The sequence below is a fragment of the Pinus tabuliformis genome, chromosome X (assembly GCF_031772625.1).
Source record: "Pinus tabuliformis cultivar Carrire ecotype Pingquan chromosome X, CPIR1, whole genome shotgun sequence".
In the NCBI taxonomy this organism is placed as follows: Eukaryota; Viridiplantae; Streptophyta; class Pinopsida; order Pinales; family Pinaceae; genus Pinus; species Pinus tabuliformis.
In genome coordinates, this window is record NC_142308.1 from 297,656,405 (window position 1) to 297,728,493 (window position 72,089).

The 72,089-nt window shown below is 37.8% G+C and overlaps 1 protein-coding gene across 1 annotated transcript; it reads left to right on the forward strand.

Annotated features, from left to right (window-relative positions):
* Positions 1-7,494: 7,494 nt before the first annotated feature.
* Positions 7,495-36,177, forward strand: LOC149139571 (uncharacterized). The gene is made up of 7 exons (XM_089450768.1): positions 7,495-8,913; positions 9,106-9,452; positions 10,029-10,341; positions 10,495-10,656; positions 10,849-11,042; positions 11,307-11,653; positions 36,095-36,177. Exons 1-7 carry the CDS (start codon positions 7,495-7,497, stop codon positions 36,175-36,177), a joined length of 2,865 nt encoding a protein of 954 aa, XP_089306894.1.
* Positions 36,178-72,089: the final 35,912 nt, after the last annotated feature.

Below are 72,089 nucleotides of genomic sequence, written 5' to 3' on the forward strand. Positions count from 1 at the left end.
TGAGTTAAGTTCATATCTGGCATCCAGCAATCGAACCATTTTTAATACGTAACAGGGCAACAGCAAACGCTGAACGGGGCGATTTAACCGGCCCAGGAGCAGGACCTCCACATGGTCATTGGCAAAATACCCCGAATCAATACTTCTTCGGGCGCAGACTGCATTTCGAAGAAGGGAAGAATACATAATTATTGTTTAAGGATATACGATTCCCAAAGGATGGACGTGCATAATATTTGATGAATTCTCCAACTTGGACAGCAAGTACTACACAGACCCTCTTGCTTTCAATCCTAGGCGATGGCAGTATATTATGAAGACATGTATGTTAACGTCCACATTGCTCAAGATACGGCTTCACGGATTGCTGGCATCAGACTTTGGATAACAAATGAATTTAGGCATTCGTGACAGTGGAAGTCGGGTATTTGATTACTTAATGGGAATGTTGAAAGGGAAAAAGCCCGTCTTCTAATCCCTTTTCCAGCCCTCTAAAAAAATATAACAGTTTTCACATTATATTCAGTTCTGTAGCCAAACACTTGCACAAGAATGCAAATCGAGGATGCGCATGCATGGAGGGCGTCTAGTATGTGAGGGGGAGAACCGGTAAAAATAAATAAATTATTAAAGAATACTGTAATGCATAACATTCCAAATGCATTCACCGTAGTGGCCACTTCCACAACCACAATACAGGATCGAGCATCCGGCTCAAAAATTGGTACGGCAAGGGTTCCCAGGCAGTTGTTTTGACGCATGCACAATCAAATGCGGCGTTATGCCAGAACTAAGGTGCTACACACAGGTTTGCGCAAAAAGAAATAAATTATGGAACGAAACGGTGGATCGAAATTCGTTTCTTGGCCAACACACAGCAAGGCAGAGGTAAAAGGGCTCTGATACCAAATGTTAGAAATTCTACAGTTTTAACAATGATTCTGCATGCGGAATAAACTTAAAGAATCATTAAACCTTATTGCCCAGGGATACGAGTTACCTCCAGCCATTGGTGATTTATTGATGCAGGCCACAGTCCACAAGCTTCTCCTTCAGCACTCCAGCTTCTGTCCAAGCAAAAGAACACAAAATTCTGAAGGCACTTCCGAGCTCTGCTATCTCAGCTAGATGGTGTAGAACTGAAGGGGGTTGAGATCTGAGCTTGGGGACCAACAGATAAACATATAGCTAAGCTTCCATCAAGCTTCTAAATGCTATGTGTTAGAAAAACCACAAATCAAGGTAGAGATGAGATCAAAGTAATGGACCACTTTAGTAGCTCCCAATTATTAATTTAGTAATTGCAGTTGATTTTCTTAACTTAAGGAAACTCTAGCAGTTGGTTTCCATAAGTTAAGAAAAGCTGCAACTCCATAAATCAAGGTAGCTTTTTGTGTTAAATTAATGGAGCTTAACAAGGCTTCCAAGGTATCGTTGTGTGTCAATATTCTCGATAATTAATACGATCTCATGGAAGCAATGTAATCGATGTGAAAACGCCATAGTCGGGGTTCGCTCTGCTAATACCTTCCCAGTAAATCAACCTATAGAATTTGACATTGGCGTTCCACTGTGATACTGAATAAAGTTTAAAGAAATCATTAATTTTTAAGAGTATTTTATATTTATTAATATGAAATTATAAATTAATAATAGCCATTTACAATTAAAAAACAAACCATTATTTAAAAATTAAGTAATAAATTTGGGTAAACGATAAAATGAAATTTATATATTAATTATTTATATTATTAAAGTAAATTAAAAGATAACTATTTAATTAAAGTATAAAATAAAATAAAATATAATGTTTTAGTTTTACTAGTCAAAAGTTTTTTATTGGCAATTGTTTCGGTTTCTCATTGACACAAAAGTTGTTTGTGTTGGAAATCAAGACAATACTGAGAGGGGATGAATGTGTATCGAGAAATTTTACCAAATTAAAAAAAATATTCTTTTACTTGTGCAAGAACACTAGGACAATATTAAGCACTTCATGATTTTTTCTTTAAAACAAGACAAGAAACAATATTAGCAATCACAATGGAATACACAAGGAGTAAACAAATTCTTCAAAAATGATCTTCAATTCATTCACAAAGAAAGCTACAACTTGCTATCACAATTCTCTAGTTACAACCAACAAGAAGCTACAACTCCTTGATTTATCAACTACAACTGAATGGAGCTACAACCACAAATATTTACCAACACCCACTGGAAGGAGCACCAAACCCTGATCTGCAAACTACAACTTGCTTGACACTCACACGTTCATCTTTCATCAATTTTCATATTAGAAACAATGAATGCCACTTGTGCCTTCAAAATAAAACAATTTCCTCTCAATCACCAATTCCATCAGCGATTTATGATCACTGAGAGCACTAGCAACTTCACTTCAACTCGCTCATAGAATTCATATATACAAACGCCTTGCTCAATCTTGCTTATAAATAATTTTGGCTTGATATTTTTGGCACTTCATGTGCCTTTAATTTTTCCTTTGTCTAAACTGATTCTTCTAGATGCACTCTTCCACTTTCAGATGTTTTTCAAAACTCAAAATCTTGAGTTTTTTTCCTATTTTTGCAATTATAGTCTTTTACTAGGTTTTAGTTGTAGTTTTTTCTAAATTTAGCAACGCTTAACTTTGGCTTAAAAGCCATGACTACCACTAAACTATCACTACCGACTCGTTTTGCCAAAACCCAAAGGATTTATTAAAAAATGTTGCCTGCCTCATCCATTTATACATAAGGAATTTGCTATAGGCCCAAAGTCCTTCGCGACCCTTTTTAATTTAAAAATGACACTACTACCAAATCCACCGAATTTGTCCTTTAGCCCCTTTTATTTTGGCGCTGACTATTTTTCCACCATAGGAACAGGTCTTGTGACCTCTACCCAACCCTTGACACGCTTAGCTTCTTTTTAGCCCTCTATGGGCTCATTTTACGTTATAAAATACCTCCATGCCTTTGGTGTTATTTCTATGTGAAATGACCAAGTGTTCGTGCTTAGCTGTAGCTCCCTATATCCCGACGCCTTCCCTTTACCGCATTAAAGAAATTTTCAAAAGCTGGTTCCTACGGGGTGTGATGTATAATGAGGTCCACCCGCCACCCTTTTTATTGGCCGCTGATGTGTACTCTTCAGTTTAGTGTGTCCCAACTCCATACTAGATTGACAAAGATTTGAATGATTTACTATTTCAACTGGACTTTTCATATAATCGATATGAAAATACAACAAAACTAACAAGGGTGACAACAAAAATAGTAGAAGAAAATAATTGAGATTGATCAGAATGAAGACTATTTGTAATTGACTACATTCTTATTATTCACAATTTTTTTCCATTCAACATTATTACATTGTCACTTTGCATTCAAAAAAATTATTTTATCATTTTTCAAAGTTATTAACGATATCTAATTGTTAGTATACCTATTAATATAAATATTAAAGAATGTTTTTTTTTTTTTTTTTTGTAAGCTAAGGTGGAACCATTTCTATTATGATGGGTTAAAACCAGTGCATACATATGATGGCCTCAACCGGCCCCGAAGGGAAACTGGGTCTGTTGGCCATATGAAGTTCTTAGTGACCATCCAAAAACAAAATCTAACTAGTCTGCTTGTCCATGCTATATAAACTATCCATTCAAAAAAAACTACCACTGTTTACTGACTGCACTATAAAAATTAAACAGAGGGTGGCATGCTTTTCTACTTCCTAACTAAAGAATAAATAGACATATCTTGACAAGTCATTCTTCCATTGCGCTCGGTTGATGCTCCTCCTCTTTGACCTCCTGAGTGAACTTATTTAGCTGCTGTTGTATCTCGTCGAGCTTGCCATCTTACATCATGATGGTTATCTGAAGGTTGTTTATCTCTTTCTTTAGATTAGGAATGCCTTGGGCTAGTTCAGCCATCTCCATGGCTACTTGCTCCATAGCCTTAGCTAACAATCGCTTCATGACCCAATACACATGTAAGGCCTGTTTATATAGAGACATACGACCTCTGGTATTGCCAGGGTCTGGTAACAGGTATTCGCAATCCTCCATCTCAGACTCGGACTGCTCCTGGGTCGCTTCCTCTTCCAGGTGTTGAATTATTCTCCTAATGTCTTCATGCGTGTCTTTGCAATATGCCCCCTCAGCATACTGCACCTGGTGATTTATCGTTTTCCTTCCGCGCTTGGTTCCTGCTGTTCTGGTGCGTCCCTGATCCTGTTGACCAGCTTGCCACCATCCCCTTCTCCCCCTGCGGCCCCTTCCACGTCCAACTCTGCCTGCATTGTATTCCCTTGCCCCGCTCCCCTGTCCTACTTCTCTAGTTGGTGCTCCCATGTCGGTTTCCTCTTCTCGGTCCCTGGCTTTCCTTTCTCCTATGTCCTCCACTGCCTGTCTTGTATTCTCCTGAATTCTCCCTTTACCTCTATCGCTTCTCCTTACCTGTTGTTGCCTATCCCGTTCCAGGTCATATATCTCCTCCGTGTTTGCGCGGGTCTGTTCCTCTTCTTTCCATCGTTGTGACTTAGGACCTTCTGCTCGCGCAGGTCTTCCTCCCTTGTTCCCCGACATTGTAGTCCTCATTCCGTCCTCAGTTTTCTTGCTCTAAGTTTTCCCCAGCCCCAAAGGTCGATCTTGAGTAGTTTCTCCTACTCCGTCTACCACCTTTTCTTTCCTTCCTCCGTTCACCTCGAGAATGCTCTTTGCATGCTTACCCTTATGCCGCCACCCGTATCCATTCCCACTCACCTACCACCCTCCTCTGATTCGCTATACCACCTTTTTCTGCCGCCTGCATTCACCATAATAACCCACTCCTTCTCGGCCTTCCCTTGTGTGTCCTGGACCTTGTCCCATCACCGTTCCGCCATCGCTTCCACCACCTCCATGCTTGAGTTTATTCCTCCTTCTGCAGTTTAACATGATTCCCAGTCTACCTACCTTGTCATCCACCTGCCGCGATCTCCTGCTGTAAGGTGGCTCATAATTGCCACCCCGCATCCCTGTACTGCCTTCCCATCTCATCATATCAACCACCCCGATCGGGGGTAAAGAATGTTTATTTATTAAATAAATAAATAATAATAATAAAAAATAACCACTATGTTAGTTCTTAGATTAGTTAAAATCTATCTAATTGATAATATAACTATTAGCAATTATTATTTTACCCTTTGACCATTAGTTTAAATTCCATTAAAATTATATTTATTATTTGACTCTTAGTTTACTTATATTAAATAATAATAATAATAATAATAATAAATAGTAATAAAAAATATTTTTTTTTAACTAAAAATGGCTTCTCATTTTTCTAGGTTTTCCTCAATCAGTCAAACATAGCTATTTTTATAGTCGTTTTAGCTATTAGAAGGCCCATCTCCCTCTGTTAGAAAGCCATCTCCCTATTTAACCTAGAGTTGTGATCTGATTCTTCATCATGTCTTGATGAACCACATCGGTTGATGCAAGAGCATCTAGCTCACCATGACCGGGTGAAGTCTCGCCAGGTTGGAAGGTTGACAAGTATCTGGAATGTTTTCTTTTAATTTCGAGTTTAGGAAGTCATAAGATAGATAGTCCGTTTATTTTATTTGAATTACTAAAAGACAAAGTTAAGTGTCGGTTAGGGTCATTATAAGTTTAATAGAAATAAATGTAAGTTAGAAATTGATCTGTTAAATTAGGAAAGACAAAAAGAAACAAAATTGTCTAGAAGCAGAACTTGTAAATAATAATTAAACAGTTGTTTAACAAACTATTTTCCTTTCAACTGACCGTGAGGGACAGTTCGAATTAACTGTAATTTCAACATATAAAAGAAGAGATGTAACACCAAAGCAGGGTTCTGCAATTTCACAAATATGAAATAAGAGAAACAGATCTATTTTCTAATCGTTTATCTGTATACAAATATTGTCTGTCTGCTGAATAACAAAACTTTCTTTCTTGCATAACGAATCAAAACTAATAGTGTTGACAACCAGAGGGAAGCCACGGTGAGGTTACAGTGTTTTTGTATTCTCAACAAATGAACAGACTATCAAGAAATTAACTGACTGTATAATTGCAAGCGGAATACGACGTGAAGGGACCCCGTTAACAGGAGTGTCACCATCAGAGGCCCGGGAACGAACAGAACCGCACACCAAATCAAAGAAGCAATCTCCAGAGAAAGGTAATGCTCTCAGGACCAAGAACTCCTCGTAATTTCTGAGTAATGAAACCATAGCACAACCAGTTCTCATTTAAGTCGACTCATATTTAATTACAATATATAATTGTTGACAAAACCCAAGTGCCACGTCCAAGAATTGGACAAACCCTGGCCTAGGGTTTGGGAATAGAAACCCCAACATCCCAATCGACAAACGACTGACAGAACAGGTGACCGAGACCAAGAATATACAGGGAATAGCAATAGCTCACGGCAACAACAACTGACCAGACAAAACTACAGAAAGTTAAGGAAGCTAGCGCGTGTTGACAAGCATTGGAGAACCAGAGCCTACCGGAGATTACGCTATCCTTTTGAGCATTAAAACCCGGAGAACCCACGAGCCCAGGTCGAACCATGACCTGCAAAAGCAACAACGCAACGTCACTGTCTGAGCATTACCATTAAATCATCGAAACAGCTGCAAACCAAAAGAGTTTGGGTGCTAGTTACCTACGCAAGTGGATCGAGAAGCCGAGAAGAAGAGCCTAGCCAAACAACTGAAACGGAGACCAAAGGAGCAACCCTGGTTAATATGAATCTCAATAGGGAAACTTAAATTGAAGCAAGGAGGAAGAGTATACCTGTTGGAAGTCGTCGAAACCTAGTGATTTGTTACTGGACAGCCGAGAGCGATGAAAAGCAACACAACCGAGCATAAAACAGTTATTACAGGCATCCATTAACCATAGCAGAGTGACCAAACCAGAACAGAAGTAACAGCACGACAACGGTGACAACACGACAAGAGTTGAATACAGGACCTAGTAAAGAACTCAAACTTCTTGACAATCTCAAGGTAAAGAACAGTCGAATGAAACCCGAAGACTTACCGTGGGCATTAACCAGCAAGCAAGCTAGCAGAAGCGAGAAGGTATTACTCCATTGAAGTTGGGCGAACCCATAACCAGTTGCAGAGAATTTACAGACGTAGAATAGGCAAGACCACATTCAAACCCTCACAGCAGTCGAGCACCAGAACCGAACCCTCTCGAATGAACACAGGACCGGGATATTTTGCCTAAGAACGCGCGGAGGAGCCAGGCCCGAGGCACATTGGGTGGAGTTAAATGCGGCAGTAATTGCCCGCAGCTACAAACCAATACACATCACCAACTTAGCACATGATCACCGGAAAAGAACCACCGTATTGTGAGTCCAGCGACCGCCGACTAAACCCAAGTCACACAGGGTTGCGGGACCGTGAGGTTGGGTTACATCAGAGTGGTATCAGAGCTTTAAGCTGACTGAGGATATGGAAGTAGGACGACAAGGTCGTGGTCGAGGTGGCCGAGGTGGCAGAGGTGTTCGCAGATTGGCAGATGAAGGGTTAAGAGAGGAGGTTAGAATTCTTGCTGCCCGTTTGGAGGCAGTAGAAGCAGGTAGACAGAGAGATCCAGAGTTAGGCGATGCTAGTGAAGAGGAAGTAGAAGAGGCAGCAGATGGACCGGAAGGTGAATTCGCAGAAGTGAGATTGCTGAGATCTGTTTTATTAGCAAGCAGTAAACCTAAACCAGAACTCTCGACGTACGACGACAGCCTGTCTATCGAGGTTTTGCTAGATTGGATTAGCGAGATGGACAAGTACTTTGAGTGCGAGGAAGTCAGCGAAGACCGCAGAGTCAAATTTGCGGCGACGAAACTGAAGGGACACGCAGCCCTATGGTGGGATAGTGTCCAAAACGAGAGGAGGAGATTGAATAAGGCGCCGATCAAAACCTGGTCAAGAATGGTGGCCAAGTTGAAGGGCAGATTTCTGCCAAGGGACTATCAGATTGCATTGCACAGGCAGGTGCAGAATCTGAGACAGAAAGGACTGACGGTTAAAGAGTACACAGAGGAGTTCTATCGAGTGAATTTGCGGGCAGGATACACGGAGGATACAGCAGAAAGAACAGCCAGGTATGTTAATGGGCTGAGGATGGACATTTTAGATGAAATAAGTATTTTATCTCTGAATAATACCGAGGAGGCATATCAGAGCGCAATAAAGGCTGAGGAGAAAATTAATAGAAGGCAGAATGCCCGGAGAGGACGAGGGGCCAGTAGAGGAAAAGGCCAGTCCTATGGCAGGGGCCGAACTACTAACAGCAACGAGGAGGCTAGTAGTCCAAAAACTTCTGGAACAGCAGATAGAGGAGATAGTGCGAGAGGCGGCAGATCGTCCCAGCGCGGCAGAGGAAATGGCCGAGGCAGGGGGGCTGGTTATCAGTGCTATAGGTGTCATAAGTGGGGGCACCGCTCGTTTGAGTGTCCGGAAGCAGAACCAACTAGACAGCGGGGTGCGTATGTGGCGCAACCAGATGAAGCAGCAGCACTCCCTCAGGAGGCGGAGAATGCTCCAGAGACGGGAGAAGCTTTGGTGCTGCATAAGGTGCTATTGAAACCAGTCAAGGAGAATACCGAACAGACACAGCGTAAGGCTCTATTCAGGACGATCTGTAAGTCACGAGGTAAGTGTTGTAAACTAATAATTGACAGCGGAAGTACTGACAATTTAGTGTCCACAGAAATGGTGGAAAAGTTGGAGTTGAAACGCTCAAAGCATCCCAATCCATATAGAGTTTCATGGCTGCAAAAGGGCCATCAATTGCTGGTGGATGAACAGAGCGAAGTTGAGTTTCAGATAGGCAAATACAAGGACAAAGTTGTCTGTGACATCATGCCAATGGATGTCTGTCACATATTGTTGGGCAGACCTTGGCAATTCGATAGGAAAGTGACCCATGATGGAGTGACGAACTGTTACAAATTCATGAAGGATGGAATCAAGCATACGCTTGTACCTATCAAAGAAGAAGAAGGAGCACCTGAGACAAGTGAAACCAGAGCATTGCTGGTGAGTGGGAAACAGTTTGTAAAACAGGTGGAGGACAGTAAGATAGGTTATGCGGTAGTAAGGAAAGCCAGGACAGTCCTGCTACATACAGAAATATTGGATTTGCCCATAGAGATTCAACAAATGTTGGAGGAGTTTGCAGACATAGTTGTAGATGACTTGCCAGACAAGTTACCCCCCAAGCGAAGCATTAGTCATCACATTGACTTCATACCCGGAGCCAGCTTGCCGAATAAAGCGGCATACCGAATGAGCCCCAAGGATAATGAAGAAATCAGGAAGCAGGTGCAGGAGCTGTTGGACAAGGGTTTGATAAGGGAGAGCTTAAGCCCTTGTGCTGTTCCAATGGTTCTCACCCCCAAGAAGGGAGGAGAGTGGCGGATGTGCACCGATTCAAGGGCCATCAATAAAATCACCATCCGGTACAGATTCCCACTGCCACGGATGGATGATATGATGGACTGTTTAAGTGGGGCAGCTTATTTTTCGAAGATAGATTTAAAAAGCGGGTACCATCAGATTCAGATACGAGAGGGTGATGAATGGAAGACAACCTTTAAGACGAATGAGGGGCTGTATGAATGGCTGGTTATGCCATTTGGGCTAAGCAATGCACCCAGTACGTTCATGAGGTTAATGAATGAGATGCTGAAGGAGTATATTGGGAAGTTTGTAATCGTTTACTTGGATGACATCCTTATTTTTAGCAGGACAAGAGAAGAACACCTACAGCATGTGCGTAAGGTACTGGAAAAACTGCAGCAGAACAAACTGCTGATAAACTTAAAGAAATGTACTTTTCTGCAAAAGGAATTAATCTATTTGGGGTTTGTGGTAGCAGAAAATGAACTGAAGATGGATCCGGAGAAAGTGGCAGCAATAGTAAATTGGCCATCTCTGAAAAGTCTGTTTGAGGTACGTAGCTTTCACGGATTGGCAAGTTTTTATAGGAAGTTTATCAAGAATTTCAGCGAAATTTGTGCACCCATGCTAGATACCATCAAAAAGGCCAGCCAACCTTTTCGGTGGACAGAAGCAGCAGAGCGAAGTTTCCAGTTGTTGAAGAAGAAGATTACTGAGAGGCCGATCTTGAGGCTACCAGATTTCCAGAAGTTGTTTCAGGTTCGCTGTGACGCTAGCGGGACAACAATCGGGGCTGTGCTCAGTCAAGAGGACAAGCCTGTGGCATTCTTCAGCGAGAAGCTGAACGAGAGTAGGCAGAAATACTCTTCATATGATAAAGAGTTTTATGCTGTTGTACAGGCATTAAAGCACTGGAGGCATTATTTATTGGGAAATGAATTTGTGTTGTTCTCGGATAATTCTGCACTACAGTATGTAATGCAGCAGCACAAACTCAACCACAAACATGCCAAATGGGTAGAGTATTTACAGAGTTTCAATTTCGTACTAAAGCACATTAGCGGGCAAGCAAATAAGGTCGCAGACGCGTTGAGTAGGAAAGCTCTACTTCTGCAGGAAAGCACTGTACAGGTGCTGGGTTTTGAGCACTTACAGGATCTATACCAAACAGATACAGATTTTAAGGAGGCCTATGAGGCGTGCCAGAACCCTTTAGTGAGAGACAATAGTCCTTGGTTGGACTACAATCTACAGGAAAAATTGTTGTTTAAGGGAGGACAGCTATGCATACCTGACTGCTCGATGAGGGAGAATATTATTCGCGAGAAGCATAGTGGAGGTTTGGCCAGACATTTCGGCATGAATAAGACCCTCGAGCAGCTTAGTCACTTTTATTTTTGGCCAAAGATGCGGCGAGATGTACAACGATTTGTGGCCAAATGCAAAGTGTGCCAATTGGCAAAGGGGCAGAGCCAGAACATGGGATTATATGCACCGTTACCTATTCCAAGCAGACCGTGGGATTCAGTCAGTTTGGATTTCATTTTAGGTCTGCCAAAGACACAACGAGGATATGATTCAGTAATGGTAGTGGTGGACAGGTTTTCAAAAATGGCACATTTTATACCTTGTCGAAAAACCAGTGACGCCACCCACGTGGCCCACTTATTTTTCAATGAAATTGTCAGGTTACATGGATTACCTAAATCTATCCTTTCGGACAGGGACGTGAAGTTCACGGGACACTTTTGGCGTACCTTATGGAAGAAAATGGACACACAGCTAAACTACAGTTCTGCATATCATCCGCAAACCGACGGGTAGACAGAAGTTGTGAACAGGAGTTTGGGAAACCTGTTACGCAGTTTAGTCGGGGAGAATTCACGGATGTGGGACCGGGTGCTAGCACAGGCAGAGTTTGCCTATAACGACTCGCCTAACCGCAACACAGGTTTCAGTCCCTTTCAGATCCTGTATGGCATGCATCCACGCGGAGTGCACGAACTGCGGGACCTTGGATTACAGGAAAGGCGAAGTGCAGACGGGGAAGATTTCGCTAACGCGATGAGGGATTTGCATGAACAGGTAAAGATGAAGTTACAGGACAGCAGCATAAAGTACAAACAACATGCAGACTTAAAGAGAAGGGAAGCACAATTTGACGTGGGGGACGAAGTCCTCACGCATTTACGCAAAGAGCGTTTCCCCAAAGGTACGTACAATAAATTAAAATATAAAAAGATAGGTCCCTGTAAGATTCTGTGAAAATTTTCAGCGAATGCCTACGAGATACAACTACCGCCCGGAATAGGCATTTCACCTATCTTCAACGTAGCAGACCTGTTCCCGTACATGGCTGACCCAGAGAGAAAGGAAGAAGATGGAACCACGCAACCTACGCGGCGTACCCAGGAAGACGAGGAAACTTGGAAGAGACAGATGCCTTACGTTCAACCTCCCGAGATCGAAAGCATTCTCGACACTCAGGTGGTTAAACGAACTCGGCGGAAAGAGTATATGCAGTACCTGGTCAAGTGGAAGAACCATCCCATCGAGGACAGTTCATGGCTTGACGCCAGGCAGATTGAACAGACAGGAACTTCCGTTGAGAAGCTCATGGACCGGAGCCATGATTTCTTTTTGCCCCGGGAGCCTGATGCAGGAGCATCTAGCTCGCCATGACCGGGTGAAGTCTCGCCAGGTTGGAAGGTTGACAAGTATCTGGAATGTTTTCTTTTAATTTCGAGTTTAGGAAGTCATAAGACAGATAGTCCGTTTATTTTATTTGAATTACTAAAAGACAAAGTTAAGTGTCGGTTAGGGTCATTATAAGTTTAATAGAAATAAATGTCAGTTAGAAATTGATCTGTTAAATTAGGAAAGACAAAAAGAAACAAAACTGTCTACAAGCAGAACTTGTAAATAATAATTAAACAGTTGTTTAACAAACTATTTTCCGTTCAACTGACCGTGAGGGACAGTTCGAATTAACTGTAATTTCAACATATAAAAGAAGAGATGTAACACCAAAGCAGGGTTTTGCAATTTCACAAATATGAAATAAGAGAAACAGATCTATTTTCTAATCGTTTATATGTATACAAATATTGTCTGTCTGCTGAATAACAAAACTTTCTTTCTTGCATAACGAATCAAAACTAACAGTGTTGACAACCAGAGGGAAGCCATGGTGAGGTTACAGTGTTTTTGTATTCTCAACAAATGAACAGACTATCAAGAAATTAACTGACTGTATAATTGCAAGCGGAATACGACGTGAAGGGACCCCGTTAACAGGAGTGTCACCATCAGAGGCCCAGGAATGAACAGAACCACACACCAAATCAAAGAAGCAATCTCCAGAGAAAGGTAAAGCTCTCAGGACCAAGAACTCCTCGTAATTTCTAAGTAATGAAACCATAGCACAACCAATTCTCATTTAAGTCGACTCATATTTAATTACAATATATAATTGTTGACAAAACCCAAGTGCCACGTCCAAGAATTGGACAAACCCTGGCCTAGGGTTTGGGAATAAAAACCCCAACATCCCAATCGACAAACGACTGACGGAACAGGTGACCGAGACCAAGAATATACAGGGAATAACAACAGCTCACAGCAACAACCAACCAAGCAAAACTACAGAATGTTAAGGAAGCTAGCGCGTGTTGACAAGCATTGGAGAACCAGAGCCTACCGAAGATTACGCTATCCTTTTGAGCATTAAAACCTGGAGAACCCACGAGCCCAGGTCGAACCATGACCTGCAAAAGCAACAACGCAACGTCACTGTCTGAGCATTACCATTAAATCATCGAAACAGCTGCAAACCAAAAGAGTTTGGGTGCTAGTTACCTACGCAAGTGGTTCGAGAAGCCAAGAAGCAGAGCCTAGCCAAACAATTGAAACGGAGACCAAAGGAGCAACCCTGGTTAATACGAATCTCAATAGGGAAACTTAAATTGAAGCAAGGAGGAAGAGTATACCTATTTGAAGTCGCCGAAACTTGGTGATTTGTTACCGGACAGCCAAGAGCGATGAAAAGCAACACAACCGAGCATAAAACAATTATTACAGGCATCCATTAACCATAGCAGAGTGACCAAACCAGAACAGAAGTAACAACACGACAACGGTGGCAACACGTCAAGAGTTGAATACAGGACCTGGTAAAGAACTCAAACTTCTTGACAATCTCAAGGTAAAGAACAGTTGAATGAAACCCGGAGACTTACCGTGGGTATTAACCAGCAAGCAAGCTAGCAGAAGCGAGAAGGTATTACTCCATTGAAGTTGGGCGAACCCATAACCAGTTGCAGAGAATTTACAGACGTAGAATAGGCAAGACCACATTCAAACCCTCACAGTAGTCGAGCACCAGAACCAAACCCTCTCGAATGAACACAGGACCGGGATATTTTGCCTAAGAACGCGCAGAGGAGCCAGGCCCGAGGCACATTGGGTGGAGTTAAATGCGGCAGTAATTGCCCACAGCTACAAACCAATACACATCACCAACTTAGCACGTGATCACCGGAAAAGAACCACCGTATTGTGAGTCCGGCGACCGCCGACTAAACCCAAGTCACACAGGGTTGTGGGACTGTGAGGTTGGGTTGCATCATAGGTTGGTTTGAAAACCATCGACCTAATTCTTCTCATGTGATTTCTTCCGAAAATATTTTTATTCAAAGTATGTATCACAAAAGCTAAAATTCGAATATCTACCATCTCAACAGATTGATGTAACTGAGAAAATTTAAAGTTAAAACTACTCTTCAAGATATGTTTAGAGAATATTAAAAATTAATGAGTTGTCAAAAGTTGTAATAAATTAAACGAGATAGATGTGCAATATCAATCCTGCTACAAGCTATTGACAATATTGTCTTCTTTCTTCATCACCAACTAATTACTAATAGATAATTACATACACATATAGAAATATAACACAAAAATTGTAACATTTATAAACATTACCATCCAAATAAAAACACACAAACAACCCAAAGCATCCAAACACAAACACACATAAACCACTCAAAACATCCAAACACAAACGTAAAAACCATTCAAGGCCAACAACATAGACTAAATTAAAGAATAAAATTATATGGTCATGTCCAGCAAACCATTCAACACTAGCAACATAGACTAAACTAAAGAACAAAATTATATGGAAGTCAAGAAAAAAAACACGAGGTAAATTTGAAAGTATGACATTTATCTCAAACATATACATAATAATGATAATCTAAAATATAACATTGTTTCGCTCAACTAGAACCAGCCTAGATCCATATAACTCTGAATCTATCATGCGCCGAGAGTGATCTAATCCCTTCAGGTCTAAACCTTTCATCAAATTCTACACTCCACAAAGAAGGTTTTCACCTTAAGGGATTTGATCCTTCTCGGTGGATGATAGATACAAAGTTAGATGGATCTAGGCTGGTTCTATACCCTAGTATGATGGAGATGTGTAAGTATGTCTGTGCTCAACTTGGAATTGACACGTCACTTCAAAAAGACTTTAAATAAAAAAATGTGGATATATTAGAAAAAAATAAATAAACATATGTGTTTGATTTATTTAAATTAAAGTAATATAAAACATAAATAATTTCACTCTGTCAGGTAGAAGTGGTAAAAATATTTCACTATCACTCTCAACCATAAATACAATATTTAGATGTCCATATGATATAACATAACCTTATATCAACTGTGTAGAAAAATAAAATAACTAAAAAAATAAAAAATATATATATTTTGTATATAGCAAAAGAAAAAAAATAAAATTTTATGGTTAAAACATTTTAAGTAATCTTGCTATTTTATGCTCAACTAAATTTAAAATAAGTTGAATCTATTTTATACATTCAAAAATACAACTTAAACGATGAAAAATGACTAGTAATTGATATCTATATATAGCATCAAGAAATTTGATCTTTATCGACTCTTATTAAATCTATAGTTAAAATAAATCTATACTAATATATGACCATCTATCCATAGAATATGGCTCTTTGTTATCCATATTATTCAAAATTACCATACAAAATATAAATAAGTAAATACAATAATTAGCAATCTTTTGCACTTGTTTTATCCAATAAAAATGGCTGTTACGTGAAAAATGGTGCAGACTGATTCAAACGATCAACCTGCTTCTAATGGTAGATTTAGAATCAAATTAGCCGATTAGGTTCCAAATGTCGGACATAGTCAAGGAAGATTTAACTTCTATATCTAAATAATAAACGTATATTGGTACGTCAAAATGTTGTTAGTGCGAGTTTTGTTGGATTAACGAAGCAATGGAGGAGATCGTGCTAGTGCTTGATGAAATCCAACGCTCAATATGTGGCATGGATATGGATAGACGTCTAGAGTGCATCAAACTCCTCCAAGACTAGATGACAATTTGGGTTCTCTACTTTCATCTATTTTCTTCACTGGCTTTATATTTTTCAATGAAATCCAACGCTCAATATGTGGCATCGATAGACTTCTATGGTGCATCAAACTCCTCCCACATTCGATGACAATTTGTGTTTACTCTCCTTTTCTTTATTGGTTTTATAATGTTCCATCTATAATTATTTTGATTTTTTTTTTGTAATTTTGAATTTCATAAAACTATTTTAATATATATATATATGAGATTTAAGAAATAAAAATAGTTACTAAGTTCAGATTTCCAAAAAAATTCAAACATTTTTCAAATGAATGAAAATAAAAAGTATCATAAATTTATATATATTAGAAAATTTCATTATAATTTATATATTCCATAGAAATGATATTAAAAAATTTATGAAAATAAAATTATTAGTAAATTTTGTAAATTTTATTATATGTTTAAAAATTAATAATAAAAAAGTATATTTAATATGCTTTATAATTAGTTGAAAGAGTTGAGTTTAAGTGGTAGAGACACATATTGTGTTTTTAGTTGTGGCAGTGAAAATTGTAAAAAAAACCATATAAATGAGTTCTACTGGTAGTCCATAATTGTTTAGTTATATATATATATATATATATATATATATATATATATATATATATATATATATATATATAAAATAATAATATTAAAATATATATTTTTATTTCTAAATTGTTATAATTATTTTCATAACATTATATTTCTAAATATTATTTTTATTTTTATTTTTTTGTTGTTGGGTATTATGAATCTTGATTTTTTCGTTGCCTCTGGGAGGCATTGACCTCACATGCAAGGTTGCCACTTTGCACCAAGAACCGGGGGACCTTTCCCATTTCCTCTTTGATTACTAGCAATCGTCACAACTTGGGCACTTGTTTCTCCAACCACAATATTCCGCTAGGAGGGGATCTCTTCCCTCCCAGCAGGTACACTCATTCCTTTTGCCGATGCATTAGGCTGTAGCGTGTGTAGGTGTGTGATAGCACCACAGTTGTGAATTTATTGCAGATAGGTCATGGTTTTCGTTTAGAAACCCTAACAAAGAGCGCATGAAGAAACATATATTAAATATGCTCGGGGTTTAGGGATCTCAACCAATAACCAGGCCGAATATTTAACATTGTGGCATGGCTTAGATTTGGAAATAACACGAAAAAATTGCCAATTAATGGTGTTTGGAGATTTTATGATATTTATCTAGCATGAATGCAAGCTTAAAGAGGATCATTCTTTGATTCATTCTTCAATTATTCATAGAGTAAGTTTTCAAAAATCAAATTTTGAGGTTGTTGATTTCTTCCACATCAAAAGACATCTCAATTCTATAGATTCATTAGCGAATTGGGGCATCAATATAGAGCAAGGAATGGATTTTTCAATCAAATGTATTCCGAGAAAATTCTAATCTCAATGCAGACTAAAGGGGAAATAAAAATATTAAAGAGAATTAATGGAAAAATGACAAGGGTGGTGGTCCGATGGAATATTGTCAGATCCTACTTTAGGTTGGTGTTTCTATTGAGATTGATTTGGTAGCTAATATTCACTATCAAATGTTGGGATTGTGTGCTCACATGGAGATATCACATTTCAATTACCTTTGTATTGGACAAGTGGACACATAAAGTTGGATGGATGTGGACGAATGGTATATGGAAATTTGAGGTGCAAGAAACATTGTTGAGGTTTCTGGATTTAATGGAGTGGGTTGTATGTTGTGGATAAATGAACTTTGGGATTGAATGCCTAACTCGGAGAACATATAGGGATGATTTTCAACTTGAAGTTGGTGGGAGAAGTAATGATCTAGCAGGGGTGGACATACATGATTATAAATATAGCATGCACATTTTTTCTCCCCGAGAAATCAGGTTTGCCTGGTTGTAAATTCTAAAGGAAGTGAGGTATGCTTTGTTGGCATTCAAATGGAATAAACATAGAATATATCCTCTCGCTAGATTATATGACATAAACATAGAATATATCCTCTCTCTACTATCCAGGCAAGGGGAAATGGGGAAAGTAGGAGTGCAAGCTTAATTTTTCCTTTTGCACCAAAAAAATGGATTGTTGCAGACCAAAATGGATCATTTGTAGGTTGATTTTGATCTCTTAAATCTCAAACCTTATAGATTGGTACCTATATATGAACCAATAGTCTTTAGAGTGAACATGAAATCGAATGATGAGACTGAGGTGAATCAAGGTGTGGTTCCAGAGTAGTTAGCGATGACAATCGAGGAGACGGGTGTGGATGTGGGTTTTGTTCCTTCCCATCCACAACATGAAGAAAATGAAATTGTAGGCAATGTAGTACCTAGTCCAAGTGTTGAAGAATAGATTATCCTTAGTTTAATCTATGTTTTGTATGTAAGAAATTATCTTATAAGTCTTTTGGAGAATATATAAGAAAATTCAAATTAGAACAACAATATGTAGTTAGATAGTTGAAGTTTCAAGTCATTTTTGGACACTTTTGAATCCAATCGATGAAGATTTTGTAGCATATGTAAAACGTTCTAGCATTCAAACCAAATCGAATTAACAAAAAAATCATACTCATTTCATTTAAACAACAACAACAATAATAATAATAATTAAATTAAAGTTGTAGAATCTCTCATATAAAATAAACATGTATTATAGAATAATAGAAAAAATATCCTGAATCAAAAGATGAAAGCAAATCACAAGCAAAACTAAAAAAATAAAACAAACATGTATCTAGTGACATTGAATTATAAATAGTTCCATTTTTTAAATATTTGTTGAAAAAAATGGGTAATCTTTTTTCTTAACTAATATTGAAATATAAATTATTTAATATTTTTAATATTAAAGAAAAACTAAATTATATATTGTAATATTATATTTGAGAAAAAGGTAATTATTTTTAAAAAATTTAAAAAAATATTTTTTGCCTCAATGGGAATGTTGTGGGAACTATAATACAAGTAAGGTATGATATGACAAGCCCCTCCGTCACCCCACCGCCTCACGTACCACACTGTGAAGGAACACTTATGAGATGTCACCTCCCAAGGATAGTCACAGAGGCTCTATAACACATCTCAATGCTTGGCTCCATCCAGTGGTCTGTAAGCTACACCATGCTCCTCCTCCTCACTAACATTTTCTCCCACCTTTTTTTTCCTCCAATGTCTTCTTCTAATGCTCCCTCTATCTACCATGACTTATGAATACTACATGGTTTCTCACTTATAGAGGCCTTCTGTAGATCCTCTTGATTTTCCTCCACCTCTAGTGGCATTCTATGACAAAGAAGAATTTTCCTTGAGTCCGTCGATGGTGCCTCCCTCTTGGCATGGTCTTTTGGTTAATTTCTTTCACCACTAGTTTCTGTAGCTTCACACTATGCTCCAACTAGGCCTCAGTGAAGTCGTACTCACTCCAATAGTCATGACATTCCAAAATTCTCATTGCCACCATGGAGGAGGAGGTCAAGGAGCTTCAAGTGGTTCTAGATCCTGATTAAAAGAAAAGTCTTCAACTTGTATCTTTTATAAGCACACCCCTCCATATATTTAGCAGGAAATTCAAATAGTCAAGGAAAAAATTCAACAAGAAAGACAAGTGACTTTGGACTCGGATGTTATGACCTGTATTTTCCTTGGATTTGTGATACTAACAACTCCTAGAGATGACAAGACCATTATCTCTAGACAATGGACCTTTATTGGCACATCAAGCTATTAGTGGGTAAGATACTTGTGGATATAAGATAGATCTAGGTTAACATCATTCATCAATTGGATGAGCTTGGGGATATCATTTTGGACGTGGAAGGACAAATAGTGAGACTAGATATGGGATCTCCACCCATATCTCCAATTCCTCTGCCATTCAAGGTTAAGGAACATCCCATCAACCTCACCCTTCACTATCCTCATGATGTTTAAGATTCTTCTCTCTCATGGATTTATTCATTGGGTTTCTATGTCTACCCATGAGGGTTGTTAGAACCTTATTTTTTGAGTTCATGTTTAATTTTCTTTACCCATGGTACTAGACTCTATGGAATTCAAATGCCACGCCAATTTTTTTGTTGTTATTGGTTTCCCCATGGCAGGGCAACATTTTTACTGTGAACTTTCAAGTCTCAAATTATCAACTATGTTTCAATTATGTTTCCCTATACTTCATATTCTTCTATCTTTGGTCTTATTTCATATATGGTAAGATGGAAACACTAACAAAAAAAAATCTCAACTATAATTATTTGAAATTTTCAATACAAAAAATAGTTTTTAATTTTATATTTCTAAAAATTAATTATTTAACAAAAAAAAATTAGAATGAACATTTCGTCATAAATTATTTCTAAAATAAATAACATTTTTCAATAAACTTATAATATACTACATTAAAAAAACATCAATAAAATAGTAGAAAAAAACCCATTAAAAAATGCTTTAAATCTGCAATCTTAAATTTAAATAAATACAGTTTTAAAAGATAATCATTAAAATAACGCTAAAAATTATAAAAGATTTTATCCGATCTGAAATAAGATATTCGAGATCTCTAACTAGGGCTAGTTTTTCAATTTTAACTAAACCTCTCTTAAATAATGCTTAAAAATCTAAAACTCTTCAATTCTAAAATCCCTTTACTAATAAAACTTCAACCCAAAAACAATTATATACATAAAACTTCCCATTAACCTACATACACTACAATCCACTCTCAATAAAATTCTAACCACATCACCCCAACATGAATAAATTGTAAACATCCATGACCACTTCCATACTTGACCTTTAAGATCTTTGGAAAAACAATTTTTTTCACTGTATAACTATATGCTCCCTAACTATATGGTCTCTCCATTAATGACAATGTTCCTATAAAATTAGAAATTCAATATGTTTTTAGGTTTTTTAACAACTATATATGACCATCTTCGTGTAAAATTAAAAAGTCAATACACTCCTTTTAGATCTTTTAAACCATATCATTTAGTTTTGTAATATATATATATATATATATATTTTTAATAAAATCCACATCCACTCGGCATAGGAGTCCAACCACATCTTCAGTCCATATCACTCCGAACATTTCGAGCTTTGCGAACATCCATGACCACTCGCATACTTCACCTTTAAGATCTTTGCGAAAAGCATTTTATTATGCTCTCTTAGTGAAGAACGAAATGCACACCTCTAATAATTTTTAAATATTGATTAACATTTTAATGGCCGTCTCCACATAAAATTAGATTTTCGGCATGCTCCTTTTATATCTTTTAAAGACTGTATAATTTAGTTTTGGAATAAATGTGAAAGTTTAATTTTTTTCCTAACATTGATGAAAAATATTAAATTAATTATTATATCCAATTTTATAAATTAGTCAGAATATTACTGAATTAAAATTTTATTTATACTTATAAACATAGATTTCGGATGTTACATTTTTACAAGTCGAACACTAACACATGTTCCGAGTAGAATATGTGCTAAAGGTTAAGACGGTTCGTTGCTATAGATATTGTTATTTCAGGTGTTATTATGCTCATTGTCGAACACTAACACATCAACTTGATTTAAAATCCCATGGTAAACTTACATGGATTTACTTGACAACGATACCACGACCCAACCAATTGTAGGGAAATTTGATCATTTATCTTCCTTCTCGTCTCCTTACCCGGTTCCCCATAGTTTTTTCAATCACTGGTAATGCAATTGCTGTCAACTGATTCAATATCTTGAGAGAAAAAATCTTATGGTCCAATGGGAAATCCTTCTAATGCCACAAATTCAGGGGTTTAGATCCCACTAATAGCTATATGTACCCGACTAGAGCCATAATTTGTCCAAATTTATTCAACCATTCTATCATAGTTTAAAATTAAATCATTATATTTGAAAGCTTGGCCTGGAATTTCGACGCACGAAGTCTTGTAGGTGACATAGACGACCTAGCACACTTGGTATTTGAGATTCATGGCCCTTGGGATTTTCCAAAAGGCCACCCAAGTGTTTGCATTGGGATCTTCATTATTTGCCACAACAGATGCGGATTCGATGCTATCCCACACTCCTAAATCCGCTATCCCACACTCCTAACCCTACTATGGTCTCCCGTCCATGGATTCATAGAAGGAATGAGATATTATGCCCTTCAGGCCAACGAACCATGACTTTAGTATGGCTAAACAACAATATGAAAGAAAATCCTATCTCTTCTAGCTCGACATGTATAGTCTCTGGAGGCTAACAATGTCACCCAACACTAACTTCGCAACCAAAACTCCTCTGTTAGTCTCCAGGGAACTTAGATGGAACCACCCTGAATCTACTTTTCTCACCTCACACTTCATCCCCTTGGTGAACGTCGTTGCCTAATCATCACACCAACCAAATGGAAAATTTACACCGATTAATTAATCGCACCCGTCCAGGACCAGATTATATGCAGTGAAGTAAAATTATTGATTTCTAGAAGGTACCTATGGGAGATATAGAGATGGCTTGTCTCCACTAGAACCCCCTTTCCAGGTTACAAACACTACGCCCTGCATACTGCTGATATAATTCATTAATGCTAGGAAAATTTTTCGATCTGGAATTGAGAGAAACATAAAATATGAGAAGTAATACATGAGATTGAGGTCACATAGTAAGCACTCATACCCATGATTGTTCTAGACTCTTGAGGAGGGTGACGTTTATGCTATATCTCTTCTCTAGCACAGAAGCTATTGTGGCCATGTGGGTTACTGCATCATGAATGTCGCATCCATCCTAAGGTTTGTATATTGAAAATGAAACATACGTTCCGCTTTGGCATTGCTGCGTCTCACTACAGGCCGTGGAGGAAGAGATCATTTTGTGGGTTGCCTATTTGATCCCTCTTGTCACGACCCTACACCTGCAGTAGTCTTTCAACAACTTATAGCGAGGTGCGGCACCACCGAACACTTTCTTTTCACCAATACTTATGTTCATGGACTACGCCTTAACATTCGATACTTAGTTTATTTTTCTTCACCAAGTATTATTATTGTTCCTTTATACTAATGAACACCCATACACATTCATTATCCACAGCAATTATACATGAAGAACACAATTACATAGTATAAAGGGAGGGGAAACTCCCTGAACAATGAGTCTGCCCAATTTCAATATATTATACAACTTTACAATTTTACAAGTATACTTGAGAAACCCCAAGTTTCATACTTAGCCAAATTTACAACCGGAAACACCTTCGTGTAGCCTCACCATTTCAACACACAAGTTACCTTTCTCGAGTCAGGTGGGCGCGCCCTCACAGAGACTGCCAACCAAAACTCCACAGTCGAACTTCGTGTCACCCGGCAACACCATTGTTCACCCGGCGGGCGGGTGCCTTTGTGCACCCTCCACCCGCACTTATGATCATCAGGTGAGCACCTCACGGCACTCTCCACCCAAGTCTCAAACTAGTGGGCGAGCACTCTCACACACTGTCACCCAAGACTTCAACCGACAGGTGCCTTCACACATACACACCCGCGTTTGCCTTTGCACGACGGGTGGGCGCCTTCGTGTGACCCACGACCCGCGTGTATCTCCAAATGGTGGGCGGGCACCTTCATGCGACCCATGACCCACGCCTTGACCTCATCACCAAGAACTCGTGCCTATCCGTGTAGAGCTACCCATAGAGCAGGTGCATTAACCTGCGCCTTGCTATGACCTCCTTTCTACTTCTCACTTTTCCTTTGATGATGAGCGAGTTCGAATTATTGTCCGTCACCATGTTTCATCCGCTAATATATACGGACAGTTGGGTGATTCGAGCTGCCCGGCCGACTCGTCCACTACGTTTAATCGACGCCCTCACTTTGCCAATTCGTTTGGTCAGCCAACCAACCTTCACCCGAATTGCAATTCACATGAGGTCAACCCGTGGGTGATGTCCAACTCGTCCAATGGTATAAAGTCACCTTCGCTAAGTCTCCCATGTGCATTATGAACATGCTCTCTCGCTTACCTTAGCTAGGATTCGTTGCACTTCGCACAGTGGTAGAAACTCAGAGCACAGGTACTCACACCTCCCCTCGGGATGATGGAACTTAGCCACTAGATCTGTGAATATATATAGAGACAGAGACATGAGAAGGTTTGTTCTATGATGTTATTGGATGATTGGTGCACGTAAACAAAGGTAACTTGCGCGCATTTAAAGCGTTTTAATAGTGGGATACCAAACCGACATTTTTAGGGGTGGTTTCATCGAATGTTTGAGAAACACAGTTAAATAAACAAATCCCGATTCTTGGATCACTTGCACATGTATTTAAGAAATTACTTCCGACAAGCAATCTCTAACTGTCGAACAAGCTTAGATCTACATGTTTTGGAGCTTTTTCAAGGACTTCATGCACTTTTATGTCCTAATCGTGGAATGTGGATTTTGTGTACTTCGCCAAGGTACACCCTTTTCATGTATCTTGATGCTCAAATGTTCCTTTGGAGAAGGTTGCGGTTATCTGTTACATAATCTTTAGGGCATCATTATGCAGATGGCCAAGTCTTCTATGCCAAAGTTCATCGAAATCACGATTATGCATCTTCTTCACTTGTCCGCTTCACTTGTCCCATGCTATGTGTCGCAGGAATGATTTCTCTTTGCGAAATATCACATTGCAACCACGGTCTTCCAACATTGCAATTGAGATGAGATTTCTCTTTAGGCATTTTTTGACTTGTTGGGGCCTGATCCAAGTTCAAAGTTAATTAGCCAAACAAATCCCGGTACTACTAGCCCTTTCGACAACAGTCTGTGAAGTGCGGACTGAGGTCTCACCAGAAGTAGTATGGGAGGGTGCTAGACCCAGGTTTCCGCACCCTAGAGATGTCTTATTAGTTCGACTAGTCCTTTGTTTGTTTCTTCATGCAGGTGGCATCGCGCTCCTTCCGTTCCTCGTGACTTGATACCCTGCCTTTGCGCAACACTAACCAGGGGTTGTGCCCCAATCTGCGCTATTACCCGAGATAATATTTATCTTCCAGTATTGTTTAAGCACCTTCGCCTACTTGAATGCCTTAGTTTATATTTAACAATACAAAACATTCAGACAGGTTCGCGCAGTAAATAAATGGTATATTTGCAAATTATATCCAATCATGCATTAAACCAAGAAAAGATACACAGAATTATATCAAAACTTCTCTTTATTGATTCTTCAATGGTTATAGAGTTGACCTGCCCTGCGCACTCAGCTAGAGGGGTCCGCGCACTCAGCTGCGGACTACTAAGCCTCTGCGCACTCAGTGGCAGAGCCTTCTCCTACTCTATGACTCACAAACACACTTTAAAATTCGACTCAACCACTTATACTTCTCCTTGTTCGTAGTTATCTGTTCTTCTACACTTAGAGCCTCACTCTACTTATACAATCCCATGGTCCGTGAACCATGGGTAGGTATATTCAGCCGATATTACATTATAAAACTAGGGTGGACAACCTTGTGACTCTATCATACTTTCGCGCCCTGCGCTTGCTATTCGCAGAGCTTTTACAATAAGATTTGGTCAAAACTTGGGCTTTAAGCCCCAAAACGTGCCTTGGGGGGATTCCATGCCCAACAGGCCCCCAACACAAACATTGTGACTCACCCTTGAGTCACTATGTTGGCACGGAGTCCATCCAATTGTTCTCGAACTGTGGTAAGGTCAGCAGCACACTAAGCTGTTACTTGTTGGATCTGTTGCATACGTTGTTCCGAGACCTCTGTGTCGACAGTGATTTTCTGCATCAATACATCCATCTCCTGCATGTGTGCGAGCTTGCCTTCAATTTCTACTTTGATGGTGAAGGCCTCATCGATCCAAGGCTGGACACGTGCCTTCAGGACTGCTTCCTTGTGTCGTGCCATGTCCACTTGCTCTTTTAGTGCTTTAGCCTGTTGCATCCGCGCAAGCCTCTAAGTGAGGACCATCGTCTCCACAGTTCCTCAGATGCTGTCATACTACTGTTGGAGTTCTCATGCCTCTATCTCCAAGCATTGGATGTTGGGGTCCTCCTTTAGATTTCTGAAGACCTCAATTGATTCTTCCAACATATTGGTGTAGTCTCGCATTGCACTGCTAATCTCCTCCAGTCCCACTGGGATAGTGCTATCACGTTGTTCTCTAACTTCCACGAGGGTGGACGGCTGCGCCTTCAACTGCAGCTTGGTGATTTGAAGGTTCAGCTCCAGTTGAACTTTTGTCATTTCTTCCCTTACCTCACAGACCCCTGTTGCTAACCTGTGGATCCGCACCTCTACTTGCATGTTTGCTGGGATGGCTAGCTCCGAGACACTTTCGCAAGCGTCGTCTATTACCTATATTAGTTGTTGGTTCTGCGACCCCACTTTGTCACGCTGCAAGCTCAGTTGCTCCATATTGATTTTCTGCTCACTAAGGACTTGCAGTGTGTGGCTCTCCCTAGTGTGCAGCTCTGTAGTTATCCCATCTTGCAAAACATATAAGGTCTCTCACGGAAGTGCAGCCATATTGAGACTGAGACCTTTCAATATACTAACCACAGGCCTGTTGGCCTCATTTGATGTCATTAGTGCCCCTTCCAGTAGCACTATGGTATTCATCATTCGCACCATCTCGGTGATGTCGTGTAGATCACCCTCGATTAGGGTGATCGGGTCAATAGACAAATTCGATGCCTTTACCTTCTTACATGACCCTACCCGCCCTATTGGGTGCTGGCACTTCAACTGCTTTGACGCATTTTATGGGTCTACGCCTCCCTCTTATGTTTCTGCTTCTTCTACTCCCTGCCCCTATGAAGGCATTGTTTGGCCCTCATGCACCTTCACGGCTGCCTCCTGTGTTGTTGCTGCTATTGTGGCCTTTTCCTGCTCAATTTCTTTCTATGCAGTGTCCCATGCCACCTGCACTTATGCTACCGCTGCTTCCTTCCTTTGCTTTTCATCCAACTGTGCAATGCGCAGCTTGGCCTCGTATTTCCTCCTCTGTGCCACCAACTTCTCGATCTTTGTGATGTCTGGGGTGCGCCACTCCGGCGGCCATGCCTCCAGTACATTAAAAATGACATCATTTGTAGCTACGAAGGGTAGCTTTATTTGATATTTGGTTGGGTCCTTGTGCACTCTGATATAAATTTTATGCATCTCTGCTTTGAATTCTGCAAAACTCCGCAAAGTGTTGTAAATAGTGGGTGACAACTGTGGGTTACAGTTGATCCCATTCTCAGGTTCATCTCCATGAACACCCAGAATATTTTGATGTCACAGATCATTTTATCATCTTTTATGGCCTAGAGCGAAGCGTACTTCGCGGCCTCTGGTAGGTCCCTATCAATAATGGGGAATTGACTATCCCTAGGTAATTATCCAGCCACGAGCACTATGGACAGCAGAAGCCATCCATAGTGGAATGTTTTTCCTTGTTCCTGAGCTTCGCGGCAATTTTCTAAAAACTCCTTGCAGAGGAACTCAGACCATTTAAACTAGACCCCGTCCGCGCACTGCTCAGCTAATGCTACCACTAGCATGGGTACTTCCTTTGTGTGGCACTTGCGCATAACCTTTCCTGCCAGGATTTGGGTTGCCACGCATCTTGCTTTCTCCCTGATGCTGGAGATGGCGTAGCCCCTCTTCTTCTTTTCCAGCTTGTACTTTTTCTTCATGGCCTCCACAATGGCCAAGTCACTACCCTTCCCTTCTGAGGTTTCCACGGGGTCCTCTCCTTTGCATGGAAGCCAGGAGATGCGATGAATCAAATCTGCCATGATGGGGACAGGCTCCCCTAGCCACAAACACCCATCATGCACCAAGCAGAGAAATTGCCTGATGAAAAAATGGTTATTGGTGGGTGGTGGAAGTGTGACACTTGGAGCAGATTTAGTAGCCCAGCCCTTTCCACTCCGTGCAACCACTTTCACAGCTCTAATTCTCTCACTCCCACCATGGTGTTCTGCTTGGGGTTCATGAGGTTCCTGGTATCAAGTTGAGGGAACCTCTCGTGGTCAGCGAGGTCCCAATATTCGAATTTCAGGCTCGGCATGTGTCCCAGGTGTTTGCCCTCAAACATAATGTTGTTGGGGAGGAGCGGGGTTTGGAGTGAGATCTTGGTCTCATCCAAATCTTTGGGAACTTTAGCCTTCCCTTTTTACGGGGGAACATAGGTGGGCAACTTTGTCACGGGGTGCGCAGGGTGAGTATCCTCCCCCATGCCTTCATCCTCGTCCTGTGCAATGATAAGATCCTCCAGATCTTCTTCTTCTTCATCGGTCTCTCTGGTGATGACTTTCCCCTTCTCCTCCATTGACAACTTGGGGTGCAACGAGTTGCACGACGACACACGTATGGGAACCATTTCATGTTTTTGCTTCTTGGGTCTTGGCGTGCGTGGTGATTTCGGATTTCTACCACAATCCTAGTGATTTCGGAGCATCCCCCATAGTCAGGGCCTCTGCGGCCTCCACTGTGGTCATTTCGATTATCTCCATAACATCTTTAGCTGATGCCATCATATCTGTCTAGAAATCTCGCACTCGTGAACTCAAGGGCTCAATCAGCTCTCGAAACACAATAATCAGGGCTCTTCTCAATAGCTCAATTCGGAAATGACCAAGTGTTGGTTGCTGGGAAATCCTTTGTATTTTATAGTGCTTTTTGAATTTGAATTCGAATGTTCCCCCCCATTCCGGTTCATTAATGTTCCCTTGGTGGTAGATTTTCCCAAATCTTGCCCATAAATCGTGTCTTAAATTCCTACTTCCCACTCCATTTGGCCTCAAGTTGAGCATCCCATCATGAATAGTGACTTCAACGGTCACTTTCTGGCCAACTCGGGCGGCAGTGCTGCCCCCTGTGCGCGGTCGCGGCCCTTATGACTCTTTTCTTCTGTGTGCAGCTTCAACATCGCACAGCTCTAGGGCAGAATAGTTTATAGTCCTATGCTTCCTTTCAACTACCTGGAGCGCTAAGACTATTCTTCCTTCGGCTAGTCAGGTGGTCGCACCACCCGTGAAAAGTTTCATCATGTCATCCATCATGTTTCTTAGAGAATACCCACCTTTTATTGTTACAGTCAACATCGTTCACGTTACGATCTGCAATGCGCTACCCTGCTTAGCAATGTGCGGTCTAAGCCAAGCCATCAGATTGATCAATTAGCGGCAATAATCCTCAAACTTGTCATCATAATCATGCGCACTCTGCTTATCATCCTGGTCTTTTTATCGAGGAAATCTTCCCTTACTTCGTCCTCTAGCTTCTTGACTTCCGCATCCACCAGAGAATTTTTCCTCCTTAAGCATACCCTTTCTTCTTCAAGTTCTTGGAGTCTAAAATTTCCTTGTTGGATTTCTACTTCCAAGGTTCCGCGAACTGTTGTATCTACCGAGGCTATCATGCATGCTCTAAGCTCTTCAAGTACTATAGGGCTTCCTTTGGTTGCTTCATGCTCCAGCCTTAGCGGTGCCTGTGCGGTTAGGTTCTGGCATGCGGTCCTATAAGCCCAAAGAACCATTGGTACATGCAGGTCCCAATCAGTCCGCTTCACATTGTGGACCTTATTTAGCGCTTCGCGTACTTTGTTAAAATATTTTGAGCAAATATTCTTCTGCGCACTTGGTCTTTTCGTACTTTGCGGTCCAAACCAAAGAGATCATTTGCGCCATTTCCTTACCCACACCTGCTTTCTGATCGTGTCTCCTATCGCAAGGATGGTGTGCATTTGCACTGGTTTTGCATCATATGCCTGTATCCCCCTGGCTAGGTGGGTGCGCGGGCCGTTTCGTCCATCATACTTGTCTTTTAACCACATCTCAGGCTTCCCAAATCGTAGGTGTATCATCCTCCAGCATCGTGCTAGTCCTCAAAACTCTTATGGTGCGTACCCCACTACCTTTCAAGTGTAGCACGCAGTACCCATTTCAGAGCGTCAAAACGTTGATGTTCCAATACTTCCCTTTTAAATTTTTTCAGGAAATCATCTACCTCACTCAACCCATCATACGTATGCAAATATCTTACCGCTGTTGTTACACAACACAACAATCTCATCATCATGTTACAGTCTAGCATGGTTACCTCATGTAACCGGTTCTACCATTGCTCTATCTCCTCGTCAGAATTTGAGGTGCAAGAGCTTTCATGCTCCCATGAGATTCAACCATCCACAGTTGGATTCATGCAGTCCTGCTCCTGTGCGGTTATTTTGTAGATAGATTCCAAATCATTGTCATTGTCGTAGTCACGTACTGGCTCTATGTAGCACGATCCTTCTGCACGGTTTAAAGGTACCACTACGCACAGTGACTTTTTCTCAAAAATCATCTTGCGCTTCTTTAGATTTATTACTCCATTCATGTCAGTGAGCCAATCTATTCCCAGTAGCGTGGGGTAGGGATTTTTGTCATCAACAATCTCTATCACTTCGAAATTGCTAGCACACTTGCTCCTTTGATATCTACTAAGATTCCTTGCAATCACCCCATAGGTAGAATCTTTCGCTGGTTCGCCATTCGCAATTGGATAGGATACCATTGCAACACAGGCTTGTCGATGCACTCCCATGTCTGGTTTAGCAGGACATTCGCGTTTGATCCTAGATCCAGAATCACTTGATCCATATCATATTCCCCGATCTGCGTGGTCAATCTCATCTCCCTTCCTATTCGTGTCATGTGCTTCCCGAGCTTCCGGACTATGCGTGGTTCTCCTGGTGTGGTCCCAACGCATCTAGTTATGAGTTCTTGTAGCCCCTTTACAGCGTCGCTGTCGCGCAACAGCTTCATACATGTCTTCAAGAACGTAGTGAGCATCGAGGGGTCCATTTCTGGCTCCGGTCTGTCTTTACGTCCTGAAGTGGAGGCATCAGAGAAGCTCCTCTTAGCTTCCATGAAGGACTCCTTAGCATGCTCCAAATCAAATTATGGTTCCTTCGTTGGAGCCTTGCAAACCCAAGTACTTTCTTCAAGTTGCTTTCCTTTGTCATCCCCTGTCGTAATACCACTCCAGAGCATGATATTTACATTGGGGTCTTCCTCACGTGGCTCAGACCTCATCATTTGCAGGTTCTAAGTCAGGGGAGGTTGGAGTGCTCCTTCCCATGTAACCTTGCTATTAGTGTTGGAAAGTCCTCTGTTTCATGATCAAATAATATACAGTACAAACATGATGGTTACGTTAGATTCATACAATCGCGGGCATAATGTCATGTCCCTCTACAATTGTAACATATCAGTTGTCCGCGACCTCTTCCTGGTCCCATTCCACCTTGGCCTCATCCGCATCCCTGAAATCCGGTTAGCACCATCCCTGTGTTCTGGTGAAGGGGTCGTGTTTCGGCCTGAACTCTGTTGGTAGCAGTCTGATCCATCATTAGCTCATAAATTCTACAAGTGTGCTCATCATGGCCTACTGATCTACATATATTACAGAACAACTGCTGTGAATTCTGCGTATACTTCTGTAATAGATGGTAGTTATCTGTAGCATTCTTTCCTCCTATTTGACAAACCGCGAACCACAGTGCAGGTGCCACTCTTGGTCCTACTTGTGCCTCCGATCTCAGTGGCATTGGTCCTCCTCCCCCGAGGTAATTTGCGAACACTGGGAAGTGGTCCTTGTCGTGCTCCTAGCCTTTTCTCTTTATGCACCATACCTCATCGCACACTTCTAGACGGTCCGTCCTATCTTGTTTCAAACTCTACATCTCAAGGCATAGGTTTTTCGGCTGCGCGTGAATCTGCTGAACTCCCATGTTAGGATCTTGGATGGGAGTCTCGTGCAATCTCATTGCAACCTCTAAAACCTCAGCCCGAGTTGTTAGTATTTGTTGCACCAGTGCGTTCCGTAGATGAGACGTTAATGATGCTACAAACCATTCACGGTGTTGCCCATTTGTGAGTGTCATGTTTGCTTCGTGAATTGTGCATTTCAGTCTTTGATCCAATTCCCACGGGGTTTCGCCTGGTAGCATTGTGATTTCTTTGAATCCAATAATGAACTGTGACTCTGATTTTGACCTGCTAAATTCTTTGTTTACCACAAATTGAATATCTGCTATCCCCACATTTGGATTATCATTGGAATTCTTAATGTACCATGTCAGCATGCGATCCTGCAGAGCACTGACCAACGTTTCCTTCTTTATATTGTCATCCATGACACCATGTGCTTCCCATACAACTTTTACCATGAACCATCACTGCTCCAGATCTTCATTCCCTACTCCCTTGAACACTAGTAGCTTTATTGCACTGGCCATACTGCTTCGCGGTCATGGTAGAGGTGGGATGGGAGAGGGCGGGGGTGAAGACAGTGAAACTAGTGGCAGTGTGGGTTGGGGTGGTATGCACGGCATTCTATGCCTTATCATATTGATCGCACTTCTTGGTGAGACCTTCGCGAGCTCTTCTTCACCTCCTCATAGAGGTGAAATCAAGGGGCTAGTCTCTATTTCTCTGCTACCTTCATTTCTGTAGATTCTCGCACTTCGCATAGCCCCAAACATCAATTTATTTGCATAACCTGCTTTTCACACAATAGCATTTTAATCGAAGTGTTCAAATATTTAATGTACTTACCTCACGGTCCCTTGAGGAAGCATCGTTTTGTCTCGCTATAGTTGGCTGAAGCATCTATCGCGAATTCAGTGATGAATCCTCCTATGATTCGATCGAGCCAGTGATCGACGGCGTGTGCGATCTTATCTTCTGATGCTTCCAGTCTGCGCACCAATTGTAGAGTCCACACAATAGGTTTGTCGTATTTACACCTTCCTTGGCTATCTTCTAGCTTCGCGATTCCCTCGTACAACTCAGTAGCAAAGGATGCAAAGAAAATTTCGTGGATCTCCATATATAAGTAGCAATCTAACCACTCTTCCTTTAACAGTCACAAATTCCTATTTTCATGCGCCATGAACTCGTGAATCTTCCTGTCCAACTAATCTTCAATTCCTTTCTTTGTCAGATTCCAGTGATACGACATCAGACATCTGTACGTATATCGTGGTCATGGCAATGGAACCATTTGTTGGCTTATTGGGGCCTAACCTAGGTTCAAAGTTAATTAGCCAAACAAATCCTGATAGTATGAGAGGGTGTTGTTATCACCCCAAGAAACTCACCTAGGTTGTATATCAGTGATGCTCAGGAACATTAAAAATTCAACTGTTTTGTTGGATGAAATGATGGATAAATGGAAGATGTGCAGCACCTTTAAGCCAGATAACCACTCCTAATATGATTTACCCCAGACATGGGTGAATACCCCCAAACTACAAGGCTTTCAACCACCAACTACTCACAGCTTAAAGTAAAAGCGATGATGGAGAAGACTGATTGCACCAGCAGATGGACAAGGCTCTGTGATGGCCAGCTGCAACCAGTTAGAAGGTCTGCAAGACTATTATTCAATAGACAGGTAGGATGGCAGCTCCCTAGTATTAGAACAACAGCAACCTGCAAGCAATTTTCAATGAACCACTAAATTGTAACATAGATGCGGGATGATAGCCCCTCCAATGCCAAATATTCACAGCACATCAATTAAATGCACAGCAGGCAGAGCCTAGAACACAGAAGAAGTGAAAAGTGAGCAGGTGATAGCAAAAGAAGCATGTATTAGTGGAAATCAAGACCAGAAGCTACAGGTCTCATGGTATTTATAGTCTCCAGAAGTTAAAAGGCTACAATAAGCTCTCATTCATCAAACATTCATCATCCATTACATCTGAGTTCTGAGTATATATAGTGTTACAATACAAAATATCTCTGTCAAAAAATGTGTGGAGGAGCCCATAAATGGCCACCAACCACATTTACATTCAGAAATGGGTTGCTGATGCAAATCTATCTGAGTTTTAAATAGATTTGACCCTCTCTGGCTCTTTGCGGTCCTCCTTGGGCAAGTGGAGTAAAATATGGGTGAAACCCACAACCATTGAATGCTTTGATTGGATATGTGGTGTCCTGCTTATTCCTCGGCCATACTGTTAATTGAAGGTAGTTGCCTACTGCGCTGTACTGCTGCATGCTTGCTTTAATCATCTTCGCGCCACTGAGAAATACCGCCCTCCTTGCCAATTTTAAATATCAAAAGCCCATACACATATATCTTCTCTATCGGGTCCGCCCTTTCGGGTCACAATGCATACCTTAACCATCCAATCCTCTGTTTCATTGCGTTTGAAAATACATGTAAAAATGCCCCAAAATCAATAAAAATAGCTTTGGCAGACCTCAAATGTTATGCCATTCTGCTATGGAAACATATCGGGTCCCAGACTTTGTCGCATCGGCGCTTATAATGTAGAAAGTTATGCATTTTTGTTTTCCCCGATTGCAATCTGCCGATCGCGATATGGGCCAATACCTCCCTTTTCTCCCTTTTCCTCATATTTGAAAATACAATGAAATATTGGAAAAACATGAAAAATGTCTCCGCTGGACCCGATCATATATATATTTTAATTCACGGACCCTTTCGGGTCTGGACTCATCGCAATAGGCACCCGCCAAGGCTTCCTTTATATTTCCTTTAATAAAGAAAATGCGCCCAAAACCATTGAAAATGGCTCAAGCGCGGATTTGAAATTTTATGAAAAGTGACTCATAAACCATCGGGTCCGACCCATCGGGTCGCAAATATATCTATGCGAAAGGCCCATGCTCCATTGGAAATGCCGATAGCGATACGCAGATGCGATATCGGCAATCGCTCATCGCACAATAATAAATCCCTTTTGTAAGTCCTCCATTGCGATACGTCGATGCGATATCGGCGATCGCTCATCAGCGATGTCTCATGTCGCTGCCGCTGCCTCCCCTGACTTGCGATATGCCGACGCGATCTGGACCGTTGATCGGCCAGATCCAACGGCTGAGATTAATGTGGATCCTTAAGCCTGTAATTTTGATTTTTACATGGTTTTTGGGGTATTTTTGCCTCCCGATAATGTATTTCTGCCCTCCAAAGGGCTTTCCTCTTGCAATTTTTTCGATCGGTGGAAGACTTTTAGCCAAAATTTGAGGATTTTGACAACATCAATGGATCCTTTGGCATGATTATAAGCGTGTTTGCAGCCTTTGAGAGTGCCTGAATCCATTTTCTGATCCTTTTACACAGCAGAGCTAACACTAGCTCCTTCTAGGAATGAGATCCTCCCTGTGAGGTCTCAAGAACCTGTAGATCAATGCCTTTCCCACAACAAATGAAAATAGCAAAAATTCCTAGTATTCCATTGGTCATGGAGTCTATTATAGCTACACTAAAAGCTGATAAAAGCAAAATATTTACAGCTTTAAGGCCAAAGACCTTAAATCACATAGCTTTTCAAAAATCGCCCATTGACTGGGCTGTCAAAAACTGGTTCTCCTTCCATACTTTTCAGTATGAAGGTATTGTTCCCTTGAATCTATGAAATGATGAACAGGCCTATCCAGAGAGCATCGAATTTCCCATGATTGCCTTTCTTTTCTTTAAAAGCATCCCATTTCATGACCAAACCCCCAACCTGGAAATTGTTTCTTTTTGCCTTCTTATCAAAGCGAATTGGGATTTTTTGGGATTGAGTGAAATCCCAAACCTTTTGCACTTTGAAAAGCACCTTCTTTAAATGCTGTAGATGATCATGATGTCTGCCAGAATAAGCAGTTATGTCATCAAGGTAGATTAGCACAAATTTATTCTTTTCTCCCATAAAAGCTATATCCATAGTGCGCTGAAAGGTGGCTCCAGCATTCATCAGCCCAAATGGAATTTTAGCATACATGAACGTGACCCAAGGCATGGTAAATGTTGTCTTCTCTTGATCATCCGGATGCACAACTATTTGATTAAAGCCTGAAAATCCATCTATAAAAGACATTACTTTGGCACCTGAGACTTGTTGCAACAGATGCTCCATTTTTGGCAGTGGATAATTATATTTTTTAGAGCATTTATTTAGATTCCTGAAATCAACGCACAGTCTGATTTCTCCATTCTTCTTCCTCACAACAACCAGATTGGCCATCCATTTGGAATATCTGAGAGGCACTATAATCTTAGTAGCCAGCAGCTTTTTAATTTCTTTCTCCACGAGAGGAAGGAGCATAGGATTCATTGGTCTCAACTTTTGTTTGAAAGGAATAGTGTCTTTTTCAAGCGGAATTTTATGTTGAATTACATTTTTGTCATATGTTTTCAGATTGCTGTACTCCCAAGCGAAAACATCTGCGAATTGCCTCATTAACTTGCAGTATTCGGCATTCTGATCAGCAGATAGTTTAGCAGATAGATTTATAAATTTGGGCTGACTTGGGCTTCCTATATTATGCTTACACACAATAGATTGATCTTCTTTATGGGCAGCTTTGTAAGGCACATCATTGTGGTCAAACAATATTTCAAGAGGAATTAGACCCTTAGGAATGTGGTTGCTAGGAAGCTAGACTATGCTATTCTTGCCAATCTTATCTCTAAGCTGGGACTTGGGAGCTTCTAGCAAAGCATCATTATCTTGGTCAATTTGCATGTCAGGGAACTCATCAATAACTTGAAGAAACCTATTTAACTCATCATCATCATCAAAAACCTTCCAATGGTGGACATTATCAGGCAAGGAGGGCCTATACTTCCTTTGTATCTCATAAACTAGTTTGGGAGGCGATGGAGGTATAAACAGACTAGCTGAGACAGCAAGGGAGTCGACAAGCTGATTTTGAGCTCTAGGAATATATGAAATGCAGAAAAAATCAAAGGAGTCTTTGACTCTCCATACCTCATCTCTGTATGCTCTGAGCCTTGGATGCTTTGCTTGGAATGTTTTATTTACTTGCTGAATTATCAGATCAGCATCTCCAAATACCTTCAGCTTCTTTATTCCTCTGTCTTTGGCTGCATGAAGGCCCAATAGCAGTGCCTCATACTCTGCTATGTTGTTTGTCACCTGAAATACCAGCTTCAGAGACAACTCAATTCTTTCTTTCCATGGAGATATTAACACCACCCCTGCTCCTGCAGTCTCTTTAGTACAAGCTCCATCGAAGAACATCTCCCAAATCTGTCCTCCTCTATCGTGCTCGGCCTGATCTGTTGGTTTCCTGATCTGCAACATAGCCTTCTGAGATTCTTCTATTTGGAGAATGCATGCTCCAAAATCAGTGTCCACTGCATAAATGGGATGGTTTGTAGGATTATTCTCATCACTAATGATATATGCCAGCTGTGCTTCTCTATATAATCTCCCGCTTTCTCCTCCAAACACTGGGACAATTGCATAAGAAAGATCATTCTGTAATGTCCCACCTAGCCTCTTAATCCACCCTCTAGACAATATCATGCCAAACTTTGGAGGGACATTGGCCACCACTATATCCATCACCATACTCTTCATAGGCAGCTGGGTTAAGGTAATGGCCAGATCTTAATTAAGCCAAGGCATTTCACCTTCCTTGAATCAAAAGAAAACAAATCATGATAGGGTCTAGTGATATCAAGGCCTAACTCTTCCATGATTGTTTTAGGCATTAGGTTGTGGCTGGCACCTGTGTCTAACAGGAAATTGTGGAGGATTTTATCATGGACGGTTAATGAAACATAGAAAGATCGGGAACTATTATCAGCAGGTTCAACCATGGGACTAAGCACAATAGCAGGCTTATCATCTTGCAAATTGACAAAGTCAATGGAGGTTTGTTTAGCCTGTAGCTCAAGGGCTTCAAGGATGGGTTTTCTAAACAATTCACTCTTGACCAACTCAGCCAGAGGCACAACAACTTTCAATTTTTGAACTTCTGACTCGAAACTGAAAGAAGAGAATGATTTATCAACAGTTTTTACCTCTTGAACTGGAGCTTTGAGGGTGACCAGATAAGCTGCTGGTCTTCTTAGCCTGGTATTCTATGGAGCTGTTTGGGCAATAGCTTCTTGTGCAACATTCTCTTTGGCATTATTAGCATTGGATCTTAGATTATATTTGCGCTGCTACTCACTATCCCATCCTTGCTTGTTTTTCTCTTGCAGCAATGACTCTTCATATTCAGCCAATGTTAAAAATATAGCTACCTTTATCTTCCATGCAGTGAATTTCATCCTCCTCTTCTTCAAATTGTTCCCCCTCCATTACTGCATTTTGAAAAGGAGCCTTAACCTTATGATCTTCTTTGGCTTGTTCACCTCTTTGCATTATTTGTAGCTGATCATTAGCTTTTCTGAATGGGTTTGGATTTCTTGGAGCAAATGTGTTTTGCTGCCTTGTTTTGCCTGAAGCGTGCTCTACTTTTAGCTTTGAAACTTCAGCAGCCAATGACTCTATCATCCTCATCATTTTGTCTAATTTAGGCTCTGAAGTTGAAACATGGGAAGAAGAAGCCTCACCTCTCAGCCTTCTTTTATCAACTTGACTTTTCAACTTCTCTGCTGCCATAATATTGGATTCCACCTCCAGGGCTGCTTCTTGCATATCATTCAAAGTAGCACATCTTCTTTCTCTTAACAGTAGGCAGAAATCAGGGTCAAAAGCATTAGCATATGTGAGCTTGGCGGTGGTGGGGGTAGGCTTTACCTCAGTTGGTATCTTACTACACATTTTATTAAATCTCTTATTGAAGTCATGCAAAGACTCACCCTTTTCTCTTTTCAAGTTTCCAAACTCAGTATGATAATATAATAAGTCCTTCTTATCTCCCCATTGCTTCAAAAATGCATCATCTAATGCTTCAATGTCTGTTATAAATCTTTGGGGCAATTCTCTAAACCATTTCCTAGCCTCTCCATCAAGGCTTTAGACAAAAACGCTCTCATCCATACATCATTGTGATTTATATCTAAATTATCAGCATAACTGTAAAAGGTTTCAAGATGTTCTTTTGCAGTCACTCCCTCTGTTCCAGTAAATTTAGGCATATATTTTTGATATTCTCCCAAAGGCATAGGATTTAGAGGCATAGGAAATACCAAAGGTCCATATCTAGCGGCAACAATCCTCTCAATCCTAGTGGGTGCTTGCTGTCCTGCCATATTTGAAATAAATGGGGGACTACTAACAGATGGAGTAGTAGGAAATAATGCGATGGATGGTAGAGATATTGGGATACTTTGGACAGTATGGGAAGCTTTCCTTGGACTGATATTCAAAGGGGAACTAACTCCACAAGGGGCTGGACTAATCTCTGAATGAATTTCTTTATTAACAGCGCTGGGCTTCAAGATTTCAGACTGTACCTCTTCAGCTATGAATTCATCTTTCTGAGATAAGTCGGATTTTTTAGTCTTACCTGATCCTGATGCCCCTTTCTTTGATGATTTCTTTGATTTATCAACTCTTTCAGGGTCAAGTAATGGTTCAGCTGGAGATTTTTGAGGATTTCTTCGAGTATGCCTCCCAGACTTAGCCAGAACTTCAATGTGGAGTTGCCAAAGGGATGGTCTTCCACAAATGGAGTCGCCAGACAGATGATTATAACCAACATTTGTGTTCAAACTTTTTCTGTCATCAAAGCTTGAAACTATGTCATTCTCCCAGGGAAGCTTGAGCTCCGATTCTCTTCTCTCCCCGGCAACGACGCCAATTAATGTTATCACCCCAAGAAACTCACCTAGGTTGTATATCAGTGATGCTCGGGAACATTAAAAATTCAACTGCTTTGTTGGATGAAATGATGGATAAATGGAAGATGTGCGGCACCTTTAAGCCAGATAACCCCAGACATGGGTGAAGACCCCCAAACTACAAGGCTTTCAACCACCAACTACTCACAGCTTAAAGTAAAAGCGATGATGGAGAAGACTGATTGCACCAGCAGATGCACAAGGCTCTGTGATGGCCAGCTGCAACCATTTAGAAGGTCTGCAAGACTATTATTCAATAGACAGGTAGGATGACAGCTCCCTGGTATTAGAACAACAGCAACCTGCAAGAAATTTTCAATGAACCACTAAATTGTAACATAGAGGCGGGATGACAGCCCCTCCAATGCCAAATATTCACAGCACATCAATTAAATGCACAGCAGGCAGAGCCTAGAACACAGAAGAAGTGAAAAGTGAGTAGGTGATAGCAAAAGAAGCTTGTATTAGTGGAAATCAAGACCAGAAGCTGCAGGTCTCATGGTATTTACAGTCTCTAGAAGTTAAAAGGCTACAATAAGCTCTCATTCATCAAACATTTATCATCCATTACATCTGAGTTCTGAGTATATATAGTGTTACATAAAAATATCTCTGTCAAACAATGCGTGGAGGAGCCCATAAATGGCCACCAACCACATTTACATTCAGAAATGGGCTGCTGATGCAAATCTATCTGAGTTTTAAATAGATTTGACCCTCTCTAGCTCTCTGCGGTTCTCCTTAGGCAAGTGGAGTAAAATATGGGTGAAACCCACAACCAGTGAATGCTTTGATTGGATCTGTGGTGTCCTACTTCCTCCTCGGCCATACTGTTAATTGAAGGCAGCTGCCTACTGCACTATACTGCTGCATGCTTGCTTTAATCATCTTTGCGCCACTAAGAAATACCGCCCTCCTTGCCAATTTTAAATATCAAAGGCCCATACACATATATCTTTTCCATCGGGTCCGCCCTTTCGGGTCGCAATGCATATCTTAACCAGCCAATCCTCTGTTTCATTGCGTTTGAAAATACATGTAAAAATGCCCCAAAATAATTAAAAATAGCTTTGGTGGACCTCAAATATTATGCCATTCTGCTATGGAAACATATCGGGTCTCGGACTTTGTCACATCGACGCTTATAATGTAGAAAGTTATGCATTTATGTTTTCCCCGATTGCAATCTGCCGATCGCGATATGGGCCGATACCTCCCTTTTCTCCCTTTTCCTCATATTTGAAAATACAATGAAATATTGGAAAAACATGAAAAATGTCTCTGCTGGACCTGATCATATATATATTTTAATTCACGGACCCTTTCGGGTCCGGACTCATCGCAATAGGCACCCGCCAAGGCTTCCTTTATATTTCCTTATATTTCCTTTAAGAAAGAAAATGCGCCCAAAACCATTGAGAATGGCTCAAGCGCGGATTTGAAATTTTATGAAAAGTGACTCATAAACCATCGGGTTCGACCCATCGGGTCGCAAATATATATGTTCGAAAGGCCCATGCTCCATTGGAAATGCCAATAGCGATACGCCGATGCGATATCAGCGATCGCTCATCGCACAATAATAAAGCCCTTTTGTAAGTCCTCCATTGCGATACGCCGATGCAATATCGGCGATCGCTCATCGGCGATGTCTCATGTCGTTGCCGCTGCCTCCCCCGACTTGCGATATGCCGACGCGATCTGGACCGTTGATCGGCCAGATCCAACGGCTGAGATTAATGCGGATCCTTAAGCCTGTAATTTTGTTTTTTACATGGTTTTTGGGGTATTTTCGCCTCCCGATAGTGTATTTCTGCCCTCCAAAGGGCTTTCCTCTTGCAATTTTTTCGATCGGTGGAAGACTTTTAGCCAAAATTTGAGGATTTCGACAGCATCAATGGATCTTTTGGCATGATTATGAGCGTGTTTGCAGCCTTTGAGAGTGCTTGAATCCATTTTCTTATCCTTTTACACAGCAGAGCTAATAGGTGTTAGAACCAGATTTCTGCAGCCTAGAGATGTCTGATGAGTTCGACTAGTCCTTTGTTTGTTCCTTCATGCAGGTGGCTTCGCACACCTTTCGTTCCTCACGACCTGATACCTTGCCTTCTCACAACCCTAACCAGGGGTTGTACCATGCTCTGCGCTATTACCTGAGATCTTATTTATCTTTTAGTATTGTTTAAGCACCCTCGCCTACTTGAATGTCTTAGTTTATACTTAACGATACAAAACATTCATACAGGTTCACACAGTAAATAAACAATATATTTGCATATTATATCCTATCATGCATTAAACCAGGAAAAGATACACAGAATTATATCAAAACTTCTCTTTATTGATTCTTCAACGGTTATAGAGATGACCTGCCTTGCGCACTTAGTTGCAGAGGTCCACGCACTCAGTTGTGGACTACTAGGCCTCTGTGCACTCAGCTGCAGAGACTTCTCCTTCTCTACGACCCATAAACATGCTTTACACTTCACTTAGACTTCTCCTTCTTCGTAGTTATCTGTTCTCTTACACTTAGAGCCTCACTCTATTTATACAATCCCATGGTCTGCAAACCATGGGTAGGTCTATCCAGGCAACATTACATTACAAAACTAGGGCGGACAACCCTATGACTCTATCATACTTTTGCGCACCGCGCCCGCTATTCGTGGAGCTTTTACAACAAGATTTGGTCAAAACTTGGGCTTTAAGCCCCAAAACGTGCCTTGGGGGGATTCCATGCCCAACAGGCCTGGAACAAACATGCATCCTTGAGTTTGAGAACGGAGCGTGAGTCCCTCTGAAAGGTGACTGTACCAATCTCGCTTGCATTTTACCTTCCATCATCTCCCATCTTGATGCACATCTAGAGATATTTATCCTCCAAGTCACTGAAAAAATATTTATTCCCTGTCAAGGGGAATGAGGCACCACTATCCAAGTACCACGCGCTTCCCCATCACTATGCTTTCCATGCATGTGATAAGGGTGCAGTTGAGCTTGAACTGTGAATCCAAAGCTTCACTTGTTTCTCCTCCTGAGGTCTTCTTGCTTAACTTTTTTTGTGGACACTTCGTGGCACAGTGGATGAATTCATGACAATAGAAGCATTCAATTTTGGACAAGTCTGTCTTCTTTCCCCCTTGACTATCTTTAGGTTTAGATTGATATTTCCTCCCTTTTCCCTTCTTTTCCTTTCCAACCAATGCAAAATTTTCTTCATCATCTCACTTGGATGAAGTCTCATCTCGGGTATTTCACCTTATTTCCCAATGTACCAAATCAGACCATAAATGTTCCCAGTTTGATAGTTCTCCCTCCCATTCACTGAATCTTTGTAGCTATGCCAGCTCTTGGGAAGGCTTAGAAGGGTTAGGCTTACCATATCATCTTCTGCAACATTAACACCAACCCTACCAAGTTCATCACGACATTGTGTGAATCTTCTCAGATACTGAGGTATGGAGTCATTCTTATACATCTTGATATTCTTGATATTTCAAATTTTATGCTTAAGCACCAGCTTCTTATGGTCATTACTATTCTTGAACAATTATGTTGTTGCTTTCCACATTACGAGTGAAATTTATTTTCCATGCATATTCAAGACAATGTGATCCCATACTCCCTCCAAGGTTATTCTCCTCACCTTGGTTACATCTTTCTTCCATTGAGAAAGGTTTTGGGCATCAGATGCCTATAGTTTTACAAAATTTGTCTTGATATATTCTGGCAAGCTATTGTCATCTAATACCGCCTCCATCCGATCCTTCCATGCAATGAAATTAGGGTTGCCTTCCAAGGCATACTCTAGCATCAACCCGATGAAGATAATATTCCCAGCTATGAAGAGATCCTACAACAGTGAACTACAAAGTTGACTCTATTGAGAAACAACTTTGAAATTCTTGTTCTACTGTGAATCCTTCTATGATACCATGTAGTAAGCATGTGTAGATATGAATTTTCTCATGAAATTTACTAAATTACAAGACTCAAATATACTCTACTTCTCTGCATAATTCAATTCACAGTATAGAACACATATCGTAAACATGCATCAATAAATATCACACATACACAAATATTTATCTAGGGGAAAAAACTGCTAAAAAATCCTTCCTATCTGTATTGCATTAATCAAATAATAGAGATGAATACATATGCGTGCTCAAGCCTTAGCACAACTTGCAAGTGTATAGTCTATCCCTCTTCTTAACTAACTGTCTCTGGCCAACACTTAAGCCAAATTTCAAGCCCTCCGAGCTCATATTTTCTTGCGTTGTTCCTTGAGGAATTAGGCCCCTATTCATTAGGAAATTCCCTCAATTGGATCGTGAAATTCATTTAGGCTGATCTTGTGACTACATCCACCACCTATACACATTGGAATAGTCTATAACTGATAGTACACTACCTTGGATTCTAAAACTCGACTGGACAACTCAAATTCTTTGCATGCAACAATTATTTTGGGTTAACTGATCAGTTATCTGGATAATCATTGAGTGTGACTAAAGTCACACTACACAAATTGATGTTCCATTAGTTTCTTTAATAGTTAGATCTAGTTTAGCTCACAATAATTTAATTTAACTCAACTAGATTCCTACAAATTATCAATCACTCATGCTTAACTAAAATCAAGTCTTCCAACTCCAATTAACTAAGCTAACATGGTGACACAAGCCATGTCACTTATGTTAACTCATCCAAGTTGTCTGTTGAAATGGAAACTCAAATTTTCTCTTGTTTGACCAAGGAAAATCAAACTGAGATTTATCTTGCTACATTTTCAATAGTGTGGAGATATTTGTGTGGATAGATTTCATTGTTCGGAGTTTTATCCGCACCCCTTACAATGATAATCATAGTTACTATCATTATTAACATGTAAATTTGAAAATATCAATATTTAACAATTAAGTAGAAATAGACGCATATCAAATTTAACCCATTAAATATATGTTAACATATTATAATTTTAATAATGAGAAGGTGTGGTTGCAAGACACTGAAATATTAGAAGCTTGCTTATCTTGAGATTAAGATAAGATTGATTAATGTTTCATATTGATCCATGAAATCGTGATCATAAATCTTTTACATTATGTAGTCAAAGAAAAGGATAAAGAAAAAAATGAGGAAGCATTCTTATATTTCGGAAAAAGAGTTATCCATTAAATAATATTGATGAATAGGGATTACCAATATTAAAATAATAAAGAAAGTCATGATCGTAGTGATTTTACATTGTATACTCAAGAAAATAGGAACCTATTGCATAAAATCTTAAACATGGGATTCAATAAGCATGGGTTGTATTGTGCACAATTATAATCATATTTTTGTGTGAAGTGACCATTTGACCATAATCCACCCTTCATTTCTTGGCTCCAGACCTCAAGAAAGGGATTCAATAGACATGGGTTGTCATCCACTACATTTTCTAATCGATTGATGTATTTTTCGAGGCACATCGTCATTAGGGTTTTCCACTTGGATTCATCTCTAAGAATCACATTCATGATATGTAGCTTCACGACTTCTACCACGTAATACTCATTCCCAATGTTGAGTCTTGTAGTTCTCATAGTTAAGAAAAATGCAATGCGAACAAAATACATGTGTTTCCCTTTGAAAATGACAAATTTGTCTTTTACAGTTACTTATGCAATGACAACGAGATGTAGGTGGATAGACTATGTATACATGCATGTCAATCTGTTGTGAAGTTGAAGTTGAGGTTGTCCTGCTTCATGCGGAGCTCTGCACTTCAACACAATGAGATAAGTTCATTATGTGCTTTAAACTATCATTGAAGGTTGTGCATAGTTATTTGTGCAGAGAGCTTTCACTGTGCAAAGAGGTTTGTGCGAAAATATTTCATTATGTAGAGAGATTTCATTGTGCGGAGTTTTCTCCATACTCCGAACAAGCTTTAATCAATTGATTAGCAGTAGAGTGAGGGACTATGCTGGATAGTAGCTATTACCCTTGTTTAGAAATGTAGTATCTTGTGTTTCTATTGGCTTACTTTCCTTTTCCATCTTTGTGACTAAAGATTTGAGGATATTTTATGGAAATAGATAAATAAATAAATTTTCTATCTACTTGCTCATTTTTCTTTTTAAATCTCTAGGATTAACAATTTCGAGCATAATTTTAGAAATGTAATAGATCGTTCTAGAATTTGCTAGCTTACTCTCTCATTTATATTCTCAATGTGAATAAATATTATGAGGATAATTAAAAAACTCATAGATTGTTTTTCTATTTGTTGACTTGCTTTGCCCTTATTTTTCATCTATGTGATTGCTTAAGGTGGTAATTGATAATTTTATGATTTGATTAAAAAAAAAAGTGATTGAATCTATGTTATGTAACAAAGAATTATAACATCAATAAAAACTATCAAAGAATATAGAATGAAATCTCTCTTGCACAAGCTACAATTAGACTTTCTTTCAACAATTTTATAGTAATGGTATGATAACGAAAGGACAAAAGTATATGTGAACACAGGAAAATTTCATAAGTATTTTTTTTAGATAATAGTGGAAAAAGAAAATTGTACTAGTGATTTGAGAAGATTTGATAATGGAAATAACGTAATATGGTAGATAGAAAAAGAAAGAAATAACACAATCAAACATAAACCACTACTCAATAAATTGCATTGACTCAATCTCTTGAAGCTACATGATAATAAGATTCAAAATTGCTGCAAAAATAGATATGATAGTCTTAGCTCACACATGCATGACCAAGACTTCCTAAATTATAACTCTAACATTAGTGGCAATTCCTAAATTTAGATTGTATGTGAATTTCTTGAAACTACATGCTCATTGAGTGTAATTGGGAGTAATTATCTCCAACACTCCCCCTTAATAATGACCACTAACTTATGTTGGTTTAAGACTCAGATATGCTTACAACACATAAATTGTTTATATGAAACTTAAATGTATCCCTTGTAAATAGATTTGTGAATATCTCAGTCAACTGTTCTTTTGAATTACAATATTCCAAGTGGATTTCTCCATTTTTTACAAATTTTCTAATGAACTGATAATTTCTATCAATATGCTTCTCCTTTTTTTCTGATGAAAACATGGTTCTTTGACAAGGCTACTATTGACTTGTTTTCACAATACATTGTAGTTCATCCCTCTTTCTTTTATTGTATATCACCCAATACTCTATGTAACAAAAGTTCTTGGAAAGTTGTTGTTGTTTCTAGTAAATAGTACTTCCATTGATGAGATAGTCACAATGGATTTCTTCTTAGATTCCCTTGAAATTACACTTGAACCAATATGGAAAAATTATCTCAAAGTACTCTTCCTATCATCCATGCTACTTGCAAAATCATTTTCAGTGTATCCAAATAAAAGATAACTATTGGTGCTAAAGTATAATATTCAATTTAATATTTTTCCAACAATATATCTCAAAATTATTTTTCCTATTTTCCATTGTTAGTCTTTTTGAGACTCCATGAACCTAGAATTCAAAATAACTACATGCTTAATGTCTTGTCTAGTTGCAGTAAGATATATAAGACTACCAACAATTCTCTTAAATAGAGTTGGATCTATAATGGATACTATATCTTCTTTTCTAAGATTTTTACCTATTGCAATTACAGTGAGTTTTGATTAACAATTCATAATCTTAAACGTCTTCAACAAATCCATGGAATACCTTGCTTGGAACATAAGAATACTTGAATCATTAAGTAACCTCAATACGAAGAAATAATCTCATCAACGCTAAATCAATCATTTAAAACTCTTTCTACATAATTGATTTAAACTCATCCATTGGTCGATTCCATGTGAATGTCATATCATCAACATATATATAAACCATTATAATTTTTCCTTGTTCATTTTTGTTTGTATATAATGTAGGTTTGCTATTGCTTCTACTGAATCCACTGTTGATCAGATACAAACCAATCCTATTATACCAAGCTCTAGGAGCTTTCTTGAGTCCATAAAGAGTTTTCTTCAACTTGTAGACTTTATTTTCATGACCTTTTATTTCATATCCTAGTGGTTTATTCACATATACTTCTTCTCCTAAATTTTCAATCAAGAATGTTGACTTTACATCCATCTAGTAAAATTTCCATCTATTCTATGCTAATGGTTGAGATAGCTTCAACTATATCTAACCCTCCTATTGGTGCAAAGGTCTCACCATAATCCACTTCGACCCATTGTGTAAATCCTATTGCTACCAGTATAGCCTTGTACTTTGTAGTCTCTCCTTTGTTATTTTGTTTTGTTTTGTAAACTAATTTAACACCTATGCAATATTTATCTTTCGGTAATTCTATTATATCCCATGTATCATTTTTCTCTATACAATACATCTCCTCATCCATTTATTTGAACCAATTTTAATCTTTCATTTCATCTTCAAAACATGATGGTTGATACGTAAATAATGCAAAATTTGAATTTAGATATAAGTATTCATAGACCTCTTTCCAACTTCTATTCTTTCTACGTCTCAAGGAATCAAATTCACTACATGATTGCGTAGTAGCAGTAGAGTAAGTCACTAGAGAAGATGACTCACCTTAAATAAAATATCTTGGAGTTCTTGTCAGGGTATTTCTGATTGTTGACTCACTTTGTGAATCTTTTTCTACAATTTTTTCCCTTGCATCATCTTCTACTTGAGGTATCATTACTAAAAATTTTATAGGTTTATTAATGCTTCCATCCCATGCTTCAATTTATTTAAATTCAAAATCTTTGCTAACTATCAATTATTATTTTTTAGATTCTAAAACTTATATGACTTGGGATGATCACTATACCCAATTAAAATGAACTTCTCACTTCTTTCATCTGTATTTCTTCTCAACTCCTTAGGCACATGAGCATATGCCACACAACCAGATGCCTTAAAGTGTGATACATTTCAACTTACACATGTCCATGCTTCTTGTAAAAAAAAATTCACACTTTTAATGGGAGATATATTCAAAATATAAATTGATAAAACTACTACTTGCCCCCAAAACTCATTAATAGACGTTTTTCCTTGAACATGATTCTATCCATATTCATGATGGCTCTACTCTTCGTCTCAGCTACACCATTTCACTACAAAATGGATATTGCTGTAAATTTCCTTTCGATCCCATAATACTTGCAAATTTTATAAAAACTATTTAAATCACACTCCTCTCCTATGTTTGATCATAACACATTGATCTGATGACCATGTTGCTTCTTTTCCATTGCTTTAAATTCTGAAAATTTACCGAAATTTGTAGACATGTTTGTGAGAAAAGACACCCAAGCCTTTTTCTTGCAATCATCTATGAAAATTATGAAGTATTAACTTTCTTCAAGCAACCATGTCTACATTGGACCACATATATTTGTATGAAACAACTCCAAAGGTTCCTTTTCCCTATAAGTCACTCCCCCAGGGAAATTGGCCCTTTGTTGCATTGTTAAAATGCAACTCTCATATGAAATAGTTGGCTCTTGAATGGGAGGAAATCCCTTGACCATCTTTTATTTATGCAATAGTCCAAGGCCACCAAAATATGGATGAGAAAACATGAAGTGCCATAACGAAAGATCATCCATGCATGTTGTTTTTTGAGTGAATGGGTAATCATGTCTCTCATACTTCATGGGAAGAGGACACATCTTATTTTTGGTCATCTTTACTTTGTAAATCAACATCTTACTAGGAGGTCTATCATATATGAAGAAATTATCTCCTTTAAATACTACATCATACCCTATTTAAGTAAGTTGGCCAACACTTAGAAGATTAGGTTTCAAACTTGGAGCATAATACACATATGGTATTTCCTTTTCTGATTTGTTTGATGAAGATGTTAACTATTCTTTTTCTCGCGACTTTTAGAATATTATCTAACCTCAACTTGATATTATATATGACTAAATCACCCATATCTATAAGTATCCTTCTGTTTCCTTTGCACCATTTTTAAACCAAATGTTGTTAGATAACCCTTGAGAAGCATTACACCTAAGCATTAATGATTTTTCGCACATCTTAGAATAATAGTTTGCACATTTTCTTTTAACATCATTTTTTTTTCATTCATGTCCATAATGACCCATCTTGTCGCAATAATAGTACATAATTTTTTATTTCTTATACCTTTGATTTTATTGTGAACTTGTGTTGCTACTCCCCCCTTGAACAATTGATTTTGATATGATCTCCTTTCTTTTTTTGGATCATCTCTCTAATTGTTGCTTTTATTGTTTCTTCCTTTGTCTCTTGATCTTGATCCTCCTCTTCCTTATGAGATAAAAGCCTTCTATTTGAATTCATTTTCACAAGATTCCTCATGTCTATTTATTTGAGATTCATGGGATAACAAGGATCCAAACAGTTCATCCAATGATAACAATAATAAGTATTTATACTCTTTAATGGCTATGACTCCCATATTAGATTTCTTTGGCAAGAGCTTGAGAGCCTTCTCTACCATTTATTTATTTAAAATATCTTCACCATTCATCCTTAGTTTATTAACGATGCTTATAACTTGATGTATTGGCCCATGTACTTTGACTCTTTCATCTTCAAAATTTCAAAATTCATCTTCAACATCTGCGACTTTACTGATTTTACCTTTGCAATTCCATGATGACTACTTTCTAGGATGTACCACACTACTTTGGAGGTATTCACTATTAAGATCTTGGGAAATAAAGTTGTATCTAAACCATTTTGGATAGTAGAAAGTGCTATCACATATTTTTTTTCTATGATTTTTATTTTATATTTCTGTGTGTTCATCAAAAGTTATTCAGTTTCCTCATTAGTTGGCTCTACATAACCATAGACTACAAATTCCCACACGCTCTTAGAATATAATGAAATATGCATTTTAATATCCCAAATTTCATAGTATTTTTTTGTTAAGACAAGGAACGGTAACTTGGAAAAACTTTCACCTAAAATCATGTCTCTTTTTCCTTAATTACAATAAAAAAAGATTTCTTAATGTTTTTTTTTTTTAATAATACAATTTCTAAGCACTAAATCCTTTTTAAAACTAAACAATTTTTTCTTTTAATTCAAATCTTTTAGGTTTCTTATGCAATAATTAAAAAAATGTTTTAAAATGAACCTTCATCACCACATTTAACCAAAAAAAAACCTACACCACCTTAAAATAATGTGGCACTTATAAACTACATTAAAAAAAAGTTAAATCTAACGGAATTATTTTTCTATATTTTAGAAGTCATGTTGAGTCTTTGTGGAAGTTCATGATGGTTCCTCAGAATTGGATACAATGGCTCACGACGACTCAGCCAAAAAATTGAGCTATGGACGCTAACTGACTCTCTATAATGGAAGCCCTTGGTTCGCTGTTATGAAGGAATCACTGCTCGACTTTCCGCATTCAACACTGGCTCTAACAAAGATGGCTATGGTTGTTCTGAAAGAAGGCTGGTCACAACTCCTAAACAACAATGACTGCAACTTTTCAAAACAACCAACATTCAACGCAACGAGTGCAACTTTTCAAACCAACCAACACTCACCGAACAAGGAATGTTAATTCACAACTTTTCAAACCAACCAACATTCAACGAACAACGAATGTTAATTCACAACTTTTCAAACCGACCAACATTCAGCGAACAAAAAATGTTAATTCAAAAGCAATGGATTTTTCAATTTTTAAGTTTTTTGGTGTTTTTTTTGGTTTAACTTTGATATTAATTTGATAGATAGATAGAAAAGAACAAATATTAATCACCATACACTATTGGTTGGAAATAGTAAATTTACTCTCCTTTGCATGCATTGCATGGCGAGATGAGATCAGTTAAGTCGAGTCAAGTGTCAATCTGCATGAACAAATTAGTCGGAGTGGAGGCAAGTTCAGTTAGAGATTAAATGGTTTCATATTTAGTAAATTAGGTTCTTATATACCCGTGGTTAGGTTATTGTAATGTGTGTGGAAGATAAGATCCACAAATTTATGGATGGTTATATATGAGAATATTTAATCAGTATAAGTTCAGTTGTGTGTGTATTTTGTGTTTTCACTCCTCCACCTTTCCATCAAATTGGAAGTAGAAGTTTAATTGCGTGTGTATTTTGTGTTTTTACTCCTCTACTTTTCCATAAATTGGTATCAAAACTGAAACCGAACTACAAAATACAAAATACTTAGAAAATCTATCCCAAAAAAAGTGAAGAGAAGAAAGTCTGCAATTCAAAAAAAAATTGCAAAAGAAAATTTTCGCAGGATTAAAGCGTACAAGAGCGATGCTTTGAAAAAACATAAAGCACGACTCTCGCAGGATTAAAGATTAAAGACACAATATTTTGGAAAAATTTAACAAACATGCAATTATTGGTTTTTCGTCAGGGGTGTTACATCGATACGTGCAACAAGCCTCCAAGAAAATTCAACAAGAAACCATGCACAAAGCGCAAGTTTAAAAGGGTGAGATGACATGAAAACTCCAAAATCCACCTACTCATATGTTTTAAAAGGTGTTTTGTTAAAGTGTTAAGAGAAAGGTGTTTTGTTAAAGTGTTAAGAGATATATTTTTAAAAGTCCAGTGGGGCAGTTAAAGAGGTTTAGAAGCTTATTCGCAAGGGTTTATTAAAATTTGGAGATGTTAAAGGATTATGAAAGGTTTGTCAAAGTTTGGGAGATATTTTTAAAAAACGTTCCATGGGCAAGTTTAAAGTGTTTTGACAAAAAGGTTATTTAAAGGGATAGAAAGAAAGCAAGTTGATTAAAATTTTTATTTATTTTTATTTTTTATAAAGAAAGCGCATATGTGTTCTTAAAGGGGAGGCTTATAAAGGTTTTAATCGAGAGATATTAAAGCTTTTTTGTTGAAAGGTTTTCTAACGGAGTCTTGTGAAAGGTTTTAAAATAAGATTTATTTTTTTTCAACAAAAAAATTGTTATATAAAAGAATGGTTTTATTAGAAAGAGAGTTTAGAGTTTTGCAAAGCTTTGTTGGTATGTAAAATTATTTTGTTTTGTCAAGGATGACATTGTTTTGGGTGAATATTGTACCTTATGAGGTGCATATATAAAGATATATATATATATATATATATATATATATATATATATATGTATATATATGGTATTTTGGTGATATGGAAGGAAGCCTTACGCAATAAGGAAAGAAGTTATAAGACAAAAGAAAGACGATAGTGACAATAATCATGGGTCGCAAAGCGAGAATGAAACAAATTAAAAGAAGAAATGGACAAGAAGAGACAAAGAATTTTGAAGAGCTCATAGAGGTTCTCACCGCAGTCACGGAATCTAAAAGACAAGCAGATGAAGTAGCACAAGTCAAGGATGCATGGAGCAAGATGGATCTAGTAATACTGCCAAAGTTTACTTGTAAAAATTTTTATTTTTGGATTTTCAAAATGCATTTTTTCTTTGATATAAAGAATTAATTTAGTATCAGTAGAATAACCCATATGAGAAGTTTTTAAGCAAGGTAGCAAAAGCTACATCTCTCAAGGAAGCATGAAAGATCCTAGAACCTAATTTGGTACAAAGAAACATGGCATGCAACAACAAGTTGTGTCACAATCTGTTGAAGAATCAATAGAGAAGTCAACCATAGATTTAAGAGTATATGAACAAGACTATAAGTCAGAAATAGAGCTTGGAGAATCCGTGTGTATGGATGAAGAAGGTAGAACAAAGATTGCAGAGAGAGAACTTGGATCCACTGTGTATGAAGCAGAGCAAGAGCATATAAATGCTCAAGAACTCCACAGTACTCCACTGTAATGTGGATGGTAAAGATAATGTTAAATTCCATTGTGATGAGACACGTGTGAATGATGACTACAAATTGAGATGTGAATTGGTGAATCTAGCCACAATTATTGAATTTGATGAAGTTGAAATTATTAATGAGAACATGCATGTTGGGGTATCCCACCATAGGCTGGATGAACATTATGTTAATGAAATTTGTGGTATATTTTTGCAACAAGGATTGATTGTGGAAATATGGTAAATGCCATGTCTGATGAAGAATTGAAGATTGAAGCTACTATTGTAGCTGCAAGTTATGAAGAAAAAGCTGGAATTTCTCATGAAGCAGTGTGTGAACAAGCAGTAACTCATTTTGTCACAGATAAAGCAACAAATAGAGGATCAAGTTATTTGGTGGATCCAACAATTGAAATTATTAATGTTAATTTTGATGAAGAACAACTAGCTATTAGTGAGTGGTTGCACATGACACAATAGAAAAAACGCTTTAATATGTTGATATTTGGTGAGAGGAACTCACTTGTGTCTCGAAGTCAAGTTGAAGACAACATGTTTGCAACAACAAATGTTTTTAAAGAAGTGGAAGAGAAGGAAAAGAAGATAGGTGAAGAGAAAAAAACTCTCACTTCAAAACATAGTGAATATGTTTTTAATATTGATTTTGAGTGTGCAAGTAAACATGATAGCAATTCAGCTGAAAGAGAATATGAAGAAAAATATGCAAGAAAGGACATTGAGGTTTATGAAGATGAAAAGGAAAGAAATGAAACAATATTTCAAAAATGAAGTCAAGAAGAGATTAATTTTTGTTATCAAGAAATATGACAGAAAGAAGATTATGATTATGATGTGCAAGAAACAAAGGCAAACTCACAGTTTGAAGATGAAAAGTTGTATCTATAGTCGATGAATGGAAGAATATTTGAAGAGGAAGATGTAGAAGACGAGATCAAATTTTTTTATAATAAATACAAGAGAAGTCGAAGAAAAATTGCAGCAACAACAAGTGAAAAAATATGGAGTTTACAACAAGAAAGCAAAGCTGAGAATGAAGCACTTTCTAGGGTATAGAATTTGGAAAAAAAAAAAGAAAAAAAAAACCCATGATTGTAGAAGTTTTTGAGTGAAATTCTGATTGTAAGCCTCACTGAGAGTTATAACAACAGACATGTTTAAGTTATGTTGAGTCATGATTAAGTTATGTTGGTTCATACAAACATAATTAAGGGGGAGTGATGGAAATAGTAAATTACTCTTGTATGCATGAAGAAATGAGTTCAGTTAAGCCGAGTCCAATATAAAAATTAGAGTGCGAAATTGCATGAACAAGTTAGTTGAAGTTGAGAAAAGTCATATTAAACACTGCATGATTCCATATTTAGTAAATAAGGTCGTTATATACCCATGGTTGGGTCATTTTAATGTGTGTGGAAGCCAAGAGCCATAGCTCTATGGATGGTTGTATGTGAGAAATTTTAATTAATAGAAATTTATTTGTGTGTATTTGATTGAGACGAGAGGCTCATTCTACAGTATGAGGGGATGTGTAAGTTTGCCCCTTTAAAATAAAAATAAAAATTATGTTCTAAATAGAAAAATAATGTCGACTATAATTAAAAAAAATGAATACCAACTTTACGTATATGTTAAATCTATGTTAACTAATTTATGTCATATCAACTTTATTATAATAATAATAATAATATCCATTTTTAAGGTCATAACCAAGCCAGACACCAAATTGGTGTATGAGAGCCCCTTGTTTGTGGGAAAGGGACCCACCTCCACGCAGGGATTTGGCTGCTAGGTCTACGAAGGCATACATACTCTACCGCCCTCTTGTTTTGAACATGTGACCTCTTAGGAGGAAACACATGATCTTAACCATTAGGCCCACTCAAAGTGAAAACTAAATTTTTATGGTTAAATTTTTTATTTGACCGTATATAAGTTTTATTTAACATTCAAAAATACAATTTAAATAATAAAAAATAACACATTATATGATCCTCTAAGCTCATGTTAAATCCCGTACTTTAAAATAGATAAATATATGCTCGTAGTTTTCCTCCTCTGCCTTTTCATCACTATTTTCATCACTATGTTTATTATCTTTTTATCTTACCGAAAATATGAGAAATTAAAAAACCAAATCACTTAGTGCATAGGTTATGTACACACCGATTCCCTTCGTTTTAATATAAGGAGGTACAAAAGGCATTTTGAAACAGTGAAAAATGATAAGTCTCTATGGGAAACCCTTCCAAATAAGTTTATAATGGGAAACTAAAAAAATTTAGAAAACTTTGGATAGAAATTTGTTGCTCCAAAATTCCTAGAAAGTGAAAAAAATGCCTCTCTGACGTTTATATTTCTTCGAAAAATGCCTCGCTAGAGTTTATAATTCTTCGAAGACCACTTTCCACATCCTTTGCGCTAGCCATGGAAACACGCGATACAACCACTACCAATATCCAACAATTACTCATTAGCGAAAAAAACACATAACCGAACGACTCATACATTTCACATGGAAGAGTTTGTCCATGTAATATAACATAATTTTATATTAAATTTTTTTTAGAGAAATAAAATAATTAATTATATATATATATATATATATATATATATATATAACAATAGTAAGAAAATAAAATTTTATTATTAAAATATTTATGTTTAACTAAATCTATTTATATATTTAAAAATATAATTTAAAAAACACATCAAAAAATTTGATTTTTTGTTGACACTGGTTAAATCTATAATTTAAATAGATCTATACTAATATATTTGTATAAACATAGATAATACGTTTCTATGTCATCAATGTTATCCAAAATTACCATGCACTACCTAATAAAGAGGTACAATGCTTAACAACCTTTTGAACTTGTGTTATCTAATAAAAACGGCTCTTACCTGAAAAATGGTGCAGAAGGATTCAAACAACCAACCTGCTTCTAAAGGTAGATTTAGAATCCAATTGACCGACTAGGTTCCAAATGTCGGACATAGTCAAGGGAGATTTAACTTCTATATCTAAACAAAATTGGTACCTCTAAATGTTGTTAGTGCGAGTATTGTTCGATTAACGAAGCAATGGAGGAGATCATGCTAGTGCTTGATGAAATCACATGGATATGGATGGACGTAGAGTGCATCAAACTCCTCCAAGACTAGACAATTTGTGTTCTCTCCGTTTATTTATTTTCTGCACTGGTTTTATAGTTTTCGATGAAATCCAACGCTCAAAATGTGGCATCGATATACGTCTATAGTGCATCACACTCCTCCCAGACTCGATGACCATTTGTGTTTAATCTCCTTTTGTTTATTTTCTTTACTCGTTTTATACTTTTCCATCTATAATTATTTTGATTTTTCTCTGTATTTTTTAATCTCAGAAAACTATTTTGCCACTAATTACGCCGCAAGGCGTTTCCATGTGACAAGAATTTCCCTCCGGGCCTTCATGTCATCATTATGCGTCCCTTCGTGATGATGGACGATTTTTAACCATTAGATCATAGTTTAATGTAGTTGAAAAGTTGTTAGAAATTGTTGGAAGGTATTTGGTTACCAAAACAATTATCAAGGCACGTTATTTGCAGTATGATCATCCCATTTAGCAAGAAAAACTTGCTACCCTCGAGCCCTTGAAGAAAGTCTCCCACATTCACCCACAAATTCCCTGGGTAGAGCATGCATCATAATTTGAGACTAGAAATCGTGAGCGGATTGGAGACGCTAGGTGTTAAGGTTCACCGCTGGGTGAAAAGATAGGACGTGGTGCCCAAGATGATAGGACGTGGTGCCCAATATGCCCAGGATCATCTCGAATGAAAGGTTGGAAAAATTCTGCCTACTGATGAAGTCCATGCTTGACCTTCTCCAGTGGACATATACCCACGTTGAATTGGAACTCCAGTGGTATCATCGACTTCAAACTTCTCTGAAATGAATTCATTTGTTGGGTGGGTTCGGACTGGTAACGCGTGGAGAGCAGGGGCCACGTCCGTCTCCTGACCATGTACTCCGACAGTCTCTTGTTTTGGAGTTTCCAATAGAAATGGGTGTAGGATAATGTGTTAAAGTTCCAAGTTCTTGAGCACATCAACCCATATTTATAGCATAGCGTAACTTAACTCTGATTTATCTCATTAAGTCAGTTATGATCTAGAACTTTGCATGGGTTTGGTTAAAAGGTTGTTAAAATAGTTATATGGTAACAATTCAAATAAATATGTGGGAGTAAAATTCAAATAAATATGTGGAAGTAAAAGAAAGCAAATTTTGTAAATAAGAAGATTTTTTTTACTACTTGTAAATATGAATATTTTTTTTTCTAAGTTTTTTTGGGAAGAATAAGAAAATTTAAGTAATTTATATTTGTATAGTATTTATGTGACTAATGTAGAATTTGTATAGAATTTATGTGACTAATGTAGCCCAAAATGATGTTATAAATTTTTATTTCAATAAAAGAAAGCAAATCTTATAAATATGAAAATTTATTTTTCATTTATTTTTTAATAAGTGCAAGATGTGTAATTCATTATATTTTTAATGTAAAATTAATATGTAATCTTGTAAATATGAAGATTTATTTTACTAGTAAATATGAGTATTTCTTTTACTACTTTTTATTTATTTTTAGAATAAGAAAATTTTTGTAGTTTACATGTGCATAGTGTTTTTGTGACTGATGTAGCCAAAATGATGTTATAAATCATTTATTCTACTGAAAGAAAACAAATCTTGTAAATATGAAGATTTATTTTGCTACTTGTAAATATGAAAACTTCTTTTACTACATTCTCCTTTTTCGGAGAATAAGAAAACTTATGTAATATTATTTGTAGGTGAAGACTTTTTTAACTACATTTTATTTTTTTTGGAGAATAAAAAGACTTATGTAATATTATTTGTAGAAAAGAAAATAATAACCAGGCAGAAATATTAAAAATTCGAGGTCGTGTCCTCATCCCCCACATACACAAGCTTTTCAATCAAGCAGTCAAACAAGGGTTCTCTAAACCTTGGACTGAGAGCCTTATTATCCCTATTTTTAAAAGTGGGGATACAAATAACCCCTCTAATTATCGGATAATATGATCAGACCTCTCTTACCCAAGTTACATGGTAGTATTTTGGAAAAGAAGTTAAGCATATGGCTTGAAAGTGAAGGTAAGTGGGCTAAAGGCCAAGCAGGTTTTAGAAGGAATCACTCAACAATAGACCACCTCGTTATGCTTAGGATCATTGCGGAGGAATGTTGTAATGATAAATCCAATTTATTTTGTTGCTTTGTGGACTTTAAAAAGGGTTTCAATACAGTTCCTAGATACAACCTTTGTAATAGATTAGAAGAGCTAGAGGTTCCTCTGGAGTTGAGCGCTGCCATTGTAAGATTATACGAGAATGTCATTGCCAAGCTAAAGAGCAATGAGGGGTGGTCAAAAGATATTAAGTGTAACATCGGAGTTAAACAAGGTTGCCCCCTCTCCCCTACCCTATTTGGCATTTACATCGATAAGCTCGAAGGTAATTTAGAGGAAGCAGGATGTGATGGCACGATCTTAGCTGGGATAGTCATCATCCTTCTTCTCTATGTTGATGATATTGTTCTTTTCGCAGGGTGCCCATCTGATCTTGATAAGCAACTCAGGCTTCTTAAGGATTTCTGCGCTACCATGGGTATGACTATTAACACTGACAAAACAAAAGTTATGATTATCGAATCCAAGAAGGACACTTACGCTGGTTTTATGTATGACAATAATAACTTGGAGGAAGTGTATTCTTACAAGTACCTAGGAATTGATATTCATCACAAGCTTAACTAGCTCAACTAGAACCACAACATTGAGAAAATGATTAATGTGGGGTAGAAAGCTTATTTTGGTCTTGAAAATAATTGTAAAACAACAAACCTCGTAATGTGGGATAAAAAGAAGTTCCCCTTTGGAACTTTAGTCACTCATGTTATCTTATATGGCTATGAGGTTTGGGGTTGCAGCATCTCTAGCGAATCATGGAGAAAGATTGAGCAAATCTAGAAGCGTTTTATAACTTATAACCTGAAAAAGTAATACACCCTATCCTATTTTCCTTATAGAATCAGGTCTTTCCCTTATTGAGAGCCTAGTTATGATAAGGTTTCTGCTATACAAGCACAAACTCAATAACATAGACGATCATAGATTTCCTAAGCTAGCTTTAAATTCCAGCCAAAACCACCTAAGGCTCAATCAGGGGTGGCATAAAGAAACAAGGGCCTCGTTAAACTATTGGGAGATCAACGAGAATGATGCATTACAAAATATTAATAACATTAAAGATATTGTTACTTCTAAGTTCAAAGAAAAAATGTGGTGTGAGAAAGATTTAGCGGCTAAAAGATAACTAAGTTATTATAAGAAGGTCATCAACCCCACCCTAGAAGATCAAAAGTATCTCTCTATTTTAACTAGCTCAAAGAAGAAAATTAATATAGCAAAGATTAGAATGAATTCTCATGAGCTCCATAGTGAAACAAGTCGTTGGGCAGTTCCTAAAACACCATGGATGGAAAGGATTTGCCATATATGTGAGAATAGAAACATCGATGATGAAAACCACTTCCTCTTAGAGTGCCCCCGTACAACCACATTAGATCAGTTTCACAATCTTTGTTACAATACTGACCTTCCTAGCCTTTTACAATGTCAAAATTATAGTGAGCTTGGGAGGCTTCTCTACATGCTTTTTGAGCATAAAGATAAAATCTTAAATCAAAATAAATAATTTGTTTCTTTAGGTCCGATAGACCAAGTTTGGTCTCAGTGGATGTTAACCATCATGATCATCATCGTCAATATTTATTAGTTTGATTATCTAAATATATTTGTTAAATTGTTGTTTTTATGAGTTTTAATGCCCACCAATAAAATACACCTCATAAATTGATAAAAGACTTTCACTTAAATTATATATAATTTTTATAAATTATTTTTTTTCCAGAAATTTTTTATTATTTTAATTCTTTTACTTAAATTAAAAAAAAAAAAAAAAAAAAAAACTATAATATTTTAAAAAATACTTTAATATATTCCAATTTACGGTGAATGCTATTTTATAAATTTTCTAATTTACAATAATTGAGTAAATCATCTGCTGAAAATATAATGAAAGTTTCAATTTGAAATATAATCTAATCTGTCATTATAGAATTACTATCGAATAACAAAAAAAAATGTTACTATTCATCAAATAATAAGGACCTTGTCTTACCACTAGATAACAACTATTAATATTATAATAATGTGAAATGACATAAATTGAAAGTTTGGCCCATTGCTCCCTCGATAACAATGGTTAGATAATTATTTTTATTTTAAATATTACTCTCGTTTCCATTGTATGCCATGGTAGTGGAAGCATATAAAGCGTGGTTGGTGTAATTGGTGCAGCAAAAGTGGTCTTCCTCGCAATGCAAGTCAGGGGGCCATGCCTCGCACTCATGTACGTTGTAACAATATCCAAGACACTCTGCCATTCATTCACAGATCAAACTGTTCAACATGGGAGCAAGAAAATGTTTATATTTACTTCCATTTTTATTTTACAATCCTAAAAATATTACCTGATTCCCTGACCAGGAACGAAAGGGCAAGGAAGGTCCAGACAGTCGCCATCAGGACCATCTTCATAAGCTGCTTTGCCATCTCTGCATGCAAATATCTGATCTCAATCCATATCAAAGAAAATATATTTTTTATAAATCATGGACAGTTCATCATAATAATAATATTTTTTTAATTGGTAGGACAATTCTTGCATTTTTACCCTTAATAAGAAAGTTAGGGAATTGAAAAATTAAGAGAGTTAGGGAATTAATGGTTGACCAAACTACTCAAGTTAAAATCTTTCGGTGATTACAATTTTATTGAAAAATAACAAAACTGAAAAATTAAATTTTCACCACACCATTCTAACTCAGAAAAAACAATTCTCATTATTATCAAACATATACAGCTGTTGGACCTGTTGTGTATTGTCACATGCCCCAATAACCTCGCATGTAAAAGTAGGAAGTTAGAATTTTTATACAAATTACCCACTAGTAATTTATCAAATTCATAACTCCACAATCATCATTAACCATTAGACATAGTGTTCATTAATGCATCAAGTAAATTGCAATAACAGTCAGTAAGTTGCATAACCATTAACCCCGACCATGGTAGTGTAATAACATAAACTATCTCATAATTCCTTGCATCCATTTCACGATTTCCATAACCATATTAATTTGGACATTATGATCATGCCATCAAATAAAGAACCATCAACATCAAGGATTCAACATCATCCAATTGACACAAAAGGCAATCACATCAATCACACCATTGAACACTGATATACCCTGGAAACCCCGTAGGGTGAAAACCAGCAAACGTTTAATCTTATTATTAAACGCTCGTGAGGGTTTTCACCCCTCACTCAATGGCTTATAAGGGATTCCATCCCTTAACCATTGTTATTAAAATCATTACAATAAGTTATCATTATGTTATCACATAAATAGCTAAAGCTAATACAATTTCCATGTAATCTTTCACTTACATACCGCCACATGCAACATTCCTTGTGGCATAATTGTTCTAGCAATGGACAATACTGCAGCTTGAACTCATCTGCATGGACGAATAATCCTTTTCCTGCCATAATGTTAAACATCACTTTCCTTGGCACCATCTGCCATCATTTCCTGTCAATGCAGTCATCAACAATCTTGGCAACAAGATTAGTTACAATATCATTCAAACAATGATCAACCTCTAAAGAGATCTTTTAATATCTACTCATGTGCATGAGCAAGCATGTCATAATAACAATCTTGGCACAAGATTAGTTACAATATTATTCAATCAGTAATCAACATCTAAACAGATCTTTTAATATCTACTCATGTGCATGAGCAAGCATAACATATTAATGAACTAGTACATATATTCAAGTAAATTCTTGTTCTACTTTTCACAATGCTTATTCACACTAATGCATATTTTTCTCTAAGAGATCTAACCATTAGTTTTTACAAGTCCATGTTATCATTATCAACATTGACATCATGATTTCATTTATAAATAATAATATTATTTAGCATTTTCCCCTCGCTCAAGCACATATTCGTAGAGGATAAAACATTAACTTCTATTCCTTTATGATGCATTCTCTTATCCAAGATGCAATATTAACCTCTATTCCTTTAATATGCATTTTCCTTTTCCAAAAATGCAATAGCTATTAAACAAAACAACACATATTCATTTCCTTACCCAAAATAGCTATGTCTATAAACAAATAACACATACTTATTTTACAATACTAGCATAAACTCTTATGTTTTCCAAGATTGTCATAAATACTTATCTCTTCAGTTGTATCACCATCAAGCTGAAGCTGCTGTAGACATGGAGCGCACAACAACTGCAGCAATGCAGCTTGAAACAAGCGCTGACAGGGGACTGGACCGCATGAAAAGCTCCAGCCTCCGTCCAAGAACCAACCTCTAAGAAATTTGATTAACCAACAAATGTTTCAGTGCCAATCTCTCAAGGCATGTTGTGGATGACCAACAACCCTGACACTGATGATTGGAATTGCAGGTGGAATCCTTGTTTCTCTGTAGGTCGTTCCTATCGATTGGGCAACAACCATTTCTGAATGTCAATGTCAATGGTTATACTGCAGAATTTAGTTGTAGGAGGCTCCACTTTAATGGACACATACTTGTACCCGATCTCCACCTCCAACTAGTTGTCCCCAACGATAGCAGGCAAGGCTAGCATATACGCAGCACCCTCAAACCTGCAATAAGGCCTGCAACATTCCTCCCATGGTGCTGACCAGGGTTCGAATCCCCGGATGCGCACCGGAACTTCGTCTCCAGCCTCCACCAGAGGGGCACACAATAGCTGAAGGCAGAAGCTCGTGGCCATTGTTCACCAGCGATCAGCACGACGTCGGAGAAGACTCCGAGGATAGGTAGAAGCAACCCGCCAATTATTCCAGGGCCCATCTGAGTCAACAAAAGCTCGTAGCTATCTGCAATAAACATGGCAGACTTGAACATCATGTATCCATAAGCCGCCATCAAAACCAAATTTCCCACTACAGTGATACTGTAAGGCATGAAACCGTAAGTCTCATCGCAACTACCCGACGACAAAAACCGTTGCCGGCCTGTCTGCGAACTGGGCTTCGCTATCAAGCCCCAAGAAGGCATCTCTCGAACTCCATTGGAAACCAAGACTGGTTCGCGATCGATTCCCGTTGGGGATCCGTAAGAAAGAATTCGCCCTGGTTCCATCCCACGAAAATGCATGCTCCTGTCCTCTCGAAATCCATATCTTTAACCACCGTTAAAGGCTCTATCAGTCGGTCTGCCATTCCGTCGGCGAAATTTACGACAACCACCCAAATCAGTTATCAAGAATTAGTTTGTAACTAATTCGTAACTTATTTCAGAACAATTTGATTTATGTTGAGTTAATTACGTGATGAATATGACATACTCCCCCTCTTAACAAGAACACCGTCCTCGGTGTTCATCTTTCACCGGAACTTGATATTTTACTCGTGATATACCATCTAAACCACACAAAATGTGATCCTTCCTCTTTAAAATCAAAGTTTTCATTCTAAGAAATGACAACAAACAAAATAGTAATGATATAGTCATAAGAAATATCATTAGTTATAAGCATCAATAGTCATAAGCATTCGTAATTGCAAAATATGCAACTTCTAATTGCCACCACTTGGCCCTTATTCATAATAAACAATTCCCTGTGTCAACTTACCATTCCTTACCATCTATTCTTGAAAATCACGAGCACTTCCACGTAAGCATTTAATAGTGGTTGGACAATTCTTCAACCCTCCATGGTAAGTAATTCCTGTAATATATGACTACAAGTTCAATCGCATTAGTCACTGTATTTTGAGTCAATGAAATACTTTTGACTATCAATCAATTGTGCAATGCTAAATGATTTCTAAATCACAGTACTTTTACAAGTACTTAAAGAGCACTAACACTAATCAACAAATGATAAATCACTGCTCACGTGCACACTGAATGAATTCTTACTAAAGACATCTGCAAAGTACTTCTAAAAGTACCAAAAGAGCACCTAGCTCTCTAATCATCAAAACAGTCAATCACTGCATCAAGCAAAAACTGTCTTAGCTCCCACTAAGATGTTCACAAAATTAATAATACAATAAAGGAATTAAAATTTCCAATTACTCCTTATTGAGCACTAAGCTCATTTCTTGTTAAATGTGCATAACATATTTTACACAACTATATGTAAAATTCATTTTTAACATAACATATAGCTGATTAGTTAATTCCTTTAGCCATGAGACCACAATGGACTAAAGAATTCCCAACCCATGGGAACTGGTTTCCACAACCAAATCGAGTCATTTTCACATCCAGACAGTTTCTTTGATAGAGACCTTACCAGGTCTAACATGGAATTCCACTGGCCAACCAGCTCAAGAATTCCAGGGAGAGTAAATCTGGGCAGACAAGTACCATCAACCCCTCCGGGCAGGTAGCTGCCATCAACCCAAGGCATTCCAGCCTTTCACAATCCGGGCAGACAAGTACCATCAACCCCTCCGGGCAGGTAACTGTCATCAACCCAAGGCATTCAAGCCTTTCACAATCCGGGCAGACAGGTACCATCAACCCCTCCAGGCAGGTAACTGTCATCAACCCAACTATCCGCAATTGTCTGGCATGTTAAATTTCTTTTTTATTATTCTTTCTCAAAGTAATTTACACAATGAACCATATGAACATTATCATTAGCACAACAAACATGCATGTATACCATGCATCTACACTCAACCCTCAACATGGGTCCACAACATCTAGATTGATGGAAACATATCTATCATACACGTTGTATGCATGCAAATTTCCAAATAACATAATTCATGTATATCATATAACATCAATCTTTCTCATTTATGATTGCAATTCACATTGCAGCAATTTACGTGATGAGTTTTCTTGTTGCCATTAAGCTACCACTACTTAATCCCATCAGCAACGTTAGTTATAAATATGCATCAGTTAACACGTATTCCATTTCCAAGAATGTTCATGCATACAATATTGTCATGTATAAAAGCATATGCAAATATTCATCAATGTATAAATGTCGACAACAGTTGAGTTAATAATCTAAACATTTCCAATTTTTCCATAGTCTGTTGTCTTAATCCAATCGTCATTAATGGAGTATTATCTTACGTTTACTATGGCTAGCTTTGGTCATGCATCGTTAGTATAATTAAACATAATTTCTCTAACATACAAGAACATAACTCTATGTCACAATGACTAATCTTTGTGCATACCATTGCTTATCATATAAGCCCTTCTTTAATGTATGCAACACTTATTCCCTTCACTAGAAGACTACCATCATTTCATACAACAAACCACATACCTCTTTCTTAAAGGAAGTCATTTTAATCCTCATTTCTCTATCTTCCGATGTGAGGGTTTCTCAAGATTCCCTTTCAAGAAATTATTAAAGATATCTATCTTTAGGCATAAAAATCAAGATACAAAAACAAGGTTTACTTATCCTTTATGCATCAAAATCAAGCAATCAATCATAGCTCATCCAACAAGACAATCTCTCCAAGAGATTATTATTTTCAAGGAAGCTAACATGACCACACAGACTCATACTACCCTTATGTGCATGCAACATGTGTTTTCTCCTACACAATTATTTTTACTTCAATGCACAAAGTCTTTTCATGAAACAAGAGTGGATTTTCAATATAATATGAACACTATTCTCATGTCTTTTAAGGAAATAACCTCTATTTTGTTTCCAAGAGAACCCTCATAAAATCCTTCATCTTCATGCTTGAGATATGCACTCTTTTTCCAAAAAGAAACTATAGAAATGAATGTCTATGTGCCTGGAAGCACATCATAGGTAATTTTATCATGCATGTAATGCATAATCATTTCACTAGAACTTAGAAACTAACTAGAATCATAATGCAATTAGCATATATATATTTTCCAAGAAACTTTTATCAAATAAAAATACATATTTGAATTCAAGAAAACTTGGCCACCTTTCATGCTATGTCCTCAGGACATTTATTTGCCTCATCTTATTTTCTCAAGAAGATACTTTGGCTATATTTAGCAAGGATTTTATTCCAAGAAAAACGACAAGAGACAAACATTTCTCTCACAAGACTCACATGTAGTCTTACTAGAAGGAACTACCTATTTTCTTTACTAAGAAAACATATAAAATAACCAATCTTTTACTGCAAGTACTATCATATTTTCTCTACCAAGAAAACATATAAACAATCAATCTTACTGTAGAAATCAACCCCATGATATTACCAACTGTTGAGTAAAACGCAACTGATTATTCTCTATAAAGAATAGAGTTACCTATCTTTTCCTTGGTTCAATATGCATAACTAACAAATTAAACCACCCTTACCGGAAGCAATTGCTCTACTTATGCAATTAGAAGCATAATCTCCTAAGTGTCACACATGCATCAGAGCTACCACTTGGTGCTATATGCAACAACTATCATAACACTACTATGTGACCATTCCAGAATAATGACTTCAAGGAGACATTATGAAAATCATTATCATCAACACACTATAGTTATCATTTTCCAACTCCTTAAGCCTGGTCAAGGGAATACTCTCATGCACATCAAGCGTTATCTAGTCATCCCCAGACTTAGAGTCTTCTGTAAGATTCTGACACTCAAAGCTTGCTCTATCTGGTCATCACCAGACTTAGCGATTTCTTTTTCCCATCTCCGTCTGTCCCTACAGCACGGTCTTCTTCCTTCTCCTTGCTTCCTTTTCCTTTGGAAGCATCTATGGTTGGGGAAGGTAGTTAATGTTTACTGACAACTGTATTAACACAGGTAGTCTATTTATGAATAATTATCACATGTAATTATACCATGAATGGGTCTTAGAAATGTTACTCACTGAACATGCCTCTACAATTAACTTCACACTGGAATGCAACATGCATAAGAAATCCATCATTCCCATAGTAGAGATAAATTCAACCATCATTAAATCAAGGCTCCAATGGTTTTTATCTCCCAACAAGTAATGATTAACCTAAACACATACCATGCTAATGGATTTCAATTAATTAGAGGGTAATCATCATTAAATCTATTAGGACATAAGAATATGCTATTCATCATGCATTCTCATGGTGAATAAAATTAGGAACTCTTCTCATAAACAACTGGAACTATAGCACAGAGAGAGTAAGAACCTTCATACACACATTCCATGCATGTGACATCAATCAACTTCACTTGTTTACGAATTGTAACAATATTAGTCCAATTCAATTAATGCATATAAGTTCTATGGGTTAGTCATACAACACTAACCAATCTCAACTACCAATCATCTTAATGAAACCATGGCAAAACTCAATCAAAAATTAGTTATGACAATCAAGTCTCGCTGCTTGACTCATTGCATGTTTTCAATATCTAAAGGGGTTCTTCTAATGTCCTTTTTAAAACAATTTTTCATCATATTCAAGGATGTTCCCCTAATTTATATTCATGCATTGGCTCATTAAGTTTCGTTCATTGTAATTTCAATCTAGTTCAATAAATGCATTATTGTTATTGCCATATGTGCAAATCAAAACTTGGTAGTTGATTGTTACTTCCCTCAATAATGAGTGTTCAATTTTGTTCTTAAGTGTGACAAAAGTTTCATTGTCTTTTTCCCTCATCAGGAATCCAATGTTATGATTGTAGTTATGCAACAACTTTATTACTTACTACTCAAAGCAGTTATAAATATGAATCACACATATCATGCCAAAATAGTGTACTATGTAAATCAATATGTGAATGGTTAAACTCATACCTGAGTTAATGCCCACTAACGGCGTACCTCAATTTCTTTTCCGCTTACCAATTCCCAAAGGCGCCAGTACTGAAACCTTTAGCTCTGATACCACTTGTCACATGCCCCGGTAACCTCACATGTAAAAGTAGGAAGTTAGAATTTTTATACAAATTACCCACTAGTAATTTATCAAATTCATAAGTCCACAATCATCATTAACCATTAGACATAGTGTTTCATTAATGCATCAAGTAAATTGCAATAACAGTCAGTAAGTTGCATAACCATTAACCCCGACCATGGTAGTGTAATAACATAAACTAACTCATAATTCCTTGCATCCATTTCACGATTTCCATAACCATATTAATTTGGACATTATGATCATGCCATCAAATAAAGAACCATCAACATCAAGGATTCAACATCATCCAATTGACACAAAAGGCAATCACATCAATCACACCATTGAACACTGATATACCCTGGAAACCCCGTAGGGTGAAAACCAGCAAACGTTTAATCTTATTATTAAACGCTCGTGAGGGTTTTCACCCCTCACTCAATGGCTTATAAGGGATACCATCCCTTAACCATTGTTATTAAAATCATTACAATAAGTTATCATTATGTTATCACATAACTAGCTAAAGCTAATACAATTTCCATGTAATCTTTCACTTACATACCGCCACATGCAACATTCCTTGTGGCATAATTGTTCTAGCAATGGACAATACTGCAGCTTGAACTCATCTGCATGGACGAATAATCCTTTTCCTGCCATAATGTTAAACATCACTTTCCTTGGCACCATCTGCCATCGTTTCCTGTCAATGCAGTCATCAACAATCTTGGCAACAAGATTAGTTACAATATCATTCAAACAATGATCAACCTCTAAAGAGATCTTTTAATATCTACTCATGTGCATGAGCAAGCATGTCATAATAACAATCTTGGCACAAGATTAGTTACAATATTATTCAATCAATAATCAACATCTAAAGAGATCTTTTAATATCTACTCATGTGCATGAGCAAGCATAACATACTAATGAACTAGTACATATATTCAAGTAAATTCTTGTTCTACTTTTCACAATGCTTATTCACACTAATGCATATTTCTCTCTAAGAGATCTAACCATTAGTTTTTACAAGTCCATGTTATCATTATCAATATTGACATCATGATTTCATTAATAAATAATCATATTATTTAGCATTTTCCCCTCGCTCAAGCACATATTCATAGAGGATAAAACATTAACTTCTATTCCTTTATTATGCATTCTCTTTTCCAAGATGCAATATTAACCTCTATTCCTTTAATATGCATTTTTCTTTTCCAAAAATGCAATAGCTATTAAACAAAACAACACATATTCATTTCATTACCCAAAATAGCTATGTCTATAAACAAATAACACATACTTATTTTACAATACTAGCATAAACTCTTATGTTTTCCAAGATTGTCATAAATACTTATCTCTTCAGTTGTATCACCATCAAGCTGAAGCTGCTGTAGACATGGAGCGCACAACAGCTGCAACAATGCAGCTTGAAACAAGCGCTGACAGGGGACTGGACCGCATGAAAAGCTCCAGCCTCCGTCCAAGAACCAACCTCTAAGAAATTTAATTAACCAGCAAATGTTTCAGTGCCAATCTCTCGAGGCATGTTGTGGATGACCAACAGCCCTGACACTGATGATTGGAATTGCAGGTGGAATCCTTGTTTCTCTGTAGGTCGTTCCTATCGATTGGGCAACAACCATTTCCGAACGTCGATGTCAATGGTTATACTGCAAAATTTAGTTGCAGGAGGCTCCACTTTAATGGACACATACTTGTACCCGATCTCCACCTCCAACTAGTTGTCCCCAACGATAGCAGGCAAGGCTAGCATATACGCAGCACCCTCAAACCTGCAATAAGGCTTGCAACATTCCTCCCACGGTGCTGACCAGGGTTCGAATCCCCGGATGCGCACCGGAACTTCGTCTCCAGCCTCCACCAGAGGGGCACACAATAGCCGAAGGCAGAAGCTCGTGGCCATTGTTCACCAGCGATCAGCACGACGTCGGAGAAGGCTCCGAGGATAGGTAGAAGCAACCCGCCAATTATTCCGGGGCCCATCTGAGTCAACAAAAGCTCGCAGCCATCCGCAATAAACATGGCAGACTTGAACATCATGTATCCATAAGCCGCCATCAAAACCAAATTTCCCACTACAGTGATACTGTAAGGCATGAAACCGTAAGTCTCATCGCAACTACCCGACGAAAAAACCGTTGCCGGCCTGTCTACGAACCGGGCTTCGCTATCAAGCCCCAAGAAGGCGTCTCTCGAACTCCATTGGAAACCAAGACTGGTTCGCGATCGATTCCCGTTGGGGATCCGTAAGAAAGAATTCGCCCCGGTGCCATCCCACGAAAATGCATGCTCCTGTCCTCTCGGAATCCATATCTTTAACCACCGTTAAAGGCTCTATCAGTCGGTCTGCCATTCCGTCGGCGAAATTTACAACAACCACCCAAATCAGTTATCAAGAATTAGTTTGTAACTAATTCGTAACTTATTTCAGAACAATTTGATTTATGTTGAGTTAATTACGTGAGGAATATGACATGTATCTTCCTACAGTTTATTCAAACGAACAGCTTCCCGGATTTGGTAATTTGGATATTCACACCGAAGAAAAAATTTGATCTCAATGATATTTATGACCGTTGTTTTTCTTTTTACAATTGGAAACTTTATTTTGATTTCTCTATAAATTAAAAACATTCAAGCCAATTTCTTTGGATGAAGACTTCTATTACATTTACTTATGTAATATTGTTTGTAGACGAAGGCTTCTTTTACTACCTTTAGAAAATTTATGTAATATTATTTGTAGAAAAGAAAATAATTTACATATGTATAGCATTATATGGTATTTATTAGGTTAATTATTTAAATATATTTGTTATATTGTTGTTTTTATGAGTTTTAATATTCGTCAATAAAATACATCTTTAAATACTTATTAACGAGCACCATATATGTGAAACTTGAAACATTAGATAAGACAACACTTCTAAATACTTACTATCAATCACCATATTCATATATATATGAAACTTAAACATTAAATAAGACAATACACAATACTGTTTTTTTTAACTATCTATTCACATAAATATTCATATAAATATATATCTTAAAACATCACTACATGTTTGGTCACCTCTTTTAAGAAGATGAGAAAATATAACAAGAACTTTGAAATTGGCGTTTGATTTGATGTTTTGGTAGAAGGTGCATATGATGTTTTGGTAGAAGGTGCATATGAGGTGCATTTGAGTTGACCAATATGAAGAAGAAGGTGCATATGAGGTGCATTTGTGTCGACCAAGATGAGGAATGCGTTTGATTTATTTAATATTGTTAAATAACAAAACTGAAAAATTAATTATTCACTAACTTTATTTAATATTGTTAAATAAGGAAACTAAAAATTAACTATTCACTACAACATTCTAACTTTATTTAATATTGTTAAATAACAACAGTGAAAAATTAATTATTCACCACACCATTCTAAATTTATTTAATATTGCTAATAACAAAACTGAAAAGTTAATTATTCACTGACCCATTCTAACTCAGAAAAAACAATTCTCATTATTATCAGACATATACAGCTGTATTATTATTAGACATATGCAGTTGTTGGATCTGTGGTGTATCTTCCTGCAGTTTCTTCAAACGAACAACTCCTCAGATTTGGTAATTTGGATATTCACACACAAGAAAAATTATGATCTCA

What these genes read in the sequence shown, in the direction of transcription:
- LOC149139571 (XM_089450768.1), top strand. Translation starts at nt 7,495, where the DNA reads ATGGAAGTAGGACGACAAGGTCGTGGTCGAGGTGGCCGAGGTGGCAGA. An exon ending in AGGCGTGCCAGAACCCTTTA is followed by an intron (nt 10,657 to 10,848) that starts GTGAGAGACAAT and finishes TTTTGGCCAAAG; the next exon opens with ATGCGGCGAGATGTACAACG. An exon ending in GTAATGGTAGTGGTGGACAG is followed by an intron (nt 11,043 to 11,306) that starts GTTTTCAAAAAT and finishes CCTGTTACGCAG; the next exon opens with TTTAGTCGGGGAGAATTCAC.